The sequence below is a fragment of the Cibotium barometz genome, chromosome 47, assembly GCF_041138505.1.
Source record: "Cibotium barometz isolate CiBa-2024 chromosome 47, ASM4113850v1, whole genome shotgun sequence".
NCBI classification, from domain to species: Eukaryota; Viridiplantae; Streptophyta; class Polypodiopsida; order Cyatheales; family Cibotiaceae; genus Cibotium; species Cibotium barometz.
Genome location: NC_141092.1, coordinates 40,062,515 through 40,118,271, shown reverse-complemented (window position 1 = coordinate 40,118,271; position 55,757 = coordinate 40,062,515). Strand labels below are relative to the sequence as shown.

Below are 55,757 nucleotides of genomic sequence, written 5' to 3'. Positions count from 1 at the left end.
TAAAAAACATTTTTAACTATAAAAATGCTCTTAAAAATTTTTAAAAATTAGGAAAAATTTCCTAAAATTTTTTAGAAATTTAGGAAATCCATTCTACCAAAAATATCCACAATAAAATATAAGGTATTTTTGTAAAAAAATTGATTAATGCTTATTTTAAACCATAAAAAATAGCATTAAACTCACAGAATCGCCCCGCAACATCGATTCGTAACACGTGTTCCAATCACCATATTGACAATCCACATGCAAATCATCAACATAAATTAACAAAATAACATTTTTATTAGTAAATATTAAAATTTACTTCAAAAAAATACTAAAATTTGCAAAAGAAAAAACAACAATTAACTAGAGATTGCTCTGATACTACTGTTAAAACCCTAAGATCTCTCTAGATAATTGTTATGCATAAACATGCATAAATCAGACATAAACTCATCCACCCAACCACCCCCAAGCCCAAGGGATGCACACATGAATTATAAATGAAATACATCATACCTCTACCTTGATGTCCCATACCATCAAGAGGTAACAAGCCCAAGGCCCCCAACCTCTTCCAAAGAAACACAATGGGAGAACATCTTGTAATCCATCCATTTCTACCCCCCCAAGACAAGCCTTGGAGGAGCCTTCAACCACCCACATGCCGTTGGCTCCAACCAAACCTACCCCACCATCCCTATTCTCCAGTAGTCCACTCGAGGAGAAAATCCTCTTCGCTTTGCACGTGATATGTTTGAGCGTCAAGACTTCTTTGCACCTCACCCACATCAGGGAGAAGCACATGGAGCCCTAATTTAAAGCCTCTAGGTGGGGCACCTCTATAGTACTAAGCACTACGAAAGCTAAGAAACCACTTCTTAGTCCTAGCAATGCTACCTAGCAACCAATGCTTCTTGGTATGCACTACTTTGTAAGAAGCCTCTACTACTTTAAAAGCAGTCTCTACTTTGAAAGCAGTCTCTACTTTGAAAGAAGCCTCTACTACTTTAAAAGCAGTCTCTACTTTGAAAGCAGTTTCAGTAGAGACTTCTTAAAAGTAGTACATCAAGAAGCACTCTCCATTTTTGCTTTAAAAACAATCTCTAGTGCTTTAAGAGTAGTCTCCACTACTTTGAAAGTAGTCTCCAGTGCTTTGAAAGCAATATGCACTGCTTTGAAATCACGCTCCTTGACTTTGAAAGCACTCTCCATTTCTTTCAAAGTGGTCTCTATTGCTTGGCCCATCAACAAGAGAGTCACCAACAAGTGACCTATGAGGGTGGCTCCCAGCACTCTCCCCAAATTTGTCACCAACTTTGACTTCATCCCAACCTCTACCACATCTGCTTCGGTTGGGACTTTTGCCCTTAGGACCATCCCACCTCCACGACACAATCAAGGATGTGATAGCTCACAGATTATCTCATTCCATTAGAACCAACCCATAATTTTGTAGCTTCCCCCAATACTTCAAACAACATTAACACTCACCAGTGGGTCAAGCTTATTAAGCCATGTAGCCAAAACTTCCAAGCGACACATCCTCCGATAATAAGATCTCAAGAGTAGGGACGCATACAACCAACGCCATAAACTTATCCATTCCCAATAATTGCTTCATGCTACCCAGGAGAAGAATTTCAAGCTCAAACTGAGCTCAAAGAAAGCCACACGTGAAATCTATTGGTTGCAGAATGAGCTCATTAGCAACCGAAGCCACCCAAGAGGAGCTAGCCCACACTCATAAGCAGGACATGGATGCCCTCCAACTTCAATAGTAACTCCTTGGGACTGCTAAGATTATGGAAACCTAGGCACATGAAGCTCAAAGAGACCAAATCCTAGATGAGCTCAAGCAAGCTAAAGCCAAAGAGACCTAAGCAGTCCATGCAACTAATATGAATAACAGCTCACATACCCACCAACTGTGCATGATCTCACATTCCAAGATAACTTTCATAAGCATCTAGACACACCCTTTGACATGGCCAAAATATGAATGGTGAATCAACCTGTGGATCACCTATTTGCCTAGTGGAAGACCACCCACCACAGCACACTAGAGAAGGCTAGCACTTTTGTTGATTGTAGGGACTCCTAATATAGGAGTCCACCAACTTGAGTGGCACATGCCCTATCTCCTTGGTGATCATCAAATGTGGTGGGAATACATGGCCACACCCAGAGAAGTCTACATTGACCCCAGGTACATGCCAATCAAAAGGAGGTAGTTGTGCCACAAGTTCTTGCACATGGAAGGAAAAGGGCCAGCCTACGACTTTCCACACATTGATGGTCTCATACCCCTCATCACCCTTGAGATACGACTTTGAATGAAGAACTTCAATGACTTCTACTACACCAAGGTCCCCAACCCCACTATCATCACCACATGATGCCAATTCTTCCAGCTCATCATCCTCATCCTTAAGGAGGTACCTAAGAACCAATGGGCAGGCAAAGATTTAAATCTCAATGAAGGTCCCAGCTTCTGCCACAATAGATAAATCTTTACATCATAGTCAAATACTTTCATGACCAACATAGTGGTCACTTTTAAAGACATGCAAAATACCGGCTTTTGGAAGCCCTTGGAGATCATACATCCGGCCTCAATGGCTTTCTCGGTAAGCTGTTCATCACGTCTTTTTATGATACCTCATGCCGGGCTCTATCTACTCCTTTCCACATTATTTATGGGTCCACGTTTAGTACAAAGCCCTTGTCTAGGGGTATCGCACGCAAACAAGCTACATATAAAACAATGTCGAAGAGAGAATTGTCTTAGAGTTTTCATTGGAAGAAGCTTCTACACAGGCCCACCTTTTTGCTGAATGCCCATGTAGGATGACACTTGCAATACATGGGGCTCTACATGCAATATACACATAGGCACCATTCTTTCAAGAACTTGTATTAAGCATCATCACTGAACCCTTTACGTACATTTCTCGATGGGGGGGCCATGGCAGGCACAAGCCTCGCCCATGGTATATCCCATCGCCTTGACCTTCTTAAAAATCACAGGAACCTTCCTTGATCCCACACTACCTCTATCTCGAGTGCTCAAGAATGCCAAATCCCTTGAGCCCCAGAGGACAGCCCACTAGCTCCATTGTAGCTATGGGCAACGCCAGCTCCCCTACATCACCAATCTAATTATCGTAACTCCCCCTGAACAGAGATGTCAAGTAAATATTAAAGAAAGCAGCAAAAAGAGTCAAAGAAAGCAATTGAATGTTGAAGAAGCCTTCATTTTTGAGGAATGCACACACATGGGCACACCTTTAACCCTTTGCCCATGCACTTCACTTGTATATTTCACCATGGGTGTCATAATTTTTTCACATCTCACATCTCTTCATGGTATGCATGCAAACATGCACCTACACCTAAGCTCGTCAACGTCAACCCTTTAGGTATATCTTTGGATGGGGAGACCATGGTGTCCCATGGTATGACCCATCATGCTTGACCTCGAAAGAGCTCTAATACATGCAACCTCTGCTTCAACTGTAATTTAACAACAATAAACCTCTACTTCGACTCTAATCCAACACCAACAAAACCTCGCCTTGGTCAATGGATTCACCACAAAGAATCCCAATCTCTAGGCATTATGTATGAGCTCAGGGTATACTATCATGTTGCACTAAGAGGATCTAGACTACAATCTATCCATGCAAATCGTTCCATGGTGGTCCTAGCCCTCATTCTACCAATCACAATGTGCAGATTGTTTCTACCCATTACCTAATTTTGAAGTGTGCACACTACTTCCATAAACCACTGAAGGCCTCGCATGAAAAACCTCTACATCACCTGTCACTTTCCATGCTTCCTTGACATGTTGCCTATATTACCAGGGCTAGCTTCCTTGACATGTTGCCTATATTGCCACTTTGCCCTATATCGGGCTGATCCCAAACTATACCAATTAACCTTGGCACCAATTTCATGGCATATCCTAGACCATCCACACTAGGGCTACCCAAAGCTTCTCACCTCTTTGCCTTGCACCTGGCTGTCTTGAACCATGCCACTTAACCTTGGTGCCATCCACACTAGGGCTACCCAAAGCTTCTCACCTCTTTGCCTTGCACCTGGCTGTCTTGAACCATGCCACTTAACCTTGGTGCCAACTTTATGACATATCTTGGACCATCCATATCTTACCACCTTGGTAGCAAATTCACCACCAACGTAGATGATGTGATCACCATTAGGAAAAGGGGTATGTTAGCTACTCCATAGGATAACATGGTTTCATGCAAAGGTGCTTTTCCATCTTACCCACTCGAATGGGCACTCCTCTTTTGTAAAACAACACTAGAACATATAAAGCACCCTTACCTCATGCTTAATATCAAATAGGGAAAGTCTATGGACTTTGTGTATATACTTGCATAAGACTAGTAATAGAGGCCGAACCTATTTTAACTTTGGCCAGCCTAGTGTGAAAATTAATCACTTATATCTGCCATTTTTTACAATACGCAACACACAATCATTCGCTTGCAATAGAATACTTGTGACCTCTTCTTTCCTCTTCTTGCTTGCATGTACACTATTAAATGTTGCTTGCATGATGGATGCATGTTAGATAGGATTGTTTGTAGGTTTTCTACTTGCCTTAGCTTCCTCTTCTTCCCCACCTTCTGTGGGAGAGAACCATCACAAAGGACCATCTCTATTTGCATCTATTTAGGCAAAGAGAGCTCTCCCTTTACCCCATCGGTGAGACAAGGAGCATTCTGGTGTGTCAATGGAATGGGGACGTGATGGGCAAGCTATTTGCATCTATTTAGGCAAAGAGAGCTCTCCCTTTACCCCATCGGTGAGACAAGGAGCATTCTGGTGTGTCAATGGAATGGGGACGCGATGGGCAAGCTAGCACACTTACATCAAGAAGTTGCATTTACGACTTAAAGGCAAGGCCCAACAATGACACACCCTTAGGCAAGGCTAAGGTAAGCTTTTGACTTGAACAATTGGGGATACCTTAGATACCATTACATTATGCTGGGAATTGGCATCATGGGTGATGGTATATTCTATACCAGATGGGTTAGTGTTACTAGTGTATGCACATTTGGGGCCATGCTAGTGTTATTGATATTGCGAGTGATTCTATGTTACACATTGAGCTAGTGTTATTAGTGTTCATGTTGACATGTTGGGATTGATTGTGAAAAGGCTAATTGATTATTTAACTAACATGGTTGACATTTTTGAATAATAGGTAATATGCACTATGACGAAGCCAACTAGGACATCGTGTGGATGGAGACATGTACCTAGGGCATATATTATGGTTTGTGGTATCAAACAGAGCTTCATTATCTACTTGGCTCTTTCATTTACCGCCCATTTTGTATTATTGGGGCATGATTCACAAAAACAAATTTGAGTGCCATTATTTATGGTTACAACCTTAGTTGCATGAACATATATTATTTTTGTAACCCCAAACCCAATTTTGCTATTTATGGCTCCTTGAGCTATTTTTAAAATTCACAAATATCCATGAGAAGCAGCCACTCACGTTGGGGGGGGGGGAGATTACACCCAATACTTGTGTTGTGTTAATTTTCTTAGGCTTTCCATGCATTTTATATGCTTTGCTAAGTTTTGTTTTATTTGAAAGATATTCATGGTGACCCCATTGGCTTATTCTTACTTTCTTTTGCTTATTTAGACATGCTTGTCCTTATTTGTGCTTATTCTCTTCTTCTTTTCTCTTTCATTGGCTCTCACTCTCGTGCTTAGTAGTTTGTTCTCATTCTTTTTTCGTCTCTCTTTCCTTGGCTCTCACTCTCTATGTCCCTCCTTCCCCCCCTCCCCTGTTGTGTGTGTGGGGGGGGGATAGAGGAGGCCCTCTCTGTATGTGTGTGTGTGGAATGGAGGAGACAATAATAACCATTGAGTGGGTCACTTCAACAACCACCTTTGCTAGTCTATCAATCAAGCTTAGGGGTGAAAAGTTAATAGCAAATTATCAATACATAGAGAAGTTTATTAATCAACATTTAGACGGTTTTGAGAGCTTTAATGCAGTGATACTTCCAAAATACAGACGTTTTATCTTCAAAATGTCAACAAGTGGACATGCCTCTAGTGTGGATCTTATCAACCAGGGATGAGAGACAACATGGAAATGGTGATGACTTGCATAGGTCATGTGCTCAATTTGACCACCCTCAGTGCTTCAATGGACAACAATGGCTTGCTATGTACATTTTCTAAGGTAAGCATTTATTATAAGTCACACTTTTTTTGTGGGGATTTGATGCTAGCCCCATCTATACATGTGTGTGCTATGTCAATGTGTAGGAACTCATGACCATAGTAACCTGTGAAATGAAAAAGGAAGATACAATAAGCCAAATTATTTTTTTATGTTGAACAGTACTATAAAGAAACGTGGCTTTGATAATAGGAACTTATGACCATAGTAACCTATGAAATGAAAGAGGAAGATACAATAAGTCAAATTATTTTTTATGTGAACACTACCATAAAGCAATGTGGCTTTGACGATGCAAATTTCTATGGGCTAGATGAGGCATCAACAAATTGGAGAGTGATAAGAGTATTGTACAATGGAGATCCTGATCAAATTATAGAGGGGCGAGCAACACACAAAGAAATACATAAAAAAAGATCTAAAACAAAACCATGTGTCTATCATGTGTGAAAAGTGGAGGACATGCAAGACCAAGGTGGAGGCTATTATGTTAACAAGAAGTTGGTGGAGAGGAGGATACAAACGATATACCAACACTAGATAGTAGGTTGTGTTGGTGGGAAGTGAGAATAGCACATTGGGAAAATCTTATGTTTGTGGTAAACTTGATCAATTCTCTTTTTTTTTAAAACAATTGGTGTTTTGATCAAGTTTAGCAGCATTAGTAATATAGTATATCTTATTTTTACTCTTATTAATTTCTCCAGTATGTAAAAGTCAAGTTGAAGAAGCTTCTTGCACTCCAAGAATGAACCTGGCAGAGAGTATGCATGGAAGCTGGCTGAAATGGTGGAGAGAGATACAAGTCAAAGATCGCATTGTATGATATGCATGCATGTTAGATATGGCAAATGCTTTATTGTTGCAAAGTGCAAATCAACGTCCTTACATGATTGGTAGGCATGTAGGAAGGACCAAGTCTAGAACTCACCTCCGCAAGTGATTGTTTGTTGTCCAGAGTGCAGTTTGTAGAGACTTATATGCACAAAGGCACACATATATTCACATATCTTAGGTATAGTAAACCAAGTTTGTGGAGACTCCTATGCACAAAGGCACACATATATTCACATATCTTAGACATAGTGAACCAGTGAGCATCTAACTCTAATGATTATTAATTGAACAAAACAAGAAAGTGGTATTATTTATATAATGATGATTATTAATTGAACAAATGACAATTTACTACTAAAATTTATAGGAAGTATATATTTGACTAAAACGTGAAGGCGAAGGCAGTTCACGAGAGAGAGAGACAGAGAGCGCGATGGAGTGCGTGTTTGGTCTAGTCGGAGATGGCTTTGCACTGGTGGTCGAAGACACATCGGCTCTGCAGAGCATCATCGTGCAGAAGACGAGCGAAGACAAGATCATGAAACTCGACTCCCACAAACTCCTCGGGGCCACGGGAGAGCGAGGAGACAGGTCTGTGTATCGCCATGTTCTCTTTGATTTGTGTGTTCCTTTTCGCTTTGCTCGATTTGACTGTGCTGCTGCAACTGAAACCAAAAAGAGCATCTATGCAGAAGAGCATAGTGGGTACATCACAAGAAGGATGCCCCAGCAAAAAGCCCTTTTGTTCACGCTCTCATGTTTAGCTTCACATCCATTTTTGCTAGGCCTTCAAAGCAAGGGCCGGGGAATGCGAATCGCCTTGGGTATTTAGGCCTACTCGTTGGCCTTTTTTCAAACACAGTGACAAGGCTACCTCAGGGTGTTCTTTTGAGGGTTAGGGTTGGTATCACATCTGTGCTCCTTTTCCGAGTCTAGGATTTCAGGTGTTAAAGCTGTCCCGCCGTTTTATTTTCAACACAAGCTCCCTTGTGTATTCTCTATCACACCTTTCCAAAGGCTAGGGTTAGGTTTCTAGGTTCAAGTTACGTCATATGCTATTTTACTCCTGTGTTGGGAAGTTGTATGGTGTACCTCACTTTTCCAAACTTTGGTGAGCAAAGAACGTTTCTTCTTTGTAAGGAAGGTATCTTTTTATCGAAGTGCCTAGAGCCAGGAGTACGTGTCTGTATTTTCAGCCACCTGTTGGAGATCACTATGCCTGAAGTTGAGGTGGGTGATGTCTAATCGATCTGGCTTAAAGAACGACTGAATGGTATTTATGTTAAAAAATGATTTTTGTGGCCTTGTCACCTTCTCAACCCGTCTCTTTTGTGCTTCATTGTTGTGATATTTCAATGCTTATGCTACTAGTTGTAAATTCAATGTCTATTTTTCTTTAATCCTTAAGTTTTGGCACGGTGCTATAATACAGATGCATTTGGTTGTGATTGAATGTTGGTTATAACTCATATTATAGGCCTTGAGAATGCATGTGCACCCACTTCATTTGGTGGCACGGAGACATGATAGTACTAGAAAGTGCAAGCTTTGGGTTATGTTGTGCATTGAGCATTTTGTGAGTAGTCCATGGACTAGTTTCCATCAAGGTAGGCTAGTATGCTAAGCTATCAGTTGTGTGCAAACACTGCATAGTGTTGTAGCCCATTTTAAGTTGACGTGTGTATGGATGTCTTGGTATCTTATTATTTAAGTGCTAGGAGTTGGGCATGTAGATAGAATAGGCAAGACATCTGTCAGGCGGCTCATGTAGACATGATAGGATAAGTTTGGATAGGTTGGACAGCTAGTTGAGCAATACCATAGAAGGGCCTTATAAATAGGTTATGCCTCTTCTTAGATACGGTGTATCACTCAAGAATCTAGCAAGGCATCAAATCAAAGACAATGAGTACTCCACTTCAATGCAGGAGCAAAGGCAGTAGCCTTTTGTTGTAGCAGAACTAGATGATATCTCTGCAACGGAAATGGCTTGAAAATAGGAAATGGAAATGGCTAGGAAATGACATGTCTTTTACATTATCTAGTAGATGTAAATAGAAATGATGAAAAAAGTTGAGAAAAATAGGGGATAGACCTTAAGGTGAGTCTATCGTGTGGTTGTGTTGGCTTAGTCTCACCCATATGTGCTTGAGAGTCATCACATACAAGCTCCAAAATCCTAATTGCTATACACCAAATATCATGTGCCTCCAAAGCAAACCCTAATCTTGTTGGGTATTTCGGAGTCTCTTGTGTCATGTATGTGTCAACGTCACGCATCACCAGCACGGGCACACCACACCAGGGCATTGAACGTCGTCGGTGGCTGGGCTCCCGTCTTAAAAACTTGCCCGGAGGAGATATCTATGACAAGGTGCCACCACACCCTATGTATGGCTCTTCGACTTCCCATATGGGATAATCTACCACTTCAAGTCATGCGGCAACTTGCATGTGGGATACTCCACCACCTCCATGAAAGAGTGCACAAAGCGGAAGCAAAATAAGCACTAGAGTGTGCTGATTTGAGATGTGAGAGAGAGAGAGAGAGAGAGAGAGAGAGAGAGAGAGAGAGAGAGAGAGCAACAAAGCTGAATATACTGCAATGAAAGTAATCCCGAGCAAGAGACATAAAAGGTCTCATAAGTGAGGGATACAAAAGATGACCAAAAGTGAAAAGTGAAGAGGCTAGCCCACCTATATACAGGTCATGAGGGCTGGCCAACTAGAACAAAAGAGGTGGCTGATTGGACAAACAAGAGCTGGCCGATTGGAAGTACATCACTCGACCTGGGGAAAAATACGAGGAAAATAGAAAAAAATAGGGGTGGCCAGCCCACAACCAAGGGCCATAAAAGGGATCAAATGTGGACACAATACATGGGCAGAATATGGGGATGAATATGCAGCACCAGATGTTGAACAAACTCCGAGAAGCCGAAGATGAGGAGCCAAGGAAGCTTGAGAGACCGGCTTGGTGAGCAAATTTGTTGCATCTCTGCTGAAGGACAATACTCCAAACACAAATCTCCGACAAGAACCCGTTCACGAACATAGTGGTACTGAATCTCAACGTGTTTCGTATGAGCATGAAACACAGCGTTCTTGGCGATGGCAATGCAACTCTGATTGTCACACCCAAGAAGAATAGATCCGCAACCAAATCACCTCACATGCAGCATAACAAACTGAACGATACTTCACCTCTGCAGAGGAAAGCGCCACAATAGGTTGCTTTTTATTGCTCCATGAAATGGCTCCTAACCCAAGTGAAAAAACACAACCAATGGTCGAACGTCGAGTATCTGGATCTTGGAGTAGGGGCTGATGTAAGAATTGACCTTTGTAAGACTGACACATGACAACTCAACTGCTTCATCTAGCCTGTAAGTCGGCCCAGAGTTTGGCCATTTGCTCCTCAAAGTAAGATTTTTCGACCGCTTCAACCTCCTCCCGCTTCACCTTAATAGGCTCCCCGCGAGGTTGAGGGTTATCCTTTTGATCCGAAAGGTTGCAAAGGGGAGGCTCCATGGAGGATAATAAAGATGGTATTGCACAAAAACTGTGTATTGATTCTGAATTTTAAAAATTAAAGAGGAAATTTTCACGTGAGAAAAGACGAGAAAACGCGCAAAACCGACTTACCGATACTCCATTCACGAGCGTTGGAGTACGAGAGAAAGGAAGATGAGTGAGAGAATCCCAATCCCATGGTTTTATAAGTAGAAAAAACACCCATGTGCCTTCCCACTATAAAAAGGAGGGTGCCTTAAATAAAGTGACTAGAAGGTACTAGCCCTATCCTAGGCATGTTTTTTCCCCAAAAAGTGAGGTGCTTTTATATTTTTGCATGCCCCATGCTTCTTTTAGAAAAAACACACCAAAAAAAGACCTTGATGCTACCCTTAGTAGCTCGCCAAAAATAACATGGCTTTCTCTGTGCGCTTGACTGGGCGCTTGTACAGCAGTATGCATGGTTGTGCTTCCTACACGGTACCCGCACAGCTGCTCACTACCCTTCTTGCCCTGGTGACTGACAGAATGTGCAGCGGAATAAGGGAAAGTGGAAACATAGGAGAGAGAGTGAGAGAGAGAGAGAGAGCTGGAGAGGAAACTCAGGTGAGAACCTGCTCTCCATATCATCACCAAAAGGAATACATGTATCAAGCAAGAGGGGAGAAGACCTTGTATGTGAGGGACTGCAGCAAACAATGCTAAGCAAGCAGTGAAGAATGAGGGAGGCAAGCTAGTTGTCATGTGCAAGAATTGCCATGGACATTCTCAGAAGATAATTCAGAAGGGGCAGCCAGCAAAAGAGCATTTAGAACCAGAAGTGGAGCATAAGGTGCAGAAGTGGCTAGTGTGGACTTGGAGAAGAACCAGAAGACCTGTCGGCTGCAAGGAGGGTCTTGTCAGTTGAACCAGATGAGGTGGTTGCAGGCGCATCAAGTGATATGAAGATTTTGTCCAGTCTGTTGGCCGACTGCTGGTTGGCCAGATCTCCTTTGGTCCAAGAGGCCTATAAATGGCACATGTGCTCATTGTTGTAGTCATTCTCTCCCTTGTGGAGTGAATCAAGTACTAGGACAGATTTTGGTGTGTTACACCTTTTTAGCAAGGCAGCCTAGGGTTGTAGAGTGAGTACCTTTTTGTACCATATGAATATACTAAATTTCCAGCCTATCTCTCTCTCTCTCTCTCTACTCTCCCTTTTGTCTGCGTTTTTGCATCAGCATGTTCTCAGTAGTGTTTAGGGCTGAAAGAAGAGCTTCCGTGTCATGTGCACAGTGGGTATCTACCGTGTGCTATACGCATGCAAGACTAGTTTCGAGGCTTGGGGAAGCTTGGAACTAGGCAGGCTGATTGACGAGCTGAGTTAGGGATATACTAACGGGCGGGCACCCAAGTATGGACGGGCGGGCGGCCAAGTGTGGACGCCTGATGACCGGCCAAGAGCCTATAAAAGGGTGGCCAAGGTTAGTTATTGTATTATAGAGAGTCTCGGGAGTTTGTGAGAGCTCTATGGTCTTGGAGCCTGGATCTAGTGCAGACGTGCACTTGCTTTGTGCAGCCGAGGCCGGCAGCAATCTCGAGGCCCGCAAGGGTAGCTTCGTGGCGGTATGGGACGTCGCGAGGAGGAGATTGGTCGGTACGTCATCCTAGTTAGCTCAGCTCATGGCTCGGTGGGGACAACCAAGATTGTGGGCTTGCCCACGGCTGTCATGGTTGGGAGGTGAGTCAGGCCTGCACCCCCTTGCTTGTTTGTTTGTTCGTTTGTTTGCATGATTCGAGGTTCGAACCAAGATCGATCACGAGGGGATGGGTGGGGATTTGACAGTGGGATCAGAGCATACCTCGTGAACGAGCAAGTCGGTAGGTAGAGAAGATGAGGTCGAAGAACGGTATGTGTTAAAAAGCTTGCTGTTTTTCTGTGCATACTGCAGTTTTCAGATTTGGTATGTGTTTTTTCTTCATCAAAGACGCCCATGTTGATGGGGGAGATGGTAGTGTAATAAGGGTTGATTGCTTTGCAAAGAAGAGAAGTCGTGTTTGTGCAGTTGCATGAGAGAAAACAAAAAAAAAGCATGATGCTTTTCGATGTTTTTTGGCGCATGAGAGAGAGAGCGAGAGAAGAGCTGATGAGTGGGTTTGCTGGCCGAGATTTGTTGACGTGGCAGGCGGGCTGGTACGTTGCAGGCGGGCGGGTGCGTCACCAGGCGGACTAGGCCTGCAGGCAGTCGGGCGGCCAAGCCTACCAAGCCAAGCAGCTTGCGCCGCCAGCCCAGGCAGCGCCGCCAGGCAGCCAAGCTAGCGCACCAGCCTAGGCGGCGCCCAGACCAGGCCGACAGGCGCCCAAGCCACGCACAGCAGGCGGGCGCCCAGGCACTCGTAGCAGCCAGCAGCATGGCGACGTCAGCAGTCAATGATGGCAGCCCGGCGGGTGAATCCAGGGAGAAAGAAAAAAAAAACTAAGGAAAGCTTTCGTTTTTTTTTAGCTTTCAGTTTTTTGGAGTTATTTTTTTTTAAATTTTAAAAGAACCCTCCAAGGTTTCAAAGGTTTCAAGATGTTTATTTTTTTTAAAAGACAATAGAATATATATATATATATATTCAAGAAAAAAAAAACACAAAAGCTAAAGCAAAAGCTAAGTCTAGCTTTTTGGAGATTTTTGGCTTTTGGGAAACCTTTATAAACCCTTCAAGTGGGCTTCTTGCCACACATCTCTCAAGTTCTCAAGTTTTCAAGCTCTCAAGCTCTCAAGTTCGCTCGCACTTTTGTTGTGCAAAGACCGAATTTTCTCTCTACGTACCCTCTTCACGATGTCGACCCAAGAATCAGAGTTGGAGCCCCTCGTGGAACGCGAAGGCTTGCCGGCTACGGAAGTTACCGATGCCGATCTTTTTGACGATTTTGTGTCAAAATCAGATTTCCAAGCGTTCAAAGTAGCTCTCGAAGCTTCTTCGATGGAACGTCAGGCACAAATCGCAGCCCAGATGCAGGCTTTGGAGAACTCCATCGCTCTATTGACCACTACCCTCTCTACTTTCTCGGGTATGGATACCTTGGCTTCAGCTTTAGGCCCCAACATTACTCCGGAACCGTTCGGGGGCGAGCAAAAGCAGCGAACCAAGGAGATCGTGGACACATGGCTACATAAGTGACAAGTTCACTTTCAGATTCATCCATATGATGATGGAAAGAAGATCCAGTTAGCAGCAGGTTTCCTGTCCGGCAAAGCTTTGCTTTGGTGAAAGGAACTCAACCCTAAGCCAACGACTTGGGCACAATTTGAAGACTTTTTCAAGAAAGAATTCCTCAAGAAAGAGGATGACTACGATGTTGTTGCCCGGTTTTCAGCTTTGACCATGACCTCGCAGCACCTCACTTATGAGGTCTATCTCCAGAAGTTTCGTGACTTGCATATGAAAGCTACAAAGATGGATCCCACTACTCTGTTGGGGTTTTTCGTAGCTGGTTTACCCGACTCGTACCGATTACAGGTTAAAAATAACAAATGCAAAACACTGGACGAGGCCATCCATTCAGCTCGTATCTATGATGATACGATGGTCTCTTCCAAGTCGAAACCTGTTACCGAGCAGGGGAACAAGCATAAAAGAAAGTTCTCCGCACATATGGCTAACACGACTGAAGGCAAGTCTTTGGACCAACCTTCGAAGAATTCCAGTTCGACACCAGCGAAGAAGAAACGACTCCTTCGGGCTTCGAAGCTCAAGAAGGAAGGACGTTGTTTTATCTGCGAAGAAAAAGGACACATGCGTAACGAGTGCCCGAAGCAAAAGGGTACCAAGTCAAACGCAGGAACCAAGCCAAAGGCAGCTAACCAGTTGTCTTTGACAGGTACGTCAATTACTGTACTTTCTCGTCGTAGTACTTGTTCTGATTGTCTGTTCAATTCTAAGATATTTGGCATGCATGATCTTCTCCGCGTTTATGGAGAAGTGAAGGGCCATAAGATTCACATTCTTTTAGACCCTGGCAGTTCGCATAATTTTGTTAACTACAAACTTGTGCAGAAATTGAGTCTTGATACGACACTCAGCGACCATACCTATGAGGTACGTCTACCTACGGGAAGACAAGTTTGGGATCGCAAGGTGGAGATGCTTCCAATCCAGATTCAGGACTACAAAGGCACTCTGGAATGCTATGTTATGCATCTGGAAAATGTAGACTTGTTATTAGGGATTGAGTGGTTTAAGACTCTTGACGTCCATATAGATTGGTCTAGTCATATTTTTTCTTTTCAGCATAGGGACACCAAGTATAGTATTTTAGGTGATTGTATTCATCCCTCTCAGGGACCTCTTGTAAATACAATTGATTTTGGAAATATAATGAATTCTTCTTTGTATACCGCTTTCCATTGTGTATTGATTCCACTTTCTTCTTTTCTCATCCCTTCCATGGATGTGAATGAATTAAGTGTGTTTGAAAGCAAAGAATTATAGAAGATACTTGATTCGTTTCAAGATGTATTTCCTAAGGAATTGCCAAAGGAGGGTCCTGTCGGTTGAACCAGATGAGGTGGTTGCAGGCGCATCAAGTGATATGAAGATTTTGTCCAGTCGGCTGGCCAACTGTTGGTCGGCCAGATCTCCTTTGGTCCAAGAGGCCTATAAAAGGCACATGTGCCTATGTTGTAGTCATTCCCTCCCTTATGGAGTGGATCAAGTACTAGGACAGATTTTGGTGTGTTACACCTTTTTAGCAAGGCAACCTAGGGCTGTAGACTGAGTACTTTTTGTACCATATGAATATACTGAATTTCTAGCATATCTCTCACTCTCTCTACTCTCCCTTCTGTTTGTGTTTTTACATCAGCATGTTCTCAGTAATGTCTAGGGCTGAAAGAAGACTCCAAGAGCTTCCGCGTGTTACATTGGTATCAGAGAATCAGGCTCAGCAAAGCTAAACACTGATTCAGTCCCATATGATGGTGTTGCAAGGTACAGGAAGTACACGGATACGAAGCCCAAGGCAAGGAACACAGGAACGGGAAGAGCTCCCAGGATCTTTGTTGGTGGTGTTTCACAAAGCCAGAGGGGATGGCAATCCTGTGAGCCAGATAGGTTCTCGGGCAACGGTCCCAAGGGAGGATTATCCTCCAAGGGGTGATGTGAGAGTGCGAGACTCATTTCTCAAGAATGAAGACCAAGATAGTGTTCAGAGTTAGGGCAGGAACGGATTGGGGATTGGATGGAATAGATGCATAGATCTTATTCAAAGTCAGAGTGGTTTTGGAGACCAGGCCGGGTTTTCAGTGAGAAGGGTTGCGAGAGACGTGGATGGATGACAGAGGGACTCCGGGAATAGAGTGGGATAATGACAGTCATCCAAGAAAAAAGTTGGAATCCCGTCATCAAGTTTAGCAGAGGGGGATGTCATGTGCAAGAATTGCCATGGACATTCTCAGAAGATAATCCAGAAGGGGCAGTCAACAAAAGAGCATTTAGATCGAGAAGTGGAACATAAGGTGGAGAAGTGGCTAGTGTGGACTTGGAGAAGAACCAGAAGACCTATCGGCCGACAAGGAGGGTCCTGTCGGCTGAACCAGATGAGGCGGCTACAGGCGCATCAAGTGATATGAACATTTTGTCCAGTTGGCTGGCTGATTGCTGGTCGGCCAGATCTCCTTTGGTCCAAGAGGCCTATAAAAGGCACATGTGCTCATTGTTGTAGTCATTCTCTCCCTTATGGAGTGGATTAAGTACTAGGATAGATTTTGGTGTGTTACACCTTTTTAGCAAGGTAGCCTAGGGCTGTAGATTGAGTACCTTTTTGTACCATATGAATATATTGAATTTCCAGCATCTCTCTCTCTCTCTCTCTCTCTCTCTCTCTCTCTCTCTCTACTCTCCCTTCTGTCTGTGTTTTTGCATCAGCATGTTCTCAGTAGTGTTTAGGTCTGAAAGAAGACTCCCAGAGCTTCCACGTGTTACATTGGTATCAGAGCGCCCAAGGCAAGGAACACAGGAATGGGAAGAGCTTCTAGGAGGTTTGTTGGTGGTGGTGTTTCAGAAAGCCAGAGGGGATGGCAGTCTTGTAAGCCAGATAGGTTCTCGGGTAACGGTCCCAAGGGAGGATTATCCTTCAAGGGCTGATGTGAGAGTGCGAGACTCATTTCTCAGGAATGAAGACCAAGATAGTGTTCAGAGTTAGGGCAGGAGAGGCTAAAATAGGACACCAAACAGGAAGCCAGCAAGAAGGCGATGATGCCTAAGACTGTCACAAACGGGCGCGTGTATACGGAACCAATTCACTACCAAAACAACATACATACATCAACCCTTCCTGGCATATACATGATTACCATCATTGTGAAACCTTACATGAGCATATACATCCTGCAAAAATAAACCAACTTGCACATGACACAGCACTAGGGGCTGAAGTTCCCTCCCCCTCTCCGAGATATCTTTATTACCAACATAAGTATTTATATGTACAAGATGCGGGTGCATGGAGAGTACACACTCATCCAGCCGGATGTGGGCATTCTGAAACTGATGTCTTATGCTTTCTCTTCCAGCTTTTGTGTGTAAGAATGGACTTGTCGATATCGGCAAAGTCCTCCTTTAACTATTGGCGGCTTTTTCCTTCTGCTTTCTTGTCCTTCTTCTTTTCCCCAAACTCCAAAACCCTCTTTTTTCTAGACATTGATTGTTCGGAGCTCCCTTCTTGATGGGGTCTTTCCTCTGTCTTCTTCTTGAGCCCTGCGTCTTCTTTGTTGCTTGCCTTCTCCTTTTGGCTCTCCTCCTTTTGTGCAGCTCTTGGTTGTGCTCTAAAGAGTGCTATTAGGTAGGGGCCTATCTTTGTCTTGGTGTTTGGGTGGGTGACCTTTCCGATATGGTCTTTTAGATTGTTGTAGAGCACCTCTGCCCAAGCCACCTTCGTCCCCACCTCCGCTACCTTCACCAGTCCGGATGCTCTTCTTGACATGCAGGATGGCTTATGGGTGAGATTGATCATCTCCACCATGAAGCGCATATGCTTCTGGCCTTACTTTCCAAAGGGCCGAACTTCTTAATCAAGTCTTCTGTGTTGGCGGTTGGTTTGACCTATTCTGTCCATCATTCTATTGAAAGTGGTGGGAGCATTCATAAGTCCAAATGGCACAACCAAATACTCATATAATCCAAATGATGTTCGAAAAGCCGTTTTGTGCACATCTTGAGGTACCACTCGAATCTGATGGTAACCATTCTTAAGATCAATGCGACTGAAACAAGTAGCTCTCTCAAGTTTATCAAGAATATCATCGATTCGAGGAATTGGAAACCTTTTCTTGATAGTAATCTTGTTAAGGGTTCTATAATCAACACACATTTTGTATGTCCCATCCTTTTTTTGCACAAGTAAAACTGGAGAACAATAAGGCGAAGAACTTGGCCTTATTAACCCCTTCTCAAGTAAATCATTTACTTGAGTCATGATTTCCTCCTGTTGGGCAACACTCACCCTATAAGGAGGTCGGTTAGTGAAAGAGTGCATAGAGCGGAAGCAAAGTGGCACTAGAGTGTGCTAAATAGAGAGAGAGAGAGCAATCTATGTTGAATATATTGATTTTTCCAAGATCTGAAATGGTCCATAATACTTGCAAGATAGCTTCGGATAGTTACCATCTTTCCCAATTTGCTTGCGAAGGCGAGCCTTTTGGAATTTTAATAAAACCCAATCTCCATCCTTCAAATCCAATTGCTTTCTATGCTTATCTACAGCTTTCTTATGCTTATCTTGGGATCTCTGTATGGCTGTCCGGAACTGTGCAAAGGCTGTATCCAAATCCCTTACATACTCATCTGTTGCAAATATCTTATCCTTCATGCGAAGGATAGGTGGCAAAATAATCTTGCCATAAACAATCTCAAAGGGCGCCTTGCCCGTAGAAGTATGCACTGTATTGTTGTAAGCAAACTCTACCAGTGACAAATACTTCTCCCAATCTGATTTGCGAGCAGCCACGTAGCATTTCAAAAGATCAAGCGCTGCTGAATTTGCAATCTCACTCTACCCATCTGTCTCTGGATGATATGCAGAAGAGAAATTCAGCTTCGTTCCCATGCATAGTAACATGGACCGGCAAAAACGGTCGGTTCGGACCGGGTTGGAAATGGTGTTTCCGAGTTTTCGCGAGGTCGGAAACGGCAAGAAACGGAGTTTCTTTTGAATTTATTTTAGACATGTAAAACACATGCATAGAGACATCCTATTAAATAAACTTATGTCAAGAGATGCAAAAAACATGCATAGAGACCTGTATGATGTCGTGGCAAATTCATGTGAACCATAAAAAACTGAAGGCTGAAGCATACATAGTGAGCTGCAAATTGTGATCATAATACATCATACATATCAGCAATGATCATCAAACTTGGGAGTCAGAGGTGCCCACTGTGCCACTGCCAATTTTCAAAATTAAATGGTTCAAAAACTACAAAATAACCGACATGCCGGTTGTCCATAATCCCTAAGGATAAGAAAAACTAAACAAAAAACATGGAACATCAGTGAATCAGTGATCACTGTTGAGCCTCATCTGAAGCACCCGAGGAGTCTGAATCCTCCTGAGAGTCCTCATGGCTCTCGCGTGTGTCCTCACTGTAAGAAGATGAGTCCTCTCCAGTAGCCTCCTCTCTAGTAGCAGCACTAGTACTAGCTGCAGCCGGCCTCCCTCTCCTACGACGACCACCACGTGTGTCGTGAACTGGTGTTGTGGCCTCCTCGTAAAGCAAAGTGTAAAGATCTCGGTCCTCTTGTAGAATTGTGGGAATATCCCGCACCTTCTCAATGTCAATCTTGTCGACATTCACTTGCATTGGCTCAAGACCCATAGCTGCCTGCTCAAGAAGCTTCAAGTTACAATTGCAGAAAACAAGACGCTCAAGTTGGGCTGTAGTCAACTTGTTCCTCCTCTTCGTATGGTAGAGCGCCCATGTGCTCCAATTCCTCTCGCAAGATCCAAAGCTGCAATCTTGTGAGAGGACTCGAATGGCAAGACGTTTCTGTTCAAAGAGCAGATTTAGGATTAGTACATTATACAAATAAGGTGTCGCTGTTTAAGCTTAAGCGGAGGGGCTTCTTTCTCACCGATGTAGGCACACCATGTCCATATTTCTTGATGGGGAGAAACCTGAATTAGGGTTAGAGTTCATTCATGAGAGACATACACAGAGAAGCAAGGGAGAGAGAGAGAGAGAGAGAGAGTTGTGGGGATAAGTCAACTCGTGAAAAGCATGAGTGTGTGACTCCCCTATCACACATGTATATTGCACTAGTACACATAGTGCACTTAGTACATTAAAAGTACTAAGTGTACTATGTACTATAACTTATGGGCTTGTACACACTATAAGGGTGGGCATAACGCCTTTACCCCAACAACCTCCCACTTAAAGGCAAAGTGCCCTTAAGTAAAGGAAAAGAAAAAATCAACATGTACATGATAATATACAAGGCCATATCAAGGCTGAAAATGGCCTCATCCAATGCCCATCAAGTGTCTGCAATGAGCAAACCGCTCCGGAGGCAAACTCTTCGTCAACAGATCAGCCGGGTTGTCATCCGTATGAATCTTAACAAGCTGAATTTGCTTGTTCTCTATCACCTCTCTGATGAAGTGATACTTCACATCCACATGCTTCGTCTTTGCATGAAAGACAGGGTTCTTTGCCAACTGGATGGCACTCTGACTGTCACAATGCAACAATGGAATATCCCCTGTATAACCCAAATCAACCACTAACCGAGATAGCCATAATGCCTCCTTGCAAGCCTCTGTGGCTGCAATATACTCGGCCTCTGTAGTAGATAAGGCTGTGCACTTCTGCATCCTGGATATCCATGACACAGCACCTCCTGTGAATGTAAACACATAACCGGTAGTAGACTTCCGGTTATCTGGATGACCGGCATAATCCGAATCCGTGTAACCATGCACTAATGCATCCTGTTTGCCAAAGCAAATGCACAAATCCTGTGTGCCCTTCAGGTATCTCATGACACCTTTCACTGCTTCCCAATGCTTCTTGCCAGGGTTGGCCATGTATCTAGAAACCACTCCCACTGCAAATGCAATGTCTGGCCTAGTAGCAACCATGGCATACATGAGACTGCCACAAGCTGAAGCATACGGAATCTTGGCCATATCAGCCCTGTCTCTATCTGACTGTGGGCTGTCCATAGCACTGAGTTTCACATATGGAGGCAAAGGAGTACTAGCTTTCTTCCCCCCGTCCATATTGAACCTCTGCAAGACCTTGCCAATGTATTCCTTCTGAGACAAATACAACACATGCTGATTTCTGTCCCGAAGTATCCGCATACCCAAGATGTGATTTGCATCACCCAAATCCTTCATATCAAAGGTTTGATGCAGCCTCTGCTTCAAAGCATCCATCTCTTTACGAGATTTTCCGGCAATCAACATATCATCAACATACAAAATGAGAATCAAGAGACTGCCATCCAAAGCTTTCTTGGTGTACAAGCAGTGATCTATGTCACTTCTCCTGAATTTCTGTGATTTCATGAATGTATCAAATTTATGATACCATTCTCTTGGTGCCTGTTTGAGCCCATAAAGACTCTTTTTCAGCTTGCATACAAGCTTCTCCTTTCCACTCTCTGCATAACCCTCTGGCTGCTGCATATATATCTCCTCATGGAGATCACCGTGAAGAAAAGCAGTCTTCACATCCATCTGAATCAAGTCCAGATCATCATGCGCAACCAAAGCCAACACAGCTCTAAGTGTGGTCATTTTGACCACTGGAGAGAAGATCTCATCAAAGTCCACACCATATTCCTGCTTGAAGCCCTTAGCCACTAACCTGGCTTTGTATCTTGGCTTTGCATCTGATGCAACTTTGAGCCTGTATACCCACTTGCATGGCAAAACCTTCTTGCCTGCAGGCAAAGGCACCAACTTCCATGTTCCATTTTTATGCAGAGAATCCATCTCTGACTTCATGGCACGCTCCCATAGAGCTTTGTCTGCCCTCTGTAAAGCCTCTTTGTAACATGAGGGCTCCCCACAGTCAGTGAGCATCAAGTAGTCAACCCCTGGAACAAACCTGTCAGGGGCTCTGGAGGGTCTAGTGGACCTCCGTACCCAATGACCATCATTTGCAGGTTGCTGTCCAGCCTGCATATCACCCATTGGTGGCTCCTGTTCCATGCCATAAGGCTGAAAAATCATGCCTGGTATCTCCTCTAACTGTGGTATATCCATAGGGATATCTTCTGCCATATCTGGCTGTCCATTTGGACCATTTTCAGCACCATTTAAGGGCTGGTTTTCCTGCTGTAATGGCTGATTTACAGCCCTTTGTTGTTGTCCATGATGTCCATCATCATCAAAGATGACTCTGCCAGGCTCCTGTTGCCTTGCAGGCTCCTTATACATGCATGTTTCATCAAAAATGACATCATTGCTGCGTATGATCTTTCTATTCATGGGATCCCAAAGTCTATACCCCATTTCACCTTTGTCACCATATCCTAGGAATATGCATTTGTGAGACTTAGGATCAAGTTTGGTGCGCATTTCCCTGCGTATGTGCACGTACGCAACGCAACCAAACACTCTCAAGTGCTTGTATGACGGAGGCTTCCCTGTCCATACTTCTTCTGGCACTTTCCCACCAAGCCTCGTGTTAGGTGACCTGTTTATAAGGTGAACGGCTGTCATAACAGCTTCAGCCCAAAAACCATGAGGTAATGCAGCATGCGACAACATAGAACGGACCTTCTCCTGTATGGTCCTGTTCATCCTCTCTGCTGTCCCGTTTTGTGGAGGATCATAAGGAGTAGAGAGCTCCCTCTTGATGCCTTTAGCATCACAAAAGTCCTGAAACTGTTTGGACGTATACTCTCCACCATTGTCGGAACGCAAAGCCTTCAGTGTTTTGCCAGTTTGATTCTCAACATGAGCAACAAACTTCTGAAACACTGAGAATGTATCACTCTTCAAACGAAGAGGATAAACCCACACCTTGCGTGTGGCATCATCAATAAAAGACACAAAATATTTTGCCCCTCCCAAAGAAAGCTGAGGCATCTCACATACATCTGTATGCACAAGCTCTAACTGAGCATCTTTCTGTCCAAGAGCTTTCTTGTGGGGGCACTGTAGTTGCCTACCATATATACAATGCTCACAAAACTGAAAACTTGAAAACTTTAGAGAAGGCAAGTAACCCAAACGAGACAATTGCTCCATTCCCTTGACACTCATGTGTCCCAACCGGCTATGCCACATAGAAATTTCCGGCAGCTCGGTTGCATTTACATTAGCATGGTGACAAACACCTGCATGCATAAAGTAAAGAGTGTCCACCTTAGAGCCCCTGGCAACAACCAGTGAGCCCTTACTAATTTTCCACTTTCCACTACCAAATGTGGTAACATAATCAGCATCATCAAGCTGTCCAGTAGAAAGCAGATTCTTCTTGATCTCAGGCACATGCCTGACATCATGGAGCATAAGCTGTGAGCCATCTGAAAATACAAGCCTCACATCACCTCTGCCAAGAATTTTGCATGCATGGTTATCACCCAAATAAACCACTCCTTCATTGCCAGCAGTATACCTGACAAACAAGTCTCTGCAACCTGTGACATGAAAGGAGGCACCTGAATCAATGATCCATGAGTGCATACCATGACCACCTGTAAGAAGTGAATGGGCATCAAGTGAAGACGTAAATAGGACCTCATCCTCACTGCCACCTGCATGTGACACATTGATTTCTTCGATCTTGACTCCACTTTTGCCCTTTGGCTTTACATCTTTGGCTTCATCCTTCTCTTTGTCTTTGCCTTTTCCCTTTTCCTTTTGATCATTTTTCCATTTGTAGCATTGTTTTTTAATGTGTCCCTTTTTGCCACAATAATGGCATTCCAAATCCTTTTTGGAGCGAGACTTGCTCCTTCCCCTTTCTTGGCTTTTCCCCCTTTGCTGGGATCTCCCACGTGCATTCATTGCATTGGACTTTCCAACAGAGTTGTTTTTCCTGTTCATCTCTTCTTGAAGAAGAGCACCCTCAACATCTGCATATGACAGCATAGCATTCGAATTGCTAGTGGCTGTCCTGAATGTGTCCCAACTCTCTGGCAAAGTGCATAACAAAAAGGTGGCTTTGAACTCATCGTCCATTGCCAACTTTTGATTGATGACCTGGCTGACAATACCATTAAACTCATTGAGATGGGCTGTCATAGACGCCCCTTCCTTCATCTGAAGGCCTATGAGTTTCTTCAACCAATACACTTTGCTTGAGGCACTTTGTTGGGCATACAAGTCCTGCAATCTCTGCCACATTCCCCAAGCTGTCTTCTCTTCACGAATGCTGAAAAGTAATGAGTCTGACACAGACAACATGATAGTAGATCTTGCCAGCTCATCCATATCTTCCCACTCTTCAGCTGTAAGAGAAGCGGGCATCACACCCCTTTCTTTGATAGGCTTGTGCTGCTTTTTCTGAAGCAACACATTGTAGCACTGGGTTTGCTAAATATCATAATTCTGCGAGCCTTCAAGCTTCTTGATGTGAAGCAATGAAGAGCTCTCACCTGTGGTTGCCATAGCAAAATGCAACCTGTAATGCCTGACTCCCTGCAAAATGTGCAAACACTGCACCAAAAGCACACAAAGTGCTCACAGTTTTTCTCCCAAGCTTTATCTCCCACTGCGGAAGCAAGAATGCAACTTTTCTCCCACTTTTTGTGATGAAAACACCAAAATCTGGTTGCTGCAGATTTTGGACAGCACCTTGAATGTGCTCTTTTGCCCTTCCAAAGTACTGTACAGCAGTACTAAGTGCTTACAAATGATGTACCAAACCTGTACCGGCAATTTCAGCAGCTGAATTTGAACCTTTTGATCACTCAAAACAGTGTACAGCCATGTCAAAACATGCACAAAGCTGTGCCAAATCTGTACCAGCAGGTACAATAGCAATAAATGCTCTCCTGGCTGTCCAAATGAGTGAAAATCAGACTTTTACAGTCCCGTACACTGCATACAACAGTCCCGAACAGAAATTGGGCAAAAGCCCCTTGACTGCAAGCTGATTTTTGAGGATTCAAGACATAAATGTCTTGCCTGCTGCTTTGCCAAGCTCAACAAGCATACAAACTTGAAAAGCCCCTTGATTTGAGATCAATTTCTGATCATGCATGGTACATTGGCGCACATGAAGGCATCCAGAGTGTTCACGATGCTTCCCCCTGGCCACATATACATCCAATACATGAAAGCCCCTTGATTTACAGGCACATTGAGTGCTTGTAAGGCATCAGCACATTAACCACAGCATCAAATGCGATTGCCTGCATGCAAATCAACCAAATCGGCACAAAAGCCCCTTGATTTGCACTGCAATTTGCTGCGATTTGCTGCGATTTTGCCCAAATGTGCAATTTCTCACATCATACAGCATGTATGAGTGCTTAATTGCACAATTACATCAAAAGCCCCAAATTTCGACATCCAATTTCCTGCAAATTGATCCTGATTTGACCAATTTCCTACAAATTTATCCTGATTGTGACCAATGTCACCCAATTTTGCCAATTTTGCTCAAAAATTGAGCAATTCGGCGCCTGTATCTGCTCAATTAATGATTGCACCTGCTCAATTGCAAATCCCAAAAAAAAATTGAGGCAAATACCTTGTAATTTCCTGATTTTCTCTGATTTGCAGGCGAATTTGGTGCTGATGCTTGATGCTGATGCTGCTGCAGCTGTGTAGGTAGGGGGGGGCACTTCTAATGCTGGTGAAACAACACTAGGCAGACAGAAACCAGAGGCGATCTTCGAGACTTCAGGGGAGCTGCTGCCGAATTAGAAGACTCTGACAAACCAGACTCAGCCACCCGCTTGGGAGTGGCATTTGCTGGCCGACGCGGCATGTTGTGTGATGGCACTTGGACAGGAAGTCCTTCGTGAACTCGGGAGAAGAGAACAACTCCAGCAATTCGATTTCAACCTAGCGCGTCTACGCCCTTGCAAGCGTGCTCGCTACCTTCGCCTTCGCGCTAGTATTCGATGGAAATCTTTGCTTAGCGCCTTGTACACGTCGACGGGCTTCTTCGCTTATGTTTCGCTCCACGCTTGACGCCACGCTGCTTTGGCTATGCGCCTTCGCTTCACTCGCCTAGCGCCTATACGCCCAGCCTACGGCTGCTGCCTTCGCTCGCTGGGTGGCTACGCCTCTTCACACACAGGCTGCGTAGTTGAACGCCCAACTACCTGTAGGTGCGCTGGCTGCTGCTGCGCTGACTGGGTGGCTTTGACTGAACTGCGCTACTACCTGGCTGCCTCCTACTTGCTGCCTGCAACGCCCAGGTGCTCCAACAGCTGATTTGCTCTGTAGCCTTCGCTTCACACACCTCCAGTGCAGGGCAGCAAAGAATTGACGGCTCTAGGGAGAAGGAAGAGGATCAAAGCAGCAACCTATGCTCTGATACCAGTTGATGGGGAGAAACCTGAATTAGGGTTAGAGTTCATTCATGGGAGACATACACAGAGAAGCAAGGGAGAGAGAGAGAGAGAGAGAGAGAGTTGTGGGGATAAGTCAACTCATGAAAAGCATGAGTGTGTGACTCCCCTATCACACATGTATATTGCACTAGTACACATAGTGCACTTAGTACATTAAAAGTACTAAGTGTACTATGTACTATAACTTATGGGCTTGTACACACTATAAGGGTGGGCATAACGCCTTTACCCCAACATTTCTCCCACCATGAGACCGGTTGAAGCTGCATTTCTCGAAGTTTTGCAGTAGGTCTTGTGAAGTAGCTAGTGTTGTTGCGGAAAGCAAGGAGATCATCCTCTAAGCGTCGTAACATCTCCAAATTGCCATCTCCACATAGGTTTGGAAGCCATCGTTTAGCTCCTCACACTCAAGCTGATCCTCACTACGCCATAGAGGATGCAACACATGAGCCACGGCATGGATTGGTTTATGAAACCAATCCCAACAGTTTTGCCAAATTTGCTTGATCTCTGCGATTCTACAAGTAACAAACAAAACCAAAGAAAGACTTTAAAGTTAGAACTTAGAAAAGAGCCAAGACAAAAAGGCAATTCGGCAAAGGCTCATGAGCCATGAGTCATGAGCGAAGAAGTACGTACCTCTCTACAGATAGGTAGGCATTGTTGTCTAGTGCCTCCCCAATCTTATCCATGTACTCATAAATGAAAACTCAAGCTGGCCTTCTACGTTGAGTTTCTCCTTCTTTAATTCTCATGTGCGGATTGTCTCAGCCGAGGGACCCTCCCACTCACAGCCAATGCGGCTAACGGCCCGCATGGTCTTCTTCCATTGTATGGTGCGAGCCACATTGAAAGAGATAGCACACCGTATAAACAAGCGCGTGACCTCCCTTGTTGCCTCCTTCATGGCTTGCTTTTGCAAGCCTGCTGTAATGCTTGCTCTTTGCAATGAACCCTTTGCAGGCACTTCCACACTAGGTAAAGGCGTCCTCTTTGCACTAGGGCCCTCACCCACACCCGAAGATACATATGCACTGTCAACATCTGTCTGGTTCTCAACTCTAGTCCTCTTTGAAGAGGCCACTTGGCTCGAGGATGCTTCACTTGTTGCATGTGCTGCCATATGTTGCTCACCAACATCCAAACCAAGGCGTTGCTTTGTCCAACCCTCAAGTGATGCCAATACATCGGGCAGCACATTTTGACATAAAGCGACATCTCTGCCCGGGACATGCCCCAAATGGTCTTTTACCTGGGTCAGTGAACCTGTTTTTTCATATCCACAAAAATTACATTTCCACTTGCGGGAACCCCCACCTCCGACATATCCATCCCCTTTTGTTGCATACTGCCAATAGGCGCTCTGATACCATGATAGAATGTGCAGCGGAAGAAGGGAAAGATAGGACACCAAACAGGAAGCCAGCAAGAAGGGGATGATGTCTAACAGTGACACCCAGCCTGCTGATCTGTTGTCCTGCTGCACCTGCTGTGGACAGCCCACGCACAGCCAACATCACTCAAAGAGCATCACCACAGCCTGTACAGCCAGCAGTGCGCAGCACTGCCCAGTACAGGACTTTGTGCCCCTGTAACCTGGCTGCCTAGCAGGCACACACAGCACACACATCGACAGCAAAACATAGCATGCAACCTTCAACAGAGCACCAGCCTATAACAGAGGGATCAGGGAGGACATGCACTTTAGGGTTTCAGAGTACACGGGACAGCTAACCTTCACACATGTGCTTATCTTTCTCTCTCTCTCTCTCTCTCTCTCTCCCCCCCCCTATCTCTCTCTCTTCACATTGAATCCACAAGTTCCTTCATGCAACTCTTACAGGAGAACACTTACTTGATTTGTAAATCAAACAAAAGCATGGTGACAGAGAGATACCTTGACAAGATGACAAGTCATAGCACAAGATAGACACACAAACCTTGTAAACCTTTCAGCTTCCGTGATCATGCGAGCTCTAATACCAACTGTAAAGCCTCCCATATGACCACCTGATACATAAGCTAAACACACAAGGTTAGTACATATAAAAGGGCGTAGGCAAACTCACCTCCCAACCATAGATTCCATCAGGAATCACCCCCGAGCCAAGGGTAGGGTTCCACTCCCCATAGGCCAAGCTAGCCAAACCTTCGGCAAGATCGCTTGTGAACAGCCATGTCCATGGCAAGAGTCCGGTCCAGGCCCAGAACCAACAGCCAACTCAATGATTGAATGAATAACAATAACCCATAAGCCACTTATATAGTGACTATTGCCGCTATAAATAAGAGTCCAGCTATAAATAACAAGTAACAATGGATTATCAATAATAATGAACCTTAGCCACCCGTAACCTGCATATGGCCTTCCCCTAATCCCAGGGCTCCCCAACCCTAACCTGATTAGGCGCTAGGATTAGTGTTAGGTACATAACACTTACCTCCACTGTCGTGTTTTTACTCTCTTTTCAGGGCACACAATTGAATTGATATTTACACTTCAGCCTTGCCCTTGCACACCCTCAGTTGCTGTGGTGTTTCAGGGAGGTTTTCAGCAGTCTAGAGACCATGCTTAGCAGCTGTAAGCAGTCCTCGAAGCTTAGATCAATCATTAGTCACATTTCTACCATTAGTGAGTGCATGGTATGCATTCACAATATCTTGCAGCCATTTACTCTTCAATCCTGTTTCGCAAAACAGGCAGTTTTGGTCAAGCAGGCTATTGGGACCTGGCACTGATGTGTGTAATTATTTTCTAATGCTTTTGTTGTTCAAGAATCAGTTTTCTTTTGGACACTTCTTTTTCTTTGAATTTATAAGGACACTTTATCTAATTGATTATGTTACTGTTTCAGAGTCCAATTCACTGAATTTATACAGAAGAATGTTCACCTTTATGAGTATCGAAATGGGATCCCTCTTTCTACAACAGCAGCTGCCAACTTTACAAGAAATGAGCTTGCTCAGGCTCTAAGAAAGGTGGGGTCAGAAAGCCTTATTAATTTTCCATTATCTTCTGTGTTTTGCATGTGCTCTGAATGTGTGTGTGTGTGTGTGTGTGTGTCTGTCCTAACATAAGTGTGAATGTGTGAGCAACTGGCATAAAAATCATGCATACACAAGACTAAGTTATGAAATGGGTTTGTGCAGAGTCCATACTTTGTGAACTTGATCATGGCAGGCTTTGACAAGGATGTAGGACCATCTTTGTACTACATGGATTACATTGCCACACTCCACAAGCTGGAGAAGGGAGCTATGGGATACTGTAAGTACCACAAGTAACCTTCAATTTGAGTTGATTCGATTGAGTGATGTTACTTGGCTTTTGATCCACAAGTTAGTTTAGATCCACAAATATTACGAGAGAAAATGACTTCTTTCTAAGTCAGCGTTTACTTGATTCCTTCCAAGGTACTATACTAGTAAAATCCCCCTCCCCCCTCTTCTCCTCCATCCTCTCCCTCCTCTGTGTGTGTGCACGTGCGTGCGTGTGTGTGTGTGTGTATGTCTGTGTACACAGTAGTTTATAAGCTTATTGCAAAGATGATGGTGCACCGGCTGCATACGATATTGGATGTGGGTCTTCATCCTTATCAATATGGATTTATCCCGCGTAGACAAATCCATGATAACATTTCCAATGCCTTGACAGCAATTGAATATGCTAAGTACTCCCATCAAGATGTACTTATTTTGCAAGTGGATATTGCTAAGGCATTTGATACTGTTCACTGGGACTTCATCTCTCAAATTATGTTCAAACTTGGTTTTGGTCCCAAGATGGCAAATGCAGTATTTTGGCTCTACTCTGGATCTACCTCTCAGTGTATTTTGGGAAACCATCTCTCCCGCTCATGGACATTGGGTAGATCAGTACGACAGGGCTGCCCCCTTAGTGCTTTGCTATATGCCATTGTCACCCATCCCCTTCTAAAGTATCTTGATCATCTGACACATACAGGGCAGATGAAAGGGCTCACAATCCCTGGGGCATCATCCTTTTTGGCTCAAGCATATGCTGATGATTCCTTTTTCATGCCACAGAATTCACCCCAGGAAGTACATATGCTAATGACCACGCTTTCATTGTTTGGCTTGGCAGCTGGTCTGAATATTAATTTTGACAAATCTAAATTACTTCCTCTCAAACAATGTGATTGGCATTCTCTCCTTTGGCCTGGGCAAGTGGTGAATTCAAAAGATGCAGTCAGGCATTTGGGATATCCAATAGGATGGCATATTACTAGGAAGCAGCAGCTCAAATGGGTCTTACAAAGACTGCAACATAAATTGGATTTCTGGAAGATATCTACCTGGCCGCTTCATGTCAGGCTCAGAATAGTGCAGTCTATTGTAATGTCATATGTGCAATTTTATTTGCCATTGTTACATTGGTCCTCTCGGGATATTTCAGCCTTTATGTCACAAGCCATGGAAATACTCTGGAGAACAAAAGCGGCAGTGAAAGCATTAAGACTGATGAAGATGGAATTGTTGTGCTCCCCAAGGATGCATGGTGGTCTAAATATTCTAAATGTGCGGTATCATGTCCTTGCAAGGAAAATCACTATGCTGCATACTTTTTTCCGCCAACAACAGCCATGGACATGTATGCTTGCATCTATGTGTGTTAATATGAGGACTTCTGCTTATGGCCAATGGACTACTGATCCCTGGGAGGTTGTCATTGGGAGATTTGCAGGAAAGATACCAGGCTGCCCTTTCTCTACTGCTTTGATTTTGGACTGGAAACAGCTACTTTCAAAAGTTAAATGGGCTCCTAATAATTTCTCGGGGACAAATTCCATGAGACAGGAAAGTATTCATTGGAGTGCCATCTTTGACACTCCACTTGCCTTACAGGAACCGATCCGAGCATACAACCTCTCTAAATTGGGAATTCGGTATATACAAGATGTGGTGGATGATCAGGGATATGTTTTATCTTTTCCCCAGGCTATGGCTTCCTATCCTTTGGGAATGCATCACAGGACCATATGGAAGAAAATTGCTGATTTATTATTTCCTTTTCTACCAGTTCCTCCTATGGCTCCTATGGATCGGCTTATGGATTGGCAGCTGCTTTCCTCCACTACAGGCACTCATCCTGTTCCTCTCCCCGCTCTAACCTCCATTAAAGCCTATCATTTACTTCAGCCTGCTCCATGGATCCAGCAATATGGATCCAGCAATATGGCAATTCTTTATGGCATATAAGGAAACCCCTTTCATGGTGGAGGAAGAATATTCGAATGATATGGAAAAGTAAAATGCCTTTGAAACAAAGACTTTTCCTCTGGAGATGTTTGACAGGTACATTGTCAGTGGGGGTTACACTTGCAAGACGCCATATTGCATCATCCACCTGTCTAAGATGTATGGCTCTTTCAGAGACAATTCCTCATTTGCTTTGGCATTGTCCTTGTTCTAGGATCCTCCTCAGGCGTATTTCTGATTATCTTTGCCTTCGCTTCCCAACTCATAGATTTGGGAAACATTTCTGGCTCTTTGGCAGACATCTCAGAACTTTGTCCCAATACTCACTTTTTCTATTTTGGGTGAGATATTGGGCCCTATGGACCATCTGGAGTGAACACAATTTTGCATATTTGGGAAGGCACAATCTCCAATCATATGAATCTTTCCGAGCCTCATTGCGACAGTCTGTATATGCTGCTTGCCTTGAGGGTGACATGGATGCATCTTGTATTCAGCTTTTCTTCGAGTGCTTTTGATCTTTGGATATTCTCCACTCTGGAGAATATGATTATGTAAACTTTCTTGTGTGCTTCCATTAGGCTCTCCTTTGGAGTCTAATGTCTTGTATATTGACTTTATGAAAATATAACAATTACTGGTTTTACTAAAAAAAAAAGTGTATGTCTGTGTACATGAATGTTCTCAGCTTCCATTTCACACATAAATTGATGACCCTCTCACATGATCACTTCCTCTTTAATTGACAAGACCTGCACTGTTGTCAGAAAGTCAAAAGAGGGAGCGAGGAAAGGGAGTGGAGTAGGCTTTTTTTGTAGTCAACAAAAGCATTTTGAATTCAATACCTGCAGCCAGCTGCTTGGTTCAATCCTTCATTAATTGAGATGTTAGTATTGGTATTGTGGAAGGAACTGGTAAAATGCTTTGTTAGGTGGTCTGGTTGGGATAGGTGCTCATCTTCCAGCCATAAAGATTTTTTAAATTTGTGTAGCCCCTCGTGATCTTTAGCCCTCATTCTGTGACCGTGAAATGCATCTCTTACAGTAGCTGTCATAAAAGGGGAGGAACTAGCTGGGTGGAGCGAGAGAGAGGGAGATTGATTTAAATAAGTTTTGATTGCAGGTTCCAACTTCATTCTTTCCACTATGGACAAGTATTATCGAAGCGGCATGTCACTAGAGGAGTCTCTTAAGCTTGTGGACCTATGCATCAAAGAAATAAGAACAAGATTGGTTGCTTCACCGCCAAATTTCTTAATAAAGATTGTTGACAAGGATGGCGCACGGGAGCTTTCATGGCAGAAAACTATTGAGGATGTCGCTGCCAATGTACCAGCACCAGTTGCTATTGAGGCATAGAGTTTTACTAGTGGTTATGGTTTGAGGGATACCTAACTTCACCTGCATGAGTAAAAGTTACCTTTAACGTACTTGATTGAAATAGAGGTTCTTAAAAGATCTTGACATAAGATGTGCACCTGCAAGGAGATTTAAATGAGAACCTGCACTGCTTTCTAACAAGGGTGCTCTGTCACCTAAATTCTGCTCTCTATTTTGCTAGTCCTATATGAACAGCTGTCGGTAATTTGTGAGTAGCTTTATGTTGAGTTTTCTAGTGATGCAGATAAATTTTTGAAGCTCAATGGATTGCTTGTTTACATGCCTTTGATGATGTGTTTCTGATTTTGTACAAGTGGTTGTGTATACATTGTTTGCTCTAATGCCTGCACAGGTACAAGGATGTGGCACCATGGTGGACATGTCTACTCCGTACTATGCATAATGGAGTTGATAGTTATATAGTCTTGTGGATTGACTACCATGAGTATATAACATGCACGTTCCTAAAAGGTGAATTTGGGCATGTTCTTGGATTCATCTAGGTATATATATCTTGACACAAACATTCTCTTGGGTGCAGAGGATATGATCGGGCACATAGTCTATGATATACATGATGGGGTTTGGCTTGTAATGCAATTTAGTTTTTGGTATCAACCTGAACTTCTATTATGGATGGAACTCGGAAAATGAGAGAAAAGTATGAGAAAATATGTTTCTTGTTGAATGCTCTAACTTGCTTGAGTTGGTATTAAGTTGCTAGTGTTTGTCTACAAAACGGCCAAGAAAGCATTGTTTTGCAAGCTATTAGTTTCTTGTTTGCACACGCTTTTCTACTGATTAGAAGGATTTTCGAAATTGTATTCGTATTTGTGAAGGTCTTGTGTATTTAGATGTCTACCTTGTCCTTCTTGCCCTTGCGTTTTCCCTTCTTGCTGCACTTGGTCTCCTCAACGTCTGACTCTAATTCTGAGTCTTTTGATTTCAACTAGCTTCCATGGTAGCAAAAATTAATTAGGTTTAAGATTGGAAAAGATTAAGCTAGAATTGGTTGAGTTATTTGTGCTTGCATGTGTGACCCCTTTAGAACCTATGGGAGAAAAAGTGTGTTCATAATCTCTTGGCGTACATGTAGCAAAAGACATGTTGCCCACGTTGTCACTAAGCATGAGCTTCACTTTTGAGATATAGTGCTTAGCTCTTTTTCATGGTGGATCTTTCAATGACATTATTCTATCTCGATTTTTATAGGCAAGACAATTAGACTATAGTCTCAAATTATATGTAAAGTATTCATAAATTCCTTAAGTGATAAGTACTTTTCTAACCACAAAATTTGTAAATGTAACAAATCTAATAAAAATGATAGTTCATGTGAGGATTGTTTGTCTTGTTTGTTTTTGCTCAAACTCGGGTTATATGAGTCTTTAAAGGTTTGCACATATCATGAAAAAAATAGGATTATTATGAATAAGTTGTAATAAGCATGGCAGTGGTTTTGATAAAGAGAACATAAGCTTCTTACTCCATACATTCTTCTTAGCTTGGATCAAGGTGGAAAGCTCTTATGTAGCAAAATAAAGACTCTCCCACACCATCAAGAACGAGTGCACCTGGGTCTTAGATGGCCATGATTTTGTAAAGGTATGACAAGCCACATAGAATGTTGTATGGTGAAAGCAATCAAACAAACAAAATTCATTTTAAAAAATTAAACACGTCCTTAACGTTTTTGCAAGCTTCACCACTCGCTCAATCTGTGTGAAGACCACCCTATTGCCTTGTCTAAACCTTATATTCATGTCAAAAAGGAACAATTGTGGACATTTTTCACCCTTCTATTCCTTGAATTGTGTTCGTGACCATGCATTTTGTTCAGAGTTTGCAGTTGTGCCTCTTGGTGGGTTGACAAATGTTGTTGCTACAGAAAACATGAAGGATATGTTTTTGTTTGTTGATAATGGTAATGCATATAGTGGTGTTGGTAGTGGATGGGTTACAACAAAGTTTCTTTATGCATGGTTGGTAGTTGTTTTTATAGTGGCATTATGGCATATGGTCTTGGAAAGATGAAGATATAGGTTGGCGAGAATGAGAGTTGCATGAGCTTAGGTGATCTAGGAAATAAGGTATGAAAACATGAATGTTTTCATCTAGGGGGGTTGGGCTATATGAGAGGAGAATCCCAAGGCCACTCTAAACCTGGTGTATAGGAAGATACAGTGTGTATTTGGTAGTGTGAAATGGGTTCTAGGCGGAAAAGGCGATGCATGGCCGAGGATAAACGCAGGTGCGCAAAATGAAAAAAGAAAGTTCATGGGTGATCGTAAGAACTGGGCTACGCTACTTTTTGGAAGGATGCAAGGTGGCGACAGGTTCATGAAGTACAAAATTTTGGAAGTTTTTAAAGTAGTTGGAGAGGTGGCCAGAGTGACTCCAAGCGTGGAGTTGGGACTGCAGTTGAGAGGTTCTGTAGGTCTGTTTGTTTTCACCAAAGGTTGCAGGCTGGAGATCATGCAAATGTTGAAGGTCACGGAGAACAGTGTAGTGTGAGGTTTAGTTGGATCAGAGCAGAGGAAGAGCTGAAGACTAGAGAATTGGCTAGGAGGTATGTCCCCTAGGTTCTCCGTGTAGCTCCTTTGTTAGAGACTTGGTCCAGATCAAAACTGCTCAACTGTAGCTGCTGCTGAGTGTTAGCTGGATGCTGATTTTTGTGAATTTTTAAGTCATGGATGAAGAGGTGTTGCTGAGGTTTATCAGTGGAGGACCCCAAAAGTTTTTTGTGTTTTCTTCTTTTTTCTTTGAGCCCCAAGTCTCAGGGATGTTGAGACTGTCTGGTGTTGTTTTAATGAAGAATAGAGTGTGTCAAGTTTGAGTTTTGTGTGAATTGATAAGTTTTTGTGCTATGGTGCTATATTTGTGTTATTTTGATTGAGATTATGGGAGTGGAACACTTGTGAGTGCATATAGACTGCTATGTCAGAACTGAGTCACGCAAAGTTAGATGGGAGAGGAACACCTGTGAGTGCAAATCTATAGACTGTTGTGTCAGAATTGAGTCAGCCAACGTTAGATGGGAGAGGTTACAGAGTCAAATTGAATTAGTCCATTAGATCTTATCACCTATGTGTGTAGAAGGTGAGAATAGTCTTTTTGGGTTGAGAGGAACCTATTCGGGGTTTGGTCTGATAGTCAAGGTTGGCGGCAGTCGTCAACAGTCTGTTTTGAGTCGTGGAGTGAAGGCGTCTCTTAGAGTCAACTTTGCAGTTAGCAGGTCAGTTGTGGATTTGTTGTGTTGGTCCTTGGTGAGTTCTGAGGTGTTTGAGAGTATAGTGGTATTAGAGGACAATGTGGTACTACACAGTTCTGAGCCAGCTATCAGCTAGGTCAAATCTGAATCAACAAAGTGTCAGCAGAGAGCAACTGACTGGTTCAGAGAGGTTTTGAAGGTAAGAACTTGAGGCTGGTTGATATTGGAGGAAGGTTGGAAAGTCTAGAGGGCATTTACCTGATTGGGGAAAATAGGATGATTTCGGACTCAGATTTTAGTCAGCTGTGGGTCAGCTGGGTGTTAGTTGAGGTCAGCTGAGGCTTATAGTTGGAAGATCATAGCTTTTGGAGGTCAATGCTGACCTGGGAGGACAGTTGGAGGAGTTTGTTGAGTCTGTTTGGAGTGTTTATAGGTGTCCGACGGTGTCAGCTAGAGGGCTGAGGACAGGTTCAGAGTTGATTGGTAACCTAGGATTTGGGGTCTTGGTGTCCCCCAGTTCTGATCCCTTTACTTTTACTTCTTTTCTGTCTTTTGGTGGTGTTAGAGAGGCCATCACCCAGCCACCACACAACACCTTGGGTTCGAACCCCTCCACCTACTAGTTGAACTCTTACAAAAAGATAATATTTTTATTTCTTTGTTTTCAAGAGCATTTAGGGGGTGGTCTAATTTAACAAATTAATGCCAATTTTCAAAAAGATAAATAAATCATAAAAATTATTGCCATTTTTATAAGCTTGAGTCTAAGGTTGATAAAATGTAAAAAAAATAAAATAAATATACACTAATAGTTTATATACATATGGAAGAATTCTTAATTTATATGGGCCATTGAAGAAAACCTCAGGTGGTTTCAAAGAAATATACTTGTTTAAAAAAAACAAAAACTCTAAAATACTCGTTATTCAAATTTTTGTAAAGGATTGCTTTAAGATTCATATAGTTAAAGGCAAAATGGTATTCTTGGCAAAAGCCTAGTAAAGCCAAAAAAACCAAGCACACATTTAAAAATGAAACTAGTGTCAACATGAAGCATATTATTATAAAGTCATAAAAGTGGTTTAAGCCACAAAATGACTTGCATGTGATCTACATGATTTCAATACTTAGCACACACAATCTACTACCCTCTTATCTTCATTCCTGTTCGAATTTCAAGGAAATTCAATAATTGAGTTTTTGTTAAAACTTGTGTTAGCATGCCTTATAGCCTTCACTTGGATGTCTAATTTGCACATCAAATTGTGAAAAAACATAGATTATTTGTTCATATACATATAAATGAAATTTTATGTATATCATTTACCATGCAAAAAATGTGTACATACAAAATTTTATATACATCATTTACCACGTCATTACATACAAAATAAAAATAAAAAAATTATTTGACATCCAATTGTAAAAAATATACATCATTTTTTCATATACATATATAATTATTTTTTCTATATATAATTTACCATGTTAAAAAAATCTTTCAATAGTTTCATTGATGGAATATAAAAATGTGAAATATTTTCCAAGAGAGTAACCTTGTCTAGGTTATTTCTATCTTTATTTTCACTTGGGTCCTTTGAGGAGCCTTCCATGCCTTGGTCAATTGGCATATGGGATTCTAGGGCATCCTCCCCTTTAACACATAAGATTAAGCTATTAAGTTTCACATTAAGGAATGTGGAGGATTTTCTCAGCTTCATAGAAGGCATCACTAGGCAGAGGTAGATGGGGATCACTCAGTAATGAATATGAGCATGATTAAAGGGTATTGTGTGGGTTTTCAAGGGGTATGTAAGGGAAGCAAATATCACTTAAGGATAACAATGTTGGGCGAGAGTGTTCAAGGGGATTAAAAAAGCTAAAATATATAAGAGGTTGTAAGGGGGTTTGAAAATATTTCTACAAACGCATCACAAATTACACTATGGATATGAAAAATGTATTTTTAAGGGCCAAAGGAAGCTGATAAGCCTAACTTGTCAATAATCTTTAAATATGATGACTCGCTCTTTCAATATTTAAGGATTGCATCTCGATGACTCCCAGGCCTCTTAGCAAATAGGGTTGCAAAAGAAGCCACTATTTTGGAAATTTTTATAAATTTTACAAAATTTATAGAAATTTTTATAAATTTTAGAAATTTGCATAATTTTACACATATTAGCCCATATTGTTGAGGCCTCATAGAATTTTGGCTTAACAATAGGAAAAATATTGAATGTGACGAAAAACTAAGATACTTCACTTGATTGTACATAAAGAAAATGTGAGCAAATTAAGAGTCTTCACTTGAATACTATAAAGTGTCTTCACTTGACTTGATTGTATCTAGAGAAAATATGGACAAATTAAGAGCCTTCACTTGAACATACAATAAAGAGTCTCCACTTGAACCACAATAAAGAAAATGTTGACAAAAATTAAGAGTCTTCAATTGAACACACAATAAAAATGCAATATTTATTAAAGTAACGTCCGAAATTTAAGAGCCTTGACTTGGATATACCCAAAAGAAGCACATACAAAAAAAAAACAACTTTCAACTGACTTTTAATTATCATAAATCAAGGCAAGTTAAGATGAAGCATGTCCTTTAAACAACTTTCAACTGACTTTTAATTATCATAAATCAAGGCAAGTTAAGATGAAGCATGTCCTTTAAACATGTTGATCTATCTTTGCTTGATGAATGTGGACACTGTGTATCTTCACTCAATACCATGAAAAATACATAGTGTAAGTGCAAGCAAGGTATACCTTCTTGGTTCTAACCCTTTCTCTTCTTTTACACGAAACATTGAAGATTGATGATGTACATAGCTGAAATGGTTACATCCATGAGCATGGAGTGAGCATGTAGATTCTAGTGCACTAGTCTAGAGAAATCTAGTAATCCAAACTAAGGTAGATTTATGCTTTGAAATAGAGAGAATGTGATAAAAAAAATTAATTATGTACATAAAGAAAATGTGGACAAATTACGAGTCTTCACTTGAACATTCAATATTTATTAAAGTAAACATCTAAAAATGTGGTTAAAATTTAAGAGCCTTAACTTGGATGTACCCAAAAATTCCACATAAAAAAGGAATCTTTTTGTTGACTTTAATTGTCATAAAAAGAGGCAAGGTAAGAGGAACGAGGGAAGAATTCTATGGAAACCCAATGGGTGAGTTTTTTTGCTTCCTCAATGCTAAGTTTGTGCCTCATCGCAATGGGCCATTTATACTTGGTTGATATGAAACTATATTATTAATTTTTCATGTATGTCTTTCATATTACAAAAATAGACCATCTTACATTTTTTCATGTATGTCTTTCATATTGCAAAAATAGACCATCTTACATTTTTTCCTCCTAATTCACTTATAGTTGGTTATTACACTTAAAACCATTGGCCTAGTGCAAAAACACATCATTCTATTGGCATTGGGAATCCTATGGATAGCCCACATGTTCTTATTAGTAGTAACACTGATTGGTTTACCTCTCTTGTTTGTACCTTATCCTTCACCTTTAGAGTTTTCACTTAATCTTTGGTTACAACAATGAATTTTGGCCTATGAGGCTATGACTACACTTTTGAACATTTTCACTGTCTCCTTGATTGACTAGTCTCTTTACTCAAACACTTTGCTTATCCCCCTCAAATCTTGTTCTATAAATAATCATTGGAGTTCCCATCACATCGTCACAACTCTTAAAGCAGGGTAGCCTGGTATTAGGGAGTTCTTTTGTCTAGATATAGATACCTATTCTTGATTGTAAATTTTTTTTAGATCCCTACTATTAATGCACATTTTCTAATAGATCCATCCTTCCTCTTCATCACCAATAGAATGGGTGAAATGAATGGTGCTTGACTTGGCTCCAACCCATCTAATATCCATGAACTCCTTCACTTTCCTTGCCATTTCATCTCCTTCCACCTTGAAAAGATAATATGGGGGCTTGTTGATTGGTTTTGCATTTCATGAGAGAGAGAGAGAGAGAGAGAGAGAGAGAGAGAGAGGCTAAAGTATGTTCATAGTAGCATTGGGAGTAGTTGTGTGTAGCATTGTGTTTAGGATTGTATCGCACATATTTGAAAATGAGTCTAATGTATGTTTATAGTAGCGTTGTGTTTATAGCACTGTATCGGACATATTTGAAAATGAGGCTAATGTCTGTTTATAGTAGCATTGTCTTTAGTACTCTATTGGACATATTTGAAAAAGAGGTTAATGTATGTTTATAGTAGCATTGGGAGTAGTGGTGTGTAGCATTGTGTTTACCACTCTATTGGACATACTTGAAAAAATAGGGGTAGAAAGTGCAAGCATGTTGTGATGTCACTATGCGTCACAATTTTAATGTCACTCTTAGCATCATAAAATGTGACACTTAATGATGCTTGAATCCTAGCCTAAAAATTTATATTTTAAGGCCATTTATGTTGACAAGGGGGCGTCATTAGAGCCCCTTTCCCTTGTAGTGAAATTTATATTTTAAGGCCATTTGTGTTGACATGGGGGCGTTGAAAAGATGCAGGGGGGAAGAGAGCTTGAGCTCTTGCAAGCACACACACACACACTCACAAAACCCTAATAGAGAACACACAAGGTGAGAGGCTGAAAATCTTCTTCTTCTCTACTCAACACTCAACACACCATATACAAGAATAAGAGTACACAATAATATGAAAGGTACTCAACCAAATACATACACGGGTTCTCTATAGTGTGAACCCGACTAAATGAGCTGGCGCTATAACTATGCCAGTCTCTAGAATGGCTGTCACACAGCCTGTCATCCCACTGGCCGCATATCTCCCAAGATCTCACCAACCATGCCAGTGGTGTAAGTGTGGGGCCTATCCCCCAGGCGGGTCATTAGTGGCCACCGCCTCACTAGACGAGCTCGATATCTCAACACTCCCCCTCGAGCTCAACTCCATCTCATGTACACCAAGCGAAGCTCTGAATCTGCGAAGCTTCTCTGTACCCAATGCTTTGGTGAAGATGTCAGCTACCTGATCCTCTGTGCTGACATAAACAAGGTCAAGATCTCCTGCCAAGACCTTCTCTTTGATGAAGTGGTAGTGGACCTCTATGTGCTTCGTACGAGCATGAAAGACTGGGTTCCTGGCCAACTGTATACTGCTAATGTTGTCACAGAAAATGACAACTTGTCTATCCATTGATAGACCCAAATCTGCAAGCAGCTTTCTCAACCAAGCTACCTCACATGCTGCCATAGCAGCTCCTCTATACTCGGCCATTGTACTGGATAGAGCAACCGTAGGCTGCTTCTTGCTGCTCCAAGTAACAGCAGCACTCCCCAAAGAAAACATGAATCCACTGGTAGATCTTCTGTCTGAGATACTACCAGCCCAATCAGCATCTGTGTACCCATGTACACATATCTCTGTCCCAGTCTCATAGAATAGTCCACAATGCAAAGTAGACTTCACATACCTCAGTATGCGTCTCACTGCATCCAAATGCGGTTTCCGTGGAACCTGCATAAACTGACTCACCAACCCAACAGCATAGCTCAAATCTGGTCTGGTGATCGTCATGTAGATCAAACTTCCTACTATGCTCCTGTACATAGTAGGATCCTCCAAGATCTCTCCTGAATCTGCACTCAACTTGCCATTCTGATCCAATGGCATAGAAATAGGCTTACAGCCTGTCATACCATACTTGGACAACATGTCCAAGCCATACTGTCTCTGCAGTAATCCAATACCATGTGGTGACCTAATCACCTCAATGCCCAAGAAATATCTGAGCTCCCCCAGATCCTTCATCTCAAACTTTTGTCTAAGCAAGATCTTTACATCAAAGATCTCTGCATCATGGTCCCCCGTAATGATCAAGTCATCTACATAGATGACAACAAGCACAACCCCTCTATCACCATGTCTCACATACAGCGAGAAATCTGCATTGGCTACATGAAAGCCAATAGTGACAAGATATTCAAAAATCTTGTCAGACCATGCTCGGGGTGACCCACATCCTCATAACCAGGTGGCTGCAATGCATTCTTTACATCCATCTGATGTAAAGACCATTGCTTTGACACAGCCACTGCTATCACAACTCTCACCGTTGCCATCTTGGCAACTGGGCTGAAAGTTTCCTCATAATCAATTCCATAGGTCTGTGCATATCCTTTGGCTACCAATCTAGCCTTGTACTTGTTTATGCTTCCATCACTGTTATGTTTAACTTTGTACACCCACTTGCATCCAATGGCTTTCTTGCCTTCAGGCAATTGCACTAAGTCCCAAGTTTCATTTCCATATAGTGCATCCATCTCCTCATCCATAGCTTTCTCCCAACACACATTTCCAACAGCCTCATCAATGCATGTGGGCTCTACAACCTACACAACCTTTGCCATATATGCATAGTGATGTGCTACATAACCATCATATGTAAATCTCTGCACACGGTTCTTCACTCTCCTTGATCTTCGCAGCTTTTCATTCATGGCTTCCATAGCTTTCTTTACACCAGGTGTTCTCATAGCTGGGATCCCAAGCTCCTCATCAAGGCTCATATCTGAGCCACTAGACTCTCCATCAACATGAGAATGCCCTGCAGAGATGTCAGGCATACCAAGGGGCTCAACCACTTTCTCTTTTCCTTTACGTGATGTAGTAATCACATTTGCAGGGCTGGTATTATGACGCAGCCTGCCACTCCATGGTCTATCAATAGACCCACTAGATGAGGACTCTCCTCCTGGTCCACTCAAAGACTGTGATTGCTGACCTGCATTCTGTGCAACCACACTTCCACTCACATCAGCCCCAATAGCTTCTTTTTCAGCAGCATACCAGCTGCTCATCTCATCAAAGACAACATCCCTACTTACCCTCAACTCACGTGTAGCAGGGTTATAACACCTGTATCCCTTTTGCTCAAGGGAATATCCAATAAACACACATTTTTCAGCTTTCGGATCCAGCTTAGTTCTCAGCTCATCTGGCACATGCACATATGCAATGCATCCAAAGACTTTCAGATGAGACAAATCTGGTTTTTTGCCAGTAAATCTTTGGAGTTACATCATGTATGGCTGTAGTTGGAGTCCTGTTCATGATGTATACTGCTGTAGAAACAGCCTCAGCCCAATAGCAATGCGGCATATTCTTCTCTTCCATCAATGCCCGCGCAATCTCAGCAATGTGCATGTTTTTTCGCTCAGCAACTCCATTTTGCTGCGGAGTGTATCTGCATGTAAACTGTCTCCGAATACCATTCTTCTTCAAAAATTCAAAGAACTCATTGGAGAAGTATTCTCCCCCTCCATCTGACCTTAGGCACTTGACATATTTCCCTGTTTGCTTTTCAACCAAAACTCTGAAATTCTGAAAGTGAGTGAACACTTCACTCTTCTCCTTCATGAAATATACCCACACTTTCCTCGTGTGGTCATCAATGAAAGTCACATAATACCTGCAGCCTCCCATAGATATGGTCTTCGTAGGACCCCATACATCTGAATGCACAACATCTAGTGCATTTCTGCTCACATATCTGTTACGTGGAAACACATGCTTTGTTTGCTTCCCAAATTGGCATGCTTCACATATTTTTTGCATACCTTCCACTTTAAATTTTGACAGCCCTGTCACAATTCCTTTTGTCTGCATAGACTTCAATCTCTGCACATTTACATGTCCAATTCTTTTATGCCATATGTCTGTGTCTGCAACAACTCCTGAACCATTTGCAAACATTGTAGCACTCATTTCAGGCATGTCTACATTCAATGTAAACATTCTGCCCACTCTGTTGCCTTTTGCAACCAACCTGCACTTGTCTTTGAAATCTTCAACATAACACCCATCAGGGTTAAACCGAACCTGCAAACCCTGCTCAATCATCTGGCCAACTGAAACCAGATTCTTTGTTATGTTCGGTACATGAAGTACATCTGCAAGGTACTTCACTTTGCCATCCTGCATAGACAATGGCACATCTCCAATGTGGGCAATTGGATGAGCAGTGTCATCCCCTGTTTCCACAAAACCTGGTCTTTCCGGGTTTTTCATCTCCTTGAACCACTCTCCATGACTCGTCATGTGGTTCGAAGCGCCTGAATCCACATACCATACATTATCCTTTTGTGCTGCATCAACATTTTCAGACATGGCATTCACAATATGCTGCATAACAAACAACCTTTCATTATCCTCATTATTTCTGCTTGAGGATGCATAGTTGTTTTGCTGCACTTTTCCATTTTGCATGTCAGCCTGCTTCTTATAACATTCTGACTGCACATGTCCAGGCTTACCACAATAATAGCATTCACGTGCATCATTATATTGTCTTTGCCAATTTCCACGGCCTCTTTGACTCCCCTTGCCTCTGAATTTGCCTCTTCCACCTGCGTGTTGTTGTTGTTGTTGATTCTGGGACTGTTGTTGTTGCTGCTGCTGCTGGCCATAATTCTGATTACCTGTTCGACCACCTCCTTGACCGCGTCCACGGCCTCCTCTACCTCGTCCTCTTCCTGAACTCGTGTAGAAGGCCTGTTGCTCTGAACTGTTTTTGCTTTGTGAAGACTGTTGGTCTTCACCCAAGTTCTTCTCTTCGATAATCAGCATAGACACCAAATCTGTAAAGTTGGAAATGTTTTCCCGAGTCTGAATAGACGTCTTAAACGCCTTGTATTGTGGCCCGAGACCACGTAGACAGACTTCCACCTTGTCATCATCATCTACTGACACACCAATAGATGCAAGGGATTCCACAATACCCTTTATCTTCAGCGCATAGTCATTCACAGACATGCTCTTTTTCTCCACAGTATGAAGTTCATTCTTCAACTGTATCTTACGTGCCTTGGTGTTTGTTTCATAAAGCTTTACCAAGGTGTCCCATGCCTCCTGGGGGGACTTGGCATCCTGAATGTGCCCAATCATGGTGTCCTGAATACTAATGGATAGCCAATACATAACCTTCCTGGCTCCTTGATTCCAGTCTTTAAACTCTTTCACATCTGCAGCAGTCGGATTTATATCCGGTATCTCCGGTGCCTCTTCATGCTCACCTTCTATGTAGTCCCAATAGCCTTTTCCCATCAAGAAATTCGTCAACCTGAACCTCCAAGCATGGAAGTTATTCTTGTCGAGCTTCTCAGCCACAATCTGTGTTATGCCATCATTAGACATCTTGCCAAACACACAATTTTACCAGAAACTGCACTCTGGTTTTTCCTGCACAACTGTTGTATTTTCGGCACAACGGTACTGCAGTCCACTCAAATGTCACAACCAGTGACCTCAATGTGCATACATACACCCAATGGCAACTGTAGACCTCTTTGTAGCACCCACAGTGTCTGCACAGCCAATCTGTCTTCCTACAGTACTTAAAACAGAGTTCTGCAGAGAATCGATGACTTAACCGCAGTGCTCGAAATCGCCTGCTTTCTGAAAAACAGAGGTCCAGACGCGCCCGAAACGCGTTTTCGGCCCGAAAATTTAGTCCAAAGGACTGTATAGTTGCCCTATAGCTTTACTCCCGCGAAGAAAGCTCCTCAATCAGAGACCGTTTGCCGGTGCCTCCCGTAGAGCTCCCGACAAGGGTGTAGTCACCAACACAAATAGGGAAGAGTAGTTGCAGCTCTTACCCTCGTACCGCTTCCTGTAGTTCTCTTGCTTGCAGCTCAGCCCTTAGCACGAACCAGGCTCTGATACCATGAAAAGATGCAGGGGGGAAGAGAGCTTGAGCTCTTGCAAGCACACACACACACTCACAAAACCCTAATAGAGAACACACAAGGTGAGAGGCTGAAAATCTTCTTCTTCTCTACTCAACACTCAACACACCATATACAAGAATAAGAGTACACAATAATATGAAAGGTACTCAACCAAATACATACACGGGTTCTCTATAGTGTGAACCCGACTAAATGAGCTGGCACAAAAACTATGCCAGTCTCTAGAATGGCTGTCACACAGCCTGTCATCCCACTGGCCGCATATCTCCCAAGATCTCACCAACCATGCCAGTGGTGTAAGTGTGGGGCCTATCCCCCAGGCGGGTCATCAGTGGCCACCGCCTCACTAGACGAGCTCGATATCTCAACAGGCGTCATTAGAGCCCCTTTCCCTTGTAGTGCTAATTTATCAAGGAGCTAAATTAATTAATGGCATGATTTCTAAGGGCCTAAATTACAAGGGAGAAATTGAACTTGCTTTAAATAGCTTCATGATCATGTGAAATGTAATAAGTGAGAATAGATTATTGAAGTGATGGAATTATTAGAGTTTTCTAGGTTTACTACATAAACATGATGATCGTGCGAAATGTAATAAGTGAGAATAGATTATTGAAGTGATGTAATTATTAGAGTCTTCTAAGTTTACTATATAATCATGATGATCATGTGAAATGTAATAAGTGAGAATAGATTATTGAAGTGATGAAATTATTAGAGCCTTTTAAACTTGGTCCATGTATGGACCCATGTGTCTACTTCTAAGACATTGAGGCAGATTTTTTTGCTTGCTTCTCATTAACTTGTATGGAACTTACTATATAAGCATGTTGATCATGTGAAATATTAGCCCGCGATGGAATCTTTTAGGCTTTATGCAAGCCTATGCATAAAGCCAAATGCATAGAGCTTTATGCATAGGCGATCAAAGCGAGCACTGAAGCAGAAAAGTGATGGGGCAAGAAGTTGAAGTAAAAAAACTATTAACCAAGAAGTAAAAGATTAAAGGATAAGAAGAATCAAATTTCTATATTTAGCATTTCCTTGGCCACCATGAAAAACAGAGTTTTCATGGCGTGAAAAACTTAATTATTTTGTGCCCTTTGCATTGTGTTCTTAAATTTGATGAATATCTACACCCCCTTGTAGTTGACGGGTGATGGCAACTCTAAGATCACGCAAATCTTGTTTTCATTTGTGTGGAGATGATGTTCTTGGAAATGATGTAACAATGTGTTTAACCTAGAGTTTATAAAGGACTATGGGCATGGCCCAATAAGACAATTATAAGGCCAAGTTGTAAATAATCACTTTTATCACTTTTACTCAATATCAATTAAGCCTTGCTCATGCAAGCTTTCATGGTGACCTTCACCCATGTAAACGATGTCTTGTGTTCCTGACTCCACGTTAACGAAACTTCTCTCTTCCTCCCTTCTTTCATTGGCCTCAACCCTTGCCTTGGATTGAAACTTGGTAAAGGGGTGAGAAGTGCTTGGCCCAGGAGATCAGCAAGTATCACAGACTACATCAAATCGATCATCACCAAGTGGCAACACTTCCATTGGAAAATGCAAATGCAAGTATTAGAAAAGGGCACATGCATGGTTTTATGGTGAGAAATTGCTAAGATTGGGAAAATTTGTGTGACAATGGTTGGATGCATTTACCATGGGCATTGGATAGTTTATAATGCTATGATTTTGGCTATATAATTTGATGCTTTGATTCATTGATGTTTGGCAATAAATACAAAGGAGGTTATGCCAAAATTTTGACAATTTTGGCAGTTTCTATAGTAGCACAAAACACCAATTTAGTCCAAAACCATTGGGGTTGTTTTGAAGGTAGCTTGAAATTATTATCCAAGAGCTACATTTGGAGCACTCAAGTGCCTGATTCTGACAACGATTGCATTCTCAACCCTGGCAAGAGTCACTGCTAGGTCAAAACTTGGCCCATTCAAAAACAACAATTCAATTTTGACATTTGAGCATATGTGTGGTTAGTATATGTCATAACCTTCCCAACAAACTAAAAACCATTTGATTTGGAAGTCGCTTGCTAGGTTAATCAACATAGTTGACTTTGACCTAAAAGTTAAAACAGAGAATACCTAGCCTTTGATTAAAGTAAAAGTTAAAACAGAGAATACCTAGCCTTTGATTAAAGTGAAGTGGTTTGCGGGGCGGGTAGTACTAGCCATCAACAATCCATCAAGACAATCCAATTAAGATTCCGACCTATATGCAAGGTTTTAGGGTCAATTCTTCATTTTCAACAATGTAATAGAAACCCTGAAATAGAGAATATTAGAGCATTTGGATATTCTACTGTTTTGGTATAGTTGGGTAGCATGCATCTAGAGCTATCCATAGAGCTCAAGATCTCTAATTTCTGACAACTTTTGAGTCTCCTACAACTAATTTTCCATTCAGCCTTGGCACTAAGGGGTAGACCTCAAAAGGCAAAAGAAACGTCACTTGAAGAAATGGAAGAGGTTGCAAATATGGGTAATGTTCTTGCACACATGAGAAGAGCACGGACATTGATGAGGGATTAGAGTATAACTATGATGAGCCGGTCTCACCAACACTCATGAGAATGCAAGTGGGCATGCTAGACCAAGTGTGCAAGTGACATATCGAGACAAACAATGATACACAAACAATGCTTGAAATGATGTGTATGATGCTTCAATCAATCGACCAAAATCAAGCCCAACAAGCCAACACATTTGGGATCTTGGTTGAGAATATGACAAGAACCAAGCTACTTTGATTGAAAGTGTGAACCGGAATCACATGTCATTGCTTGAAGATTTCAAGGGGGATTCCATCCACAAGCAAAGAGCTCCAGTGAAAGAGTTACCTACACAAGGCAATGCAAATGTGATGGCTTCCGGAAAAGGCTTGAGTCCTTCATAACAACTGGGAGACTTCTTCAATCAACACAAGAACTTGGGTTGCAAGCATGTGCAATCAGACACAATAAAGAAAATTTGCTACCAAAATCATTATCTTTTAGGAGTTTGCCTTCACACATTCCGTCTACATTACACAGTGATACAAAAGGGAAGTGTGTGGCTTTTGACTTTACACATGTGGATGAGTCTTGGAATCATGATGACCCACCCATGAGGCCACACGTGCATAATGCCCGGATGATGATGATGAATTCAAAGGCATCAAAGATAAGGTTGTCTTCTTAAAATTCAAAGGAGAAGGATTAAGCAATGAGGAATATGATGAATGGGTTGATAAAGATATGTATCATGAGATGCACCCAAGAAGTGATCACGCTAAGGTGTACTTTGTCTCACTCCACATGGAAGGGTATGCACACACTTGGTGGTGACATTTGCATGACAATGGTTATGAGATTACCACACGGGGTGCTAAATACATCAAGGGCCTTAAACCAACCATTGGGGGCAGATGTATGAGCACAAAGGCCTAATAACCTCCAAGAAGCTATTATGTATGCCAAGATCTATGAAGATAAATATGCATATAGAGGGCCAAAAAGAAGTGGAGGTAGGGCTGATTTGAATGCCCCAACTTTTGGGAAGTTTGCAAACAAGAGATGCTTCTTCAACTCCCACCATTCCTAGATATCCAATCGTCTATGGTGGTGGTGCTAAGCCAAATTTCAAATTTGGGTCAAATCCTTCCAAGAGCGGGGATGGAAAGCCACCCAATTTTGGTGTCAACAATAAAAGCAAGTTTATGAAGTCAACAATAAAAGCAAGTTTATGTGTATTAATGATTTGAGGAATAAAGGGCTTTGCTAAAAATGTGGTGAAAAGTGGAACATAACATTTCAAAACTTGCAAAGCCAAAATATCACCCTGTTAACATGGTCTGTTGCCATATATATAGGCAGTGATGTGTGTGAACACACTTAGGATCACCGGGGCACTTTTTCCCTCTTTAGGAGGTTTTTTCCCTCGGCTTGTATATACGCCCATCACTCTAGGGCTAACTTATTTTTTGTACATTGACACAATCTAATACACTTTGTGTTGTGTGCATTCTTGCTTCTTCTTCTCCAAGCTTTGTGTGCTTTCCTGTAACCATAATTCCAACAATTGGTATCAGAGCAGGCATCGGCTCCCAGGGCTACGCCGCCAGCACCCTCTGACTCACGTTCTCCGATTGAGGTGAGTTTTCACGAGCACTTGTAGGTCCCTATATTCTGCATCTGAATTTGCATCTGAGGTCGTTTCGGGCTCCGTTTTTGCATTTCAAGTTCTGCACAGGTGTTTTCGTCATTTTCTACAGAAATTTTGACAGTGCAGTTTTCTGCAAAACAAACATACGTACTCTATTGTGGACCGTGCTACATAGCACGAGTTGTTTTCTGTTCAGTCTTTGCTTCATTACAGGTAGCTTTTGCATTAGTTTTAGTCAGTGGCCATGGTTGATAACAGTAATGATGTATTTCGCATGTTGTCTGCTGAAGACAGGATGGAGACAGCAACTACCCACTTTGGGCATACATGATGCAGCATGTTTTGGTTGCAAAAGGAGTGTGGAACATTGTGCAAGGCATGGATATACGTCCAGGTTCTGTGGATGTAGGATCTGTTGAGGATGTTGTAGGATCTAGCAGCTCTACTGTTGCTGCTGTTTTACCCACTGCTGAACAAGCTCGTTGGGATGGTAAAGATGCGCAGGCTCATGCCTTGATTGCACTTTCTATCAAACGTAACATCACCCCACATATTCGTTCAGCTAAAACAGCAAAATAGGCTTGGGATATTCTAGCTGGTTTGTATGCAGGTCGTAACGAGGCAAAAATCGCTTACCTGCGTAAAGAGCTAGAATTGAAGATTATGCAAGAAGATGATGACATGAATGTATTTCTTGCTAAGATTAAAGATCTCAAAGAACAGTTGATTTCTGCAGGTGAGATTATTCCTGATCATTCTCTTGTGCAGACTGTTCTTGATGCTTTACCTGAGACATATCAGACTTTTGCTTCCAGTGGAGACTTCTTAATGAGGACAGACCTGATGCTGTCAAGTATGATACTTTAGTCAACAAGCTCTTGCAAGAAGCGTAGTCCAGGCAAAACAGGGCCAGGCAGCGTGCAGTTGATCAAGCATTTATTGCTGCCCAGCAGCAGAGAAGAAGGAGAAGGCTCTTGATAAAGGCAAGAAAAAGACCAGGTGTAACTATTGTAAGGCAAATGCCCTAAGCTAAAGGCTAAAGAGGCAAAGAAGAAAGAGTCAAATGCAGCCACAATAGCGGATGCTTCTACAAATTCAGATTCTGCAAATGTTGTGCAGGATACAGAATGGGCGTTTAGCATGTATTGCCAGTATGACCCATCTGTACATGATGCATGTTTGGCAGTTTCTGTTGACTCTCATGTTTGGTATTTTGACAGTGGTGCTACAAGCACATTACCTCGCATCGTGATATGTTCACTTCTCTTGAGGCTGTCCCTAATGGGAATACTGTCACATGTGCCAATAATGCTTCTTACCCAGTGAAGGGCGTTGGTAAAATTATGCTTAATGCTGCAGATGGCAGCGCTTTCACACTTTCAGATGCTTTGTATGTGCCAGGGATAAAGAAGAATCTATTGTCTGTCTCTGCGCTTGCTAGACTTGGACTTGTAGTCAATTTGTGGATGACAGATGTACTGTTCATGATTTGACTTCTGGTGATACGATTATTGCATCTGGCACCTTGTTTCGTGGGTTGTATAGGCTCAATTCTTATGACAAGTATGTGGAAGATTCAGCAAATGCAGTTTCTGATGAAAAGGCTGTTTCAGATGCAAAACTATGGCATGCTCGTTTTGGTCATCTGAACTTTGCTAGTTTGCTGCGTTTGTAGAAATTTGATATGGTTGCTTCATTGCCCCCTCTTGAGGCACCATTGAAACATGTTTGTGAAGGCTATATTTTGGGCAAAATGCAGCGTTCTGCGTTTCCAAAGGATGGTTCTGTGCGGGCCACTCGCAAATTGCAACTTGTACATAGTGATGTATGTGGGCCTATGCAAACTCCGTCATTTGGTAATAAACACTTGTACTTCGTGACTTTCATTGATGATTACTCAAGGCATGCATGGGTATATCCACTAAAGGCAAAGTCCGAAGTGTTTTTGTGCTTCAAACAATTTATGCTTATGGTTGAAAATGTATCCAATTGTACTGTGGGCACCCTCCGCGTTCTGATCGAGGGGGGGAGTACATGTCTAAAGAGTTTGATGCATTTCTGGCTAGTCGTGGGATAAAACACCAATGTACAGTGCCGTATACCCCTCAGCAAAATGGTGTTGCTGAGAGGAAGAACAGGACACTTATGGAGATGGCACGATGTATGGTCAAGAGCCAAGCTTTGCCACATGCGTTTTGGCTTGAGGCTGTCATGTGTGCTGCACAACAGGTGTCCCACTAAGGCCTTGCAGTCTATTACTCCATACGAAGCTTGGCATGGCAGGAAGCCTTCTATTAGTCACTTGCGTGTCTTTGGTTGCTTGGCCTATGCTTTAGTGCCTGTGCAACAACACAAAAAATTAGATGATAAGACTGTCAAATGCATTTTTGTTGGTTACAGTGCTGAGAGCAAGGGTTATAGATTGTATCATCCGCAATCAAAGCGTATCTTGATTAGTTGAGAAGTTGTTTTTGTGGAAGATGCTGTGTAGCCTTTGTTATCATGTACCAAAGAGACAGGTGTGTGAGCTTTAGTGCCTGTGCAACAACGCAAAAAATTAGATGATAAGACTGTCAAATGCATTTTTGTTGGTTACAGTGCTGAGAGCAAGGGTTACAGATTGTATCATCCGCAATCAAAGCGTATCTTGATTAGTTGAGAAGTTGTTTTTGTGGAAGATGCTGTGTAGCCTTTGTTATCATGTACCAAAGAGACAGGTGTGAGCTCACGGGATGTATTTGATACATTGTTGCCTCTGTTTACAGGTGGGAATTCAAATGTAAGTCCTAATGAGGCAAATATTCAGCCTATGCAGATTTCAAACGACATCATAGATTAGCCTATTTCTGATGCAGATTTACAGGATGTAATTCATGAGGATAGGGCTGAAAATGAGCAGGCTAGAGGTATGCCTAAATGGCTGGTGCAAACCTTACGTGATAGTAAAATTGATGCACCTATGACTAGTCGTACTCGTTCAGGTTTTCAGCATGCCTCTTATGCATCAGATTGTTATGCTTTGGCTGTGTCTAGTATGTGTGAAGAGGAAGAACCTCTTTCATTTGATGAGGCACAAAATTCAGAAAATTGGTTGGCTGCACTGCAAAGTGAATATGATGCTATAATGAAGAATGGTACATGGTCTTTGTGTGATTTGCCTATTCGTAAAAAGGCCATTGGATGTAAGTGGGTTTTTAAGTTGAAACGAAAGCCAGATGGCAGTGTTGATCGCTATAAGGCTAGACTTGTTGCAAAGGGTTATGCTCAAGAAAAGGGCATTGATTTTGATGAGACCTTTGCTCCCACTTGTCGTATGACTACCATTCGTAGCATTTGTGCATTGGCAGCTCATAATGGTTGGAATGTACATCAGTTGGACATAAAGACTGCGTTCTTAAATGGAGATTTGCATGAGGAGGTGTATGTATCGCAGCCTCGTGGTTTTGTTCAAAGAGGGCAGGAAAACAAAGTGTGCAGGTTGAAAAAGGCTATATATGGTTTAAAGCAAGCTCCACGAGCTTGGTATGAAAAGATACATGCATATTTGACTGCACATGGGTTTCAGAATAGTCCAACAGAAAGCACTTTGTATGTTAAATGTGTGGATGGTGTACATCTAATCATTGCTCTCTATGTCGATGACATGCTGCTCATAGGACCAAATGAGAGTCATATTGCTGATTTTAAGGCTGATTTGAATGCCTCTTTTGAGATGTCAGATTTGGGGCATTTGCATCATTATTTGGGATACAATTTAAGCAGTGTGATGGAGGTATTGCTTTGTGTCAGACAAAGTATATTGAGACATTGTTGCGGAGATTTGGCCTTGAAGACTGCAAGCCTATTGCTACTCCAATGGAGACAGGTTTGAAGTTGAGTCTTCATGATGCTGGAGATCACTTTGATGTCACACTCTATCAGACAGCTGTTGGTTGCCTTATTTATGTATGCATTACGAGGCCGGACATTCAGTTTGCAGTCTCACAGGTGAGCACGTTTATGCATAGCCCAGGGTCTCAGCATTGGAAGGCAGTTAAACGTATCTTTCGCTACTTGAGTGGCACCATACATCTTGGGTTGTTTCATCCCAAGGGAGGATCATTGCCGCCAGATTTACATGCTTTTTCGGACTCGGATTGGGCTGGTTGCTATGACACAAGAGTGTCCACAAGTGGTTTTTGTTTCATGCTCGGTAGCTCATGCATATCTTGGTTGAGCAAGAAGCAACCTACTGTGGCCACTTCTAGTTGTGAAGCTGAGTACAGGGCAGCTTTCATAGCTACGGTTGAGTGTGTGTGGCTCAGACGGCTTATGGCTGACTTGGGTGTTGGATAGGAGTCTGCCACCTCTATCTTCACTGATAGTCAGAGCGCATTGACAGTTGCAAGAAACCCAGTTTTTCATGCTCGCACAAAGCACATTGAGGTGCATTATCACTATGTCAGGGAGAGACTCTCAGCAGGAGAGATCAGCTTGGCCTATGTGCCAACACAGGACAACCTTGCCGATCTTTTCATAAAGGCGCTTCGTCGTGAGAAGTTCGAAGCTTTCCGCAAAGCTTTGGGCTTGCTCCCCTTTGTGGATTGATCTACTTCGGGCATGGCACTCCCCTATACATGAGTGCCAGCTCTCGTTCACACCATCACTCCCAGGGGGGATTTGTTGCCATATATATAGGCAGTGATGTGTGTGAACACACTTAGGACCGTCGGGGTACTTTTTCCCTCTTTAAGAGGTTTTTTCCCCCGGCTTGTATATACGCCCATCACTCTAGGGCTAACTTATCTTTTGTACATTGACACAATCTAATACACTTTGTGTTGTGTGCATTCTTACTTCTTCTTCTCCAAGCTTTGTGTGCTTTCCTGCAACCCTAATTCCAACATGGTCTTGGGTGAGGTTATTGAGATGATCATGGAGATGATAACGAGGCTTTTGGTGATTACAATGAATGCTTGGAAAGTGATGATGATCATGTGCTTGAGGGAGAACTTCCTTTTGATCCTAGTGGCACTTTGCAAGAGGCTTGGCAAGAGTATGATGATGGAATACCTATGTGTACTTTTGGAGATGCAAGCATGAAGCCAACTTTGTGTATCTTGTCGCATGATTCTTATGCGGGATCTAAGGGTGCAAAAAATTTGAGGTTTAAGGCCTAAGTCAATGGTAGAGTGGCTCATGTTTTGGTGGATAGTGGAAGTACACATAACTTTGTGAACAAGAAGCCATTGTGTGGTATCAACTTATAGCCCATACCTTTGGCAATGTTTTATGAAGTTCAAGTGGAAAATGGGGCTAAAATGGATTGCACAATGATGTGTCAAGATGTGAGTTTGGAGCTCTCAAAGGAGTATACATACAAAGCTAATTTACTTATTCTTGATATGGGACCCATCGACATGGTTCTTGGGTGTGGCTCTCAAATCTTGATTCTTTCACTATGAATTTAAAGTAGGGCTTTATTCAGTTTATGCATGGTGAATGGAGCATTACATTGATGGGAGTGAATTCATCAAAGATTGCTTTGATCAATTCCACCCAACTTAAGAGATAGATCAAGAAGATGGGTTATGTGTATGTATTACAACTTTGTATAATAATGAGAGCAATGATGCCATCAAGAAGGAAGTGCACAATGGACATGGGATGGGTGGAGGTACATCAATCTCCTTTTGCATCTCTGGTGCTTCTTGTGAAGAAGGATGGAACCTTTAGAACGTGCGTGGATTACCGTGATTTGAACAAGGCTTCCATCAAGAATAGGTACGATATACCTTGCATTATGATGTTTTGGATGAGTTGAAGGGTGCCCATTTCTTTACAAAGATCAACTTGAGGTTCGGCTACCACCAAATAAGGATAAAGAGTGGTGATGGGTACAAGACGTCATTTAAGTCCGAGAGGGGTCTCTATCATTA

General features: G+C 42.4%; 1 protein-coding gene across 1 annotated transcript; it reads left to right on the top strand.

Annotated features, from left to right (window-relative positions):
• Nucleotides 1-7,459: 7,459 nt before the first annotated feature.
• Nucleotides 7,460-32,906, top strand: LOC147611672 (proteasome subunit beta type-2-B-like). Its single transcript, XM_086784710.1, has 4 exons — nt 7,460-7,663; nt 28,958-29,081; nt 29,253-29,370; nt 32,445-32,906. The coding sequence occupies exons 1-4, from the start codon at nt 7,506-7,508 to the stop codon at nt 32,678-32,680; spliced, it is 636 nt and encodes a 211-aa protein (XP_086640836.1). The 5' UTR covers nt 7,460-7,505; the 3' UTR covers nt 32,681-32,906.
• Nucleotides 32,907-55,757: the final 22,851 nt, after the last annotated feature.

Bases quoted from the DNA above. Each gene is read 5' to 3' on its own strand.
- LOC147611672 (XM_086784710.1), top strand. From the start codon at position 7,506: ATGGAGTGCGTGTTTGGTCTAGTCGGAGATGGCTTTGCACTGGTGGTC. The intron at 7,664-28,957 runs GTCTGTGTATCG...TTACTGTTTCAG, and splicing joins ACGGGAGAGCGAGGAGACAG to AGTCCAATTCACTGAATTTA. The intron at 29,371-32,444 runs GTAAGTACCACA...TTTTGATTGCAG, and splicing joins GAAGGGAGCTATGGGATACT to GTTCCAACTTCATTCTTTCC.